The 72,089-nt window shown below is 38.7% G+C and overlaps 1 protein-coding gene and 1 long non-coding RNA gene across 7 annotated transcripts; one reads left to right on the forward strand and one right to left on the reverse strand.

Annotated features, from left to right (window-relative positions):
* Positions 1-675: 675 nt before the first annotated feature.
* Positions 676-44,198, reverse strand: LOC101446776 (S-formylglutathione hydrolase). Of its 6 annotated transcripts, XM_058276694.2 has the most exons (11): positions 44,097-44,195; positions 41,312-41,359; positions 23,524-23,634; positions 22,888-22,967; positions 20,508-20,596; positions 17,824-17,922; positions 16,539-16,663; positions 10,826-10,945; positions 8,440-8,538; positions 6,816-6,983; positions 676-836 (listed from the first exon to the last, which is right to left on the reverse strand). In XM_058276694.2, the coding sequence occupies exons 3-11, from the start codon at positions 23,554-23,556 to the stop codon at positions 756-758; spliced, it is 894 nt and encodes a 297-aa protein (XP_058132677.1). In that variant the 5' UTR covers positions 23,557-23,634; positions 41,312-41,359; positions 44,097-44,195; the 3' UTR covers positions 676-755. The 6 variants fall into 6 exon arrangements, with proteins under 6 accessions (XP_058132677.1, XP_058132680.1, XP_004472922.1 ...); XM_058276697.2 differs by lacking the exon at positions 6,816-6,983 and having other exon boundaries at positions 44,097-44,198; XM_004472865.4 differs by lacking the exon at positions 23,524-23,634 and having other exon boundaries at positions 22,888-23,019.
* A 265-nt stretch (positions 44,199-44,463) lies between these two features.
* On the forward strand, positions 44,464-46,375 carry LOC131273467 (uncharacterized). The gene is made up of 2 exons (XR_009180705.2): positions 44,464-45,344; positions 45,667-46,375. It is a non-coding gene; the product is annotated as an uncharacterized lncRNA (long non-coding RNA).
* Positions 46,376-72,089: the final 25,714 nt, after the last annotated feature.

The raw sequence follows: 72,089 nt of genomic DNA on the forward strand, positions 1-72,089 counted from the left end.
TTATTTTTTTATTAAGTTCTTAAAGGAACACAATTTGGTATAAACAGAGACTAATTACTTTTTTGGTGTGTCACCAAGCTAAATTTTTGCATGTGATAAGACAAACTATTTGAGTTTACAGTAACATGAGATTGACAGGTTTCCTTATCTAGCTATTTCCAACTTGACTCTTTCCTTAATTGTTAAGAGGCTTAACATACCCCCAAACCAATGTTAAACCCCTAAATAGTTAAGAAGAATCATGGGACTCATTTAGGAAATCTGGCTCCTCATAAAACAGCTGTGGAACGATGGGGAATTCACTGAACGTTCCTGAGTCTGCTTCTTGAGTCAACAACTAATAAAGTGATTAAACACCCAGGAGAAGCCGAGCCCTGGCCGGCATCAGAGCCGCCAAGTTGAACAGGACAGGCCAGACCCTGCCTCCCGGCCTTGGCGTCCACAGGGGGAGGCGCTTGGGCGGCGCCGTGGACCCCCTGCCCAGCACATCCGCCTGTGATCTGAAGGAGACGATTTTCAGATTCCTGGGCCTGAAGTCAAAATAACAAGGATTTCCAAATGATGTCAACGAAGCTGTATAGTAGTAAGGATTCCCCATGTCAACTCTGGTAAAACAATTTTAAAAATCAGAAGTAGGTTTCATATATTTCCCCAGAAAGTGATTTAGCTACAGAATAGAACTAAGACTTTTATTCCTACAATTCTGTTAATTACAACTTTCATAACTCTGAAGAGATTCGACCAGCTGAAGTTTTTCATACGTTCAGGTATTTTGCATGATGTCTGATGTGATCAGTGATAAAGGTTGCAATGAAGTAATAGCTGTGATCGTAACCCTGGAAGACAAAGACAGAGCAAATTAGAATTTATCTACTACTTTAAAACATTACTATTAGGGACACTCCATAAGTTTCTTGTGTCACTTAGTTTGCTTATAAATAGACATGTTGAATGAAATAAGCCAGACACAAGAGGACAAATATTGTATAAGGAAAAACATAATGAGAGATACAACAAAGCAGGGAGCAGAGGTGGCTTAAGTGATTAGGCTCCTCCCTCCCATATCGAAGGTCCCGGGTTCGTTCCCAGTGCCTCCGAAAGAAACAAAGATAATGAACAGACACATCAAGTGCAAACAACAAGGGGGTGGGGAGAGATAAATAAAATAAACCTAAAAACAAACAAACAAACAAACATTCTACACCACCTTGTTTTTAAATGCTGCCATTAGGATGCAAAGAAAAGAAATATTCAAAGTAGACATGTGATCACATCTACAGGGAATGAAAGAATCAAAGAGGATTTAGAGAGTTAGAAACATGGACAAGATGTTTCAATTCACAAAAGAAGCACACTCGTGTCAGTAGGATAGTGACTATTAAAATACAAAATAAGCATACATTAACAAGAGAGATAACATGAAGATGCCCAAAATGCCCTAGATTTACACCAAACCATTAAATATAGAGGAGATCATAGTGTGGGAAGCCAAAAACAAGCATGGTAAGCCATGTCAAGAATTCTAACTCCTATCTAGTAAAAGCATCTCACATTTTTATTTTAGGAGAAAGGAATAGTTAATTAACCCCCGGAACCCCTTAGCAATATACCAAATTTGGTAAAAAGTCAGTAAGCTCATTTATACTCCCCCCCCCACCAAGAAACACAGAGAACTGAGCTAAAACAGACCTCAAGTGTCTGATCAATTATATGTATCCTATAAGTAGGCAGAGAGGTAATCCCTTCCCTGGGTGACTATGACACCTCCTCTGAGTACAAGACAGGGACAAGAGATTTCAAAAGGAAAAAGAAAAAAAGTTAAGGTCCAAAGAGCTTTCTAAGGGTATTAAACACAAGACAATCTTTCTGGGAGCATGAATCTCTCCAGCGAAAGTTAGAATACAAGGTGGATGGAAATAACTAAGAGAGAAAAAGTCTAAGAAAGCCTTTTCTTACTTTCACCTTAATCTAATGAATGGTCGCTGATGGGGGTGGGGTGGGGTAGATAGAGCCAAGGAGGTTTTTCTCTAAGTTCTTCAGATGTAAAAACAGGCAATATAAAAATAGCACCTGGGTTTCAGGAAACAAGACCATTTCCTAAGGTGTTTGATAAATTAATAAATGTTCTCAGTCTCTTACTGATATAGCCTGTGCATTAAATCAAAATTATTTCCAAGAGTACCTAGTCTCCAAGATGGCCAAATAAGTAATATAGGCCCTACAGTCTCTGAATGAAGGGATGTGAGACTGAGTGTGTATTCAGGGCTGCCTCCAGACGATGTGGAGCTATGCTAATCCAAACTGGCTTGGATGTGGAGAATATGTAACTCACCTGGAGGAAATAACCTATCTGATACTAAGATCAAACACTGAAGAACCTAACCAAAGGTCTGTTTACCATCACTGTTAGTCTTCCTAATCCTATATCCTCTGTATAAAAGGGTCTGGAAAAGGCTGTTTGGGGCTCGGTTTTTATTTAGGACAAGAGTCCGCCGAGCCCGGCCGGTCGAAATAAACCAGCTTCCTTCTCGGTATCGTGTCCTGGCCTTTGATACCGCGCATACCCGAATTTCTCCACTACATTACTTCCAGAGAGGCATCCAATACCTATCTTGGGAACAGCAGTATAGAAAGTCATCGAAGTCATTTGAAAGCAATCAGCCTTCTGGTTTCCCAGGCTCAACCATGGAAGCGAATCAGACAAGAGTGTTGTCAAGAGTGAGGCTGAGCCTTGACATTATTTAGTTTCACATCTTTCAATGATCAGGCAAGTAGAAAAACCACCTTACTTGGGTTGCAGTTGATTAGGAAAATTTAGAGCTAAAGGACACTTTCCTATATAAAGAAACTTAAAGAAAAGCATTTCCCATCCATGTAATTCTTGACTTTTTAAGAGGTTCAACAGGTCCATGAGTTTCAGGACACAAAACTTGTGAAATACAGTACCAAGCAGTACCTGCCATTTTTCACACACCAATAGATGGGTCTGATTGAAAACAGGCACTTATGCAGGAAAACAGATGCCTCAAATACCTGCATGAGAAAAGCTCTCATGTGAACACGTATGCTTAGTCTCACGTGTTAAGAGCTTTGCATGGTCTCAGGGAGATGTTGAGTAGCTGCCATTGTTTTACTATTATTATCACTATTGTCACATTTATCGGAAAAGTCCTAGGGAAAACCGAGTGACAACTTTGAGCTGTCAGGGATATATTGCAATACAACAGTGTATTTCATTTGAAAATCCAAAGGAAATCAAGATCCAACTTTGTGAGAAAATAGAAAATGCCTGTCATGAAAGACCAAGAGGAATTTTTAAAATGTTAATAAAAAGGCAACAGTATACATGCGAACTATTGGCATTCTGGGAACTAGAAGATGTTGAAGTTAAACAATTAGAGAGAAACTGTGTCACTTTGGACTAGTTCCAAGTTCTGTTTATTAATCTTTCATTGCATTACCTGCTATGTTACAGCTTGTGCAATTGCCTATAAGACACGTGAAGAGGTCTTTCCCTCCTCTACCTCACACTTCACACAGAAAAATCTTTGGTAGCAAGACTCTGACTCTTGGAGTATAAAAATAAATGAACACATTCTCTTATTCTTCACTCCACTCTCAAAACGCAGCTATGCTTTAGCAGCTATGCTGGGCAGTGTTTTTCTACAGTTTCCAGATCCAACTAGAAAAGCTCAGATGTGACGCCCCAGGTTATTAAGTCTGTTAGGGTAAAGAGAAAAAGATTATTGAAGGGTCTGGACTTGCTTCTTTAAGAAACACTGAGAGTCTCTGTGCTGGGTCACCGGGCTGAGCAGAGTGAGGCATCCCTGCAATTCTGGAGTTCTCAGTTACATTTTTTCTAATGGGCAGGCACAGAGGCCAAAAGAGCCTCTGACTTGGGAAACGGACCTGACCCAGTGGACAGGGCATCCGCCTACCACATGGGATGTCCCTGGTTCAAACCCCGGCCTCCTTGACCCATGTGGAGCTGTCCCACGTACAGTGCTGATGTGCACAAAAAGTGCCCTGCCACGCAGGGGTGTCCCCCATGTAGGGGAGTCAGTCCCACGTTCAAGGAGTGTGCCCTGTAAGGAGAGCCACCCAGCATGAAAGAAAGTGCAGCCTGCCCAGGAATGGCGCCACACACATGGAGAGCTGACAGAACAAGATGACGCAACAAAAAGAAACACAGATTCCCGGTGCCACTGATAAGGATAGAAAAAGTCACAGAAGAACACACAACAAATGGACACAGAGAGCAGACAACTGGGGTGGGGGGGGGGAAGGGGAGAGAAATAAATAAAAAATAAATCTTAAAAAAAAAAAAAAAGAGCCTCTGACTCTTCAAAAACTGCCTGTGACTTGAGGAGGGGTGAGAGCCGTGCTTCCTATAACCTCCAAAAGGGGATGTAGTTTCTGGAATTGTCTCAGGTCACTGAATTTTAGGCACTAATATGGTTTCCTTACTATACACCTTCAAAAACTAAAAGTAAGACACTCTGGGTCATCCTTTTCAGACTCAGACTTGATCCTTTCTATACCAGCTCTCAAAATTCTGCCTCTCAGTGCTTTTTCAATTTGGAGCTACTAAAGACATATTATAGGAGGTCACAACCAAATAACTATCCCCGTGCAATAACGCTTCCTCTCCAACAGCCTCTGTTGTTGTTTTGACAGCTGACAGAGCATGAATATGAACTGTCAGCATTTAATACCATGACAAAGAAGTAAAGGACAGGAACTGGGTAAACACGCACAGGGTCTTATTGATTTGCTGTTTTCCTTGTCAGATCACTATTATTATATGGACCCTAATATTTTCAACTTATTTTCTTTTTCACAGGTCCTATTTCATAAATACATAGAGCATCAAGTTATATTGTTTTTATAATCAAACAATAAAGCAGATGATAAAACTCTCAAACCTTAGATAGTCTGAGGTCAGTGGAAGTGGACTTAAAAATCTACAAGTAGCCACTGCAGTCACCACCCAAAGAGGTCCACTCAGTTACCTCAAACCTAACAAAATCTGCTTCAACTGTGTAGTTCACTCTTAATCCAAATTTCCTGGCAGGAAAGTGAATGGGAAATTATGCCTGCCCTGAAGATGGTGACTCTGGTGATTTCAGTACTTGTTAATTTTTTAGAGGAACTGGATGTTTTGTCTTGACCCCTGGTTAGGTAAAGCCAACTAAGTATGTTACTTGCTTGGGATATGGGCATTTTAGAAATAAATAAGTCAATTTTTTCCCCTAGAAGCATTTCACCAGTGTTCCTGACTTCTAAGCTGTTTTCAAAACAAACTCCAGAGATTTTAAGTCTTTTTTGGCAGGCTGAAACTTTTCTATAGTAACAACAGAATTTCCTGGCACAGTCTCAGGGAAAGTAGAAGAGGCATCCAACACAGCTAATGCCAAGAAGGTAAAGTCATTTGGGAAAAAACCATGGGTTTGGTATGTTACGTATCGCTATAATTAATAGTTAATGCACTACTGTATTTATAATCAATTGGTATCAAACTCTCAAGAATAGCTATTGATCTTTAAAATATATAATTATGATGATAAATATTTTTTAAAAATCTAAAAACTTTCTACTCCTTAAGGATGGATGCCGAGAGACAATAAGGCAGCCGTGGTTGTTGACGTCTCCCCATGTGACACGCACAACGTCCACCTGTTCACAGCGTCCCCAGGAGCAGGGGGGCTGCTCAGCTCTGCTGCCTAAGTTAGACAGCAGCGAGCTGGGCACGAGTTCTCCTGGAGCTTGCTCTAACGCCACACTCCTCAGCGGCACGACGTCGCCTTGTCTGAGGACAGCCAGACGACAGCAGGACAGTGTTCACACTCAGATGACTGGGCTCCAGCCTGGTTCCACCAAATACTAGCAGTGTGCGCTGAGAAAAACAGCTGCGCCTGCTGCCTCATCCAGGCAGGTGGGGAGGGGAAGGGGTCCTCACTGGGCTGCATAAGGACACACTGAGCTAATGCTTGGAAACACTTTGCCAGCTGTAATGTACCATATTACCACACCGATCTAGCTTCATTTAGATGCTTATGCATGTCCCTTCAACCAAATAAGAATGTTTTTAAAAATCACAATCATGTCTAACATTTTAGTGTTCATTTTCATCCTGAAATAAAAGTCTTGTTAATACTATGTTCCAAATCTTATGAATAATTTTTTAAGAATAAAAGCAGAATTTTTAAAATTACAAGTATAGTAGCATAAATAGGTGAGTAGTAGATAGTCCAAAAGTATTTAGTCAAGGAAAATTTGCAAGTCACCTGAAATTCAGTAATTATTCTTAAACAACCAGAAATACAAAGTATCACAATGGACAGATAAACACACAAGTCAAAAATTATAAGATGCATGTGTGTGTGACAAGGAACAATTTGTGTATATGAAGCAAAGAGTAATTAAGGCAGAGGCTTGTCCTCTTTATCCTTCTGCAGCAATGGCTGTGGGTGTAAAGAAAGATATATCCCAGTAATATTGGAAAATTAAGATCCATTTAAGCCCTTGAACTTCTTGTTATTTACCAGTTTTTGACCTGAGGAAATTATAGTTTTCACTCTCAAAAGCATTCCTATTTCTATCATTTGGTCTTTGATATATCAGTTTGCTAAGAAAGGTTCTGCTATAAAAGTGTTCTGACATAATTAAACACTATCTAATTACAGGTAACTTTCTAGTTAAAAAAAATTTTTTTTTACAGGTGAAGTTTTAAATTCTAAAATAGATAATACTAACGAGTCTTACTTTTCTGAAGTTACATTATATCAAATAAGATTTGGTTTCTTAGTACTTGCCTCTTGTGATCTAAAAACAACAGGGATTTTCTTTTCTGTGCAGGCAGCTATGAAGTTATCAGGCAGTAACTGTCCATCTGAAAGGAACTGGTCATCCTTTCCTTGATCAATTAGTATGTCCAGCTGAGAGCCTGGATAAGCCTTCACAAGATGGGTAGCATCATAAGCCTGTACAAAGAGCAGGGATACTGAAAAAAGTGACTAGAAAAGTATTATACAGAATGCGCTATACTAGAACCAAATAGAAATTTAGTCATTTCAGCCCTAAGAGTCTGATTAAATCTGAAATGTGCTTTTAAGTTGGCTTAAAATCTGGCTTATCTGGCTTTCATTTACAAGGCCTTCAGAAATCCAGTTCCCAACTTTAGCCTCCTCTCAAATCACGAAGTCCTGGACCAGTGGTAAGACTCTTCTATCCAAGTGTCATCAATAGTGTAGAATCAATTTTTCTAAACGTTTGTTTTTAATCACCTCTTAAGTCCAAAAAAACTTTATTTTTTTTCCTCTTTCAAAATCTCTTTACAAATTGACTATTTCTTCTAACTATATTATCTTTTTCCATTTCAGATCATGTTTTTTTGTTTTGTTTTGTTTTTTATCTCTTCTCTTTGGTTATAATTCTAGACAAAAGTACATTTAGCTCCTCCTTCTGCTGTATATTGAACAGCACCAAACCTCTGCCCTCTCCATTAGCTTTCAGAGAGACCAGATTGGAATAATCTCAGTCATATCAACGCATCCTCATACTTATTATCTGAGGAGCTGCCACTTGTTACAATATCATATTTTACCATCTACATATAATTATTCTTGCTCACTCATATATACTCACTAACCACAAGTTTTATGCATTGACCAATACAAACAAAAACAAAAAGACTCCCCCAGCTAAGTATCATGCTTTTTAAAAGACTTACTTGCTTTAATCTTAAAGGAGGGAGGGAGGTGACCTATAAAGTCTGCCTAGTTCCTAAGTCTATGATTTCATAATTCTGCATGGTCTCTTTATTCCAGTAGTAAATTAAGTAATAGCCTAAACACAGCATAATTAAGATCGTAAAATCTACTGCCTCTCGGGGATAAATTATATAAGATTCCTTTTTAGCTTAATTGTGCCTCTACCTTCCAACCCAGCCCAATTGATTGGTATTTTACTCAACTCGTCCATGAGACCACAAACCCTTGGTGGATGTGAAAGCGTCTTTTCTTCTTGACAAAAGATCTCAGAACCCAGAAGAGACTCTACGCATGAAGACTCAAAACATGGATGTAATTCATCCTCAGTTCTCAAAGTACCCAATTCTAACTGCTTTTAGGATTCTTCCAATTTAATAAAAACCTAAGCCTAAACAAAACTCTGATCTAATGACTAAAGGATTAACCCTTCAATTTGTTAGACTTTCAACAATAGAAGTACATGTGTGAATGATTCTGAATACACAAGTATAACAGATATAAAGACAAAGTGTCACTCAAGTATTTTCTGCTTGTTAATAGGTAGGTACATGATATGTTCGTTTACAAACTATTAACCCTTTGGTGGAATATGTCTGTGATGTGTGTAACTTTTTAACAAATTTGAATACTTAAGAGTATTAATATATAAGAAACATCCAATACCTACCTTCCATTTACTTTCATCTGATCCCAAATATCCAGTAAAGGCTTTTTTGCCCCAAGGACAGAGCACTGGGTTGCAAATTGGAGCAAATGCTGACACAGACTTCAGAAACAAAGGAAATTTAAAAACAAATATTTTGTTATTTACCTCTAAATCAAATATAAAATGACATTTTCAACTTGCCTAAAAACTGTGATTTGCCATGAAAACCCTTGTGAATATTTTCCTTTTGATATATTGTGGACTTAAGATTGTAGGGCACTCCATAATGTCATATCCTTTGTGTGTTTTGTTAAAAGAACTAGTAAATAGTAGGTGCTAAAGAATTCATCAATGTACAAACAGAAGTTTATGTTCAGAGTTTTTACCCCTTTATTCCATTAAAAATTGATGTGTATTATGAAAAAGTTGACGCCTGCCTTACTTAGGAGCACATTATTAAACCTGAGGCGTAGCTCTCTGTACCAGTGCCCAGGAAGCGCTGAGCCCTGGCCTTAAGCATGCCATAGCTTTGAAGAGAATTGTGTTCCACCATGTTTTTTTCAGTGGCTACGGTACAAAGAAGGGCTCTCAGCTTGAGCGCTTAGAGTGTATATATTTAAAACTGTTCAATGTCTAATAGAGCTTTTCCCCTTTAATGCTTTGCTCTTTTAAAATAACTTTTTTTGTGGCAACATGTAACATAAAATTTGTGATTTTGACCATTTTTTAAGTGAACAATTCAGTGGCACTAATTGCTTTCACAGTGTTATGCTACTATCACCACCATCTATTTACCAAAACTTTTCCATCATCCCAGACAGACTCTGTACCCATTACACAATAACTCCCCATTTCCCTCCTTCCAATCCCCTGGTAACTTCTAATCTACTTTGTCTCTTGAATTTTCTTATTCTAGGTATTTCATGTAAGTGGAACCATACAGTATTTATCCTTTTGTGTTTAGCTTATTTCACTCAGCTTAATGTACTCAAAGTTTATCCATGTTGAAACAGGTTATCACTTTCTTCCTTTCTGTGACAGTAATTTTCCATCACATGTATACAGAACATTTTGTGTCTCCAGTCATGTGTCAATGCACACTTGAGTTGTTTCCACCTTTTGGCTGTTATGAATAATGCTTCTATGAACATTGATGCACAAATATCTATGAAGCCCTGCTTTCTATTCTTTTGGGTATATACCTAGAAGCAGGATTGCTGTGTCACATGGTAATTCTATGCTTAATTTTCTGAAGAACTGAAGAACTCTTCTCTACAGCAGCCTCACCATTTTACACTCCCATATGCAACAGAAGAGAGCTCCAATTTTACCACATTTTTGCCTACATTTGCTATTTTGTTTTTCTTGTTTAATGGTACTCATCTTAGTTGGTGTAAGGTGGTATCTCATTGTGCTTTTTGTCTTTATTTTCCTAATGGTTAATATGTTGCGCATCTATCATATACTTACTGGTTATTTATATATCTTCTTTGGGGAAATTTCTATTCAAATCCTTTGCTCATTTTTAAATTGCCTTATGTACAAAAAAAAAAAGGAAAAAAATCCTTATTTAAAAAATCCACCATCATGTCATGACCAGTTCAATTTTATAGTAGCTTATGAAAGGTAAAATATTTGCTGTCGCAGCAAGAAACTGCTCTGAGAAATATTTTTATTTCTCAGTGGCATAACTAATATGATAAAGAATAAAAAGGCCTTTCTAAGGGAAGGAGATATTAAAAGGTAAACAAATCCTGAGGTCATTTATAGCCCTGCGATTTTAAAGACAAGCAAACTGAAGATGATCATTGCTTCAAAACTTCCTTTCTTGACTCTGACTGCATGTGCTTGGTATAGTGGGACACTCTTCACATAGCGGTAATTCAAACATGACTCATTAAAAGAAAAAAACGAAGCTATGAAGCTTCAAATGAATTTAAATAAATGGGAAAGGTGGAGAGTGGCATTTTCCAATAAAGTTACATTTCAATTTTCATAAGAGGTATTAAGGACAAAGAATTCTTTTGTCCTTTTACAAATCACAAATATCTCCCTATATCTCAGAAAATCAAAGTCAAATTTACAGAGGAATTTCTGATTAAAAAAAAAAAAAAGACGGTTACTTCCATAACTTTAATCAAGAATAACCACTAGAAAAAAAAAAAAATAGAATGTCTTAAAACACCACAGTTAGAGTAGAAGGAATAAAATATAAGCTACATTTCATTATGCTTCTGATCCTGTAGCATACACTGTGCTATGTTCGATATCCCGCCCCCCAAAATCCCTAATGCTAGATAATTTCAGTCCTTATACTGAAAAAAATAAATCCTAATTTCAATTTTTGAAAGTTCCTAGTATATTATCCAAGAAAAATATTCATCCCTAGAACCTGAGGTAATCTTACTTTGTATTTTCCTGGATTCTTCAAGGCACATATCAGAGCTCCATGGCCTCCCATGGAATGGCCAAAAATAGACATCCTTTGAGGGTCCACTGGGAAACTGGCATTTATGAGTTGAGGAAGCTAGAAAAATTTAATAGTATAAAAAAGATATGAGAAGTGAGTTTAGGGTTTTTCAAAGCTATAAAATAATTGCACAGTTATTTCCAAACCACAGTCTTACAATGGATTGGACTAGGAAAGACAAGATTAAAACAAACAAAAGCCACCTCAGGTAGATAACAGTTATTAATATATCACTGGAGAATAAATACAACCTCCTTAGAAAGCAATTTTAGGAGGATGACATAGAAAGAACCTTTAAAATGTTCTAAGTTTTTGACCCAGTAATTTTACTTAAGGGAATCTATTCTAAAGAAACAGTCCTTGGGGGAAGGGTGGAAATATGAATTAAGATAATCAATGCAGCAATACTGGTTACAGTGAAAAATATATATGAAAGAAAAAATATTCCATATAAGGAAAAAGTAAATTGTGGCACCTGACAGAATATTATGCAATCATTAAAAATATGTTTACAGAAAGATTAGAAATAAAATTGGAAAATATTTTATACAAATAAAAAAAGGATAAATAAAATATAATAATTACATGAAAACTAGTTGTAGAAAAAATTGAATATACCAAAACATGATAATTATTGTTTTGGATAATGGTATTATGGGTGATGAAAATGTTATATTATTGAGAAAAAGCAAGATGGCAGTGGAGTAAGGAGTTCCTAGAGTCAGCTCCTACTACAGGGCAGTTAGTGAACACCCAGAGCTCTCTAGAGCTAGCTGCAGCACCTGTTTGTGGGCTCCAGGAGACTAGAAGAGCATCCTGCAACATCCTTGAAGGAATGGATAGAGGAGCTGCCCATCTGCCGAGAAGATTTCATGAGTAGAGCGCTCCATGACCCAGAGGCTGGTGCCATCCTCTACTGGAGGCACAAGCTGCCTCGGGAGCTGTTCCACGGCTGGAATTGAAAGCTCCACTTCCCCAAAACAGGGGAGGAAGAGACGGTTGGGCACCAATATCAGCTACTGATGAGGAAAGTCAGTGGGCTACAGTATAATCCTGAGAACAGCTAAAGTTTGAGCCTGTCCAGGTCAGAAAGAGGCCAGGAGCCACCATCTTAACTCTGCATCTGGCACAAGGGGGAGTGGGGCAGACTGAAAATCCCAGTGCTGGTGGGGACTGGCTTCTTTCCATCCAGATCAGATGGCAGCTGTAGCCTAGGCACCAGCTCCACCTCTGGCAGGGAGGAAGCTGGGGGGACCTGCACCAGCCTCTCTGGGAAAATAAGGGCCATGCTATGGAGGCCTGTGATCATCCTACTTTGGCAGCACAATCTGCCCCAGGAACTATTCTGTACCTGGAACTGGAAGCTCCATTTCCCCAAAACAGGGGAGGAAGAGACAGTTGGCCACTGATTTCAGCTACTGATTATTAAATTCAGCTGGCGAAAGTATAACCCTAAGAACAGCTACAGTTCGAACCTGTCCAGGTCAGAAAGAGGCCAGTGTCTGCCATTTTGACTCTGCCCCCAGCATGAGGGGAAGCTAGGCTGATGAAAAATCACAGTGATGGTAGGAATTGGTTTCTTTCACCCAGATGAGCCTGCAGCCCTAGCCTAGGCTTCAGCCCCACCTCTGACAGGGAGGAACCTGGTGGGCCCTGCACCAGCCTATCCAGGTAACTGCAGGTACATTCTGCTGGCACAGACTGAGTAATCGGAAATCTACCAGGGCAAATGCAGTCATCTTGGACCTGCACTACACCTGTAGCTCCATCCCCACCCCAGGCAGGGGAGAAAGGGGTGTGAAGCTTCCATCAGTCTCTCTAGGCAACTATGGTCTAGGCCTGAACAACTTGGATTATTCCACACAGCTGGGGCTCTGTCCCTACCCCTGGCAAAGGAGAAAGTTGGGAGAATCTTCATTGGTCCCTGGGCAATGAAGGCAGCTTGAGCTTCCACAACTTAGAGCACCAACTATATCCTTGGCTCCTACTGCACAACCAGCAAAGGAGAAAGGGCAGGAAGCCATTAATTAAAGAGAAAAACTGCACCCAGAATAAATACATCTAGTAATCCAGATGCCAAGACAACAAAAAAAATTACAATATACACCAAGAAACAAGAAGCTATGGCCCAATTAAAGGAGCAAGATAAGCCTTCAGATGACAGAAAGGAGTTGAGACAACTAATCATAGATGTTCAAACAAATCTCCTTAATAAATTTAAGGATATTAAGAAGACAATGGATGAGCACAAAGAACTTGAAAGGATACACAGAAAAATAGCAGATCTTATGGGAATGAAAGGAATAAATGAAATTTAAAAAACAATGGAATAATATAATAGCAGATTTATGGAGGCAGAAGAAAGGATTGATGAGCTTGAAGAAATGGTCTCTGAAAATGAACATACAAAAGACAGATGAAGGAAAGAAAAGAAAAAAATGAATAGGGTCTCAGTGAACTAAATGACAGCAAAAGGCATGCAAACATACATGTCATGGGTGTCCCAGAAGGAGAAGAGAAGGGAAAAGGGGCAGAAGGAATATTTGAAAAAATAATGGTAGAAAATTTCACACCCTATTGAAGGACATAGATATACATGTCCAAGAAGCACAATGTACTCCCAACCAAAAATATAAATATATGTATATATATAAATAGACCAGCTCTAAGACACATATTAATCAGAATGTCAAATGCCAAAACAAAGAGAGAATTCTGAGAACAGCAAGAGAAAAGCAGTGCATAACTTATAAAGGATACCCAAGAAGATTAAGTGCTGATTTCTCACCAGAAACCATGGAGGAAAGAAGACAGTGGTATGATAATATTTAAGATACTACAAGAGAAAAACCCCTAGCCAAGAATCTTATACCTGGCAAGATTTTCTTTCAAAAATGAGGGTGAGTTTAGAATATTCAGATAAACAGAAACTGAAAAAATTTCTAACCAAGAGACCGGATTTTCAGGAAATACTAAAGGATGTGCTAGAGCCTGAAAAGAGAGGAGAAAGAGGCTGGGAAGAGAGCCTAGAAATGAAGATTATATCCATTATAGTAATTAAAAGTGTCAAAAGAGTGGTTGAAAATAAAATGTCAGATAAAATTCAAATAGGAATAAACATAACCAACCATGTAAAGCACTTATATTCAGAAAACTGAAACTCAATGTTAAAAGAAATTTAAAAAGAGCTAAATTACTGGAAGAACATTCCATGCTCACATATTGGAAGACTAAATATTAAGATGTCAATTCTATTCAAATTGATATACAGATTCAATACAAACCCCAATAAAAATTCCACCAGCATTTTTTAAAAATTGAAAACAAAATTATCAAATTTATTTGGAAGAGTAAAGGGTCCTGAATAGCCAGAAACATTTTAAAAGGAAAAGCAAACCCTTATCTCCAGAATTTAAATCATATTACCTAGCTATAGTGATAAAAACAGCATGGTACTGGCATAAAGACAGACACATAGACCAAGTGGAACTTAACTGATGGTTCAGAAACAGATTATCACACGTATGGTCAAGTGATTTTTGACTAGCCTGTCAAACCTACACAGTTCGGGCTCTTCGTTCATTCAACAAATGGTGCAGAAAGAACTGAATATCCACAGCCAAAAGAAGAAAAGAGGATTCCTGTCTCACATCTTATCCAAAAGTTAACTCAAAATGGATCAAAAACCTAAAAATAAAAGCAAGAACCATAAAGCTTCTAGAAGAAATTACAGGAAAATATCTTTAAGACCTGGTGGTAGGTGGTGGATTCTTAAAAGAGATAAGAGGAGGATTGAGATGGACTGATACTTAATGTGTAGAAGTTTTAATTAGCTTTACTGTAAAAGTGTGGAAATGCATAGAATAGATGGTAACACATAGTCACAGCTAGTTATAAATGATGGCTACAGTCACCATTTGAACTAGTCTAGGTATATAAGTGTCAACTGACAGAATGCTAGAGAATAATCTAGAAACTGAAAAGCATGGTAAACCAAGAGGTGGATGAGAATTGTGATTGATGGTAAAGATGTCCTTTGTTAACTAGAGCAAATGTGTATCACTATTACAGAGTGGTGGCAATGTGGAAAAGCATGGGAAAAATACAACTGGAGTGACCTATGGACTGTGGTTAGCAGTGATAATATAAAATTCTTGCACCTATGCCAAAGATGCACTGTGTTGATAATGGGGTAGTATGGAAAATGTGAGCCAAATGTATACTATGGATGTGTTAACAATGAGATATTATCTTTTTTTTAGTTTTGTAATATATTTTAATATTTTATCAAATTGCCTTTTTTTAAAAAGGATATATAGATCACAAAAAATGTTACATTAAAAAATATAAGAGATTCCCACATACCCACCCCCACCCCTCTACTCCTCCCATATCAACAACTTTCATCACTGTGGCACATTCATTGCATTTGGTTACTATATTTTGGAGCACTGCTGCACCTCATGGAGTACAGTTTAGAATGTAGTTTACGCTCTCCCCAGAACATTCAGTGGGTTATGGCAGGATATATAATGTCCAGCATCTGTCCCTGCAATATCATTTAGGACAACTCCAAGTCCTGAAAATGCCCCCACATAATCAGATTTTATCTTATCTGTAACAAATGTTCCACCATAGTGTAGTCTGTTGATAAAGGGGTGTTGTTTGAGAATTCTGCACATGTGCATGATTGTTTTGTAAGTTTACAACTTCTGTCATAAAAAATATTAAAAAAAAAAAATAGAGTGGGTTAGGGGAAAACATACAAAATGTAAGATAAGGACTATAATTAGTAGTATGTTTTTGACAATATTCTTTCATAATTTGTAACAAACTTCTCACAACAATGCAAGGTGCTGTGGAGGGTTGATGTATGGGACCCCTATATGATGTTATGCATGTTTGCTTTGTACATTCACAGTCTTTACTATACACTTGTTTATGTATGTTCATATATAAATGAAAAATAATAACAGGGTAGGTTGGGGGAAAATACTTTGGTTAGTAGTAATATTTTGACAATGTTCTTTAATTGTTAGTTAAAAAAGTTTAACATCAATGCAAGGTATTGATGGTAGGGTGAATTATGAGAGTCCTGTATGATGTTATGTATTTTTTTTTTGTAAGTTCACAACTGTTACTATATGTTTATGTATGCTTATGTATGAGTGATACACTTCAATAAATTTTAAAAACTGTTACATTATTGTTTCCAAATTTTATGATGCATTAAGTAAAATCATGTAAAATTTAGAAAAATGTGTGAACTGCACATACATATTACTAATTAAAGGAATGCTTGACCACTTACTGATGCTCTCTAAGCATTGATTTAGCACTATAAAATATATCCAAATGAACCACCTGTCAGGGAAACAAAAGGTTTTCTCATATACTATTATCACTAGGTATCCTGGGTAATTTAATAACCTAATTATTAAACTCTTTAAAATTGTAATTAGTATTAAACTGCAACCAATAGGACCATCATACTAGTAAACTTTGGAATTTTCATGATGATAGTTAATAAATACGGATTAAGTAGATTCAATACACCATAACCTAGTTAAAAATTCTTAGGACTGGAAGGACTGTGTCCAAAATCAAGCTCTTGGCAGTCTTCACTTAATTACAATGCAAATTAAATTACCTCTTCCGTTACATAAGAGTACATTCTATAGTTAGTCTTCCAAGGATCTTCAGTTGCATCCACATAAAAGCCAGCACCAGTGCCAAAGTCCCAGCTCTCATCTTCTCCTTTAATATTGCAGCCACCTATCAGGAAACATTTTGTGGTTTCATCAACTCAGCAGGAATGGCCCATGCTTAATAACAAACTTTTACTTGAATCTGCAAGTCCATCATTTGCATTAGGGCTGTTCACAAGTACTGTAGGCTCTCTAACTTTCCAGGCATATCAAATGCTTGTGATCAATTCACCACCTTGAACTGGAAACTTCAGACTTTAGAAATCATTTAGAACCCTTTCCCTTTCCTACTTACTGCCCACTGGGCGTTTATTGTATTTTATTTTTTAATTTATTAGGTTTTATTTTATGTACTCACTTGCAGGTAAAAAGCCAACCACTGGGATTTTGAATAGAATTATACTATGTGTGGAGTAATGTGAGACACATGACCTCTTTATAATACTCAGTCTTCTCATCCAGGAACATGGCATTTTTCCCATTTTTAATATCTTCATTTATGACTTGTAGCAAAATTTTACAGTTTTCCATGTCTTCATATTTTTAAAGTTTATCCCTAGGTATCTTTTTTTTTTTTTGAAACTATTTTGAATTCGATCTTTTATCATTCTTAACTAGACCTGTGACTGTCTTGCTTTTGTATAATATGGCTCCTGTGAAAGGCAATACACTACTTTTCAAGGCCACTCATTTAATTTCAGGCCATAAAGTTCTTAATATAAGCCAAAACTTGTCTCCTTTTAAATTCCATTTCCTGACATTTTTAGGGCTACAAAACAAGTTTCACCTATCTGATGGAATAGGTTCATAAATACTTGATATTCTCATTTCTCTAATTAAACACTCTAATCATTCATATTAAAACTAATACTTGTTTAACTGTATGACTGAAGATTAACAGATAGTTTACCTGTGGAATAGAAAAGTAATTCGCCATGTATTATATTATTCTGATATATTAATCAAGGTGCTCAAGCTCTCTGTATTTCTTTGTCTGCATCTGTAAAATGGGAACAGCAACCCTGTCCCCTGTTCTAAGTGCAATGCCATGAGTAGTGCTTACAGTGAGGAAAATGGATAGAGCGGTATTTCAGAATCAAGTCACTTCAAATATTGAGATAACAGTATGAAAGGAATTATATGATGTAATGTCTAATGATTTATACTACTTACAACATAATCTTGAGTCAGATTTTTAAAAAGGATTTATGGAACAAGAACACTTACGAGGGCTGGTATCTGGTGCAATGACGACAAGACCATGTTCTGAGGCAGCTTGATGATAACCAGACTTTGATATAAAGTTTTGTTCTGTGCAAGTTAAGCCTGAAGATAAAAAATACTGTTATCTCATGCTATACTGTGAATAGTCTATATGCTGTAAGCTTTTTATAATATAGGCAAACAAGTGCCGTATCACAGTGGCAAAGCTGCTGACAGCAACACAAACAGCTCCAGGGGAAACAGGTGGTCGTGTAAAAAGCACGGGCTTTGAATTTCAGGCAGGATCTGGTTCCAAATGCCATCCGGCCACTTTCCAGCTAACCAACGCTGGGAAAATAACTTGACTATTTTCATACTCAGTTCCTTCACTTGAAAAATGAGGCTAGTATTGCCTCTATTCTACTCAGCAGGTGGCTGGGAGGATGAACTGTAGTGACAGGAAGTAAAGAGCCTGGAGTGGTGTCTGGGACAGAGTGCAGTGAATCTGCTACAGTTCAGAGAGGAATTTGTTTTTTTTTCTAGTTCAGACAAATTCCTGGACTAAGCAGATGAGAGTAAACTCAAAGAAATGAAGACCTTCTACTGAAAACTGTTCTCAAGTGTATGAATACGGTCACTGATTAAAATCTATTTCGTCAACTCTATTTATTTTACATGAAGAGCTTTTCTTTTTTACTAACAGCTTTAAGATACAATTCACATACAATTTGCCTATTTAAAATGTACAATTTAATGATTTTTAGTACTCATTCCAGAACATTTTCCTCACTTCAAAAAGAAATTCCACACATTAGCAGTGATTCCTTGCTTCCCCCCCAAACTTCCCAACTAGATAACCTTTCAGTCTCTGTAGATTTCTCTATTCTAGACTTTTCATATAAATGGAATCATAAATTTGTGATCTTTTGTGAGTGGCTTTCACTCAGTATGATGTTCTCAAGGTTCATTCATGTTGCAGCATGTATCAATACTTCATTACTTTTTATTGCTGAATACTATTCCATTGTATGGATATACCACATTTTATTTACCCATTCATCAGTTGATGGACATTTGGGTGGTTTCCTCTTTTTCGCCAGTGTGAATAGAGCTCCTGTGAACATTGGTGTAGTAGTTTTTGTGTGGACCAGTGCTTTCATTTCTCTTGGTTATATACCTATGGCTATTTTTGATGGGTACCCTGGCTTAGGAAAGATGCATATGTCTATATCTGGATCATCTTTTAGGATTTCCGTTTGGTTGTTTCAATTTCTGCTCATTTAGCAATTTGATCAATAAAGCAATTGATCTAATCTTTCTGTTTCTGTCTTCCCTAAACTCACCAGATGTAAACCTGAAATTCTGTCATTTCTCAAGTGCATTGGTCAGGTAGTTTTAACCTTTCTTCAGAAAATCAAGCTTTAATTTCCAAGGTCTATCTGCTCTTCAGCATCTCACTAAGGAAACTGTCCTGTCACTTAATGTAAACTAACAAAAAGTTCTATTTTTTATACTCATAAAGCTCAGATGCTATCTTTTAATATATGGCCTTTGTTTTATTGTACCATTTATTACAACACATTACCACTTCCAATCTGGGTTTTCTTTTAAGCAAAAGATATGACATGAGTTGCTCTAACTAGAAACAAAATGGAAAAGCAGAAGAAAAGATTGAACACAGCTCTGGATCATAAGTCAGAAAACTTATTCAATCTCACTATTATGTGATCTTGGGCAGGATGTAACTAATCTAGGCTTTAGTTTTCTATTTGACAGATTATATGATTTCTAAGATCATCTTTAGCTACACAACACTATGATTCTAAAACAAGTATCTAATTTTGTTGTTGCTTTTGGCAATATCAATGCTCTTCTAGCAAAACAGTGCTCTTGTTCAATAACAGAAATGCTTTGCTGAGTTACAATAAGATATGGCCTTACTTTTTACCTTTTAAAATGAAATATCTATTCACATTTTTCAACTGCCATTTAGAGCTTATCCCTGATTAAACAAACGTAAGGAAGGGTTTATTAAATCAAAGCTATCAGAACCAATTTTAAGGAAACAAAATTAAAATGGCATACATTGATAAATTTAGTTTTTATGATTCTCGTATTGTTTGCTTCTGAAGATGAAGTATTACAGCTAATGAGAGAAAGGTTAGTACAAGGGTGGAAAACTCTGGTGGCAAAGCCTTATGTTCTCATAGTCCTTATGATTAAGCACCAACTAAGAAGCATTATTGGCCCTCAGTGACATAGAAGCTGTATGAAGTCCCATTCATTATTCCAGAGAGCACTGTAAGAAATTATCTGCTGTGGCTTCTAATTACCAGTGTACCAGTGTTCTGATTTCACCTGATATTTTTCTATTTAGATAGTAAAGTCCTTACAAACTCCAGAAATACTTGGGTAAGTACAAATCAGGTAAAGAACCTTTGGAAGTCCTTGCCATTGAGCTCAGAACATCACATTCTCTGCTAAATTACTGTCTAGTTGAAAAAGAAGTGAGATAAATGTAATTAAGTAGATGTGAAATTATTCTCAGGATAAAGGAACAGAGTAGATTGCCAAAGGCTCCTAAAGTCTTTTATAAATGGCTCAGAAACTATACCAAAAAGTCGAGATGTAAGGGTAAGATATGCCAGTTAAAAAGAAAAAACAAAGACAAAAACCTCATTTATAAATTTCAAATGAATAACACTTACCAGACAGCCAGTATAATGTGGGGCACTTTCCAGTTTCTGCCTTTGGTGGTAAGTACACAGCAAATCTCATCTTACAGTTCAGCTCAGCACTGTAATTTTAATGCCCACCCCACCCCACCCCCCAGAAAAGAAAATAATCAATATCCCTCCTTAGTTAAGACAGAAGCATAAAATACTTAAGCACTAAGTAAAAATAATAATAAAGATCCAAAATAAATGATTTTAATTTTCAAAATAAGTGATTCCACCAACATTTAAGGAATGTACTTTGGCCTAAATGGAAGGATAGGGCCAGTGTAAGTATACTGAACTATCTACCAACCTGTGCCTATTCTTTGCATGGCACATAAAGTCATTTTGGGTAGAATATATATAACCCTCAAGGTAGCACTAATATTAGTAAGACAAAAACTGTTCCAAAGAGATGCTGGAAATAAATCTTTTATTAAAAAAAAAAAAAAAGATCTTAAATGACATGTTTTGCTCATGGACACTAAAATGCACATCCTCAATCTGTTCTTTATCCTTAATATTTTAGCACAACTATTAATACTACAACTAGATAATAATAGCCTTATTCTACCCTCACACTTAATGGACAGTTTGGCTAAGCACAGTAGTCTTTCCTCAGAATTTTGAAATCACTGTTGCACTATTTTCTCAGTTCTAGTATTGCTGAGTTGATCTATGCCTTAAAAATTCTTAATCTTTCAATATTCATCCTTTCCCTACCCTCCGAATGTTTAAGGGTTTTCAGTCATTGTGCAGGATACAGAGGACCTTTTAAGTCTGGCAACTTAAACCTTTCAGTTTTAGGGATTCTTCTTGAATTACTTTCACACCTCTATTCCTGTTTTATGTTTCATAATTCCTAATATTTAGATGTTAGACTTCTTGAACTGGTCCTCTAACTTTCTTATCCTTTCCAATTTTCCCTTACTCTTGTTTTGGGAAAGTTCATCTTTATCAACTAACCCTTCTATTGTGTTTTGTCATTTCTACTCCATATTTTAAATTTCTGGACTCCTTTTGTTCTTGGATATTTTTAAGAGGATCCTCTTCTGATGTCACAGGTCCAATATCTTCACTAATAACTTTAATATTAATAACAGTACTTTTGAAGTCTGTCTCCTTGCACAATCTATTCATCAAAGTTCCTTTTTCCTTTTCTAATCTCTGTCTTTTGTATTTTGGCTTTATACAAATATCTAGTGATCTTTAGCAGTCTACTCTTTTTAAGAGTGAAACACTAAAATCTTACTGAAAGCCCTATGCCTGGGTGGGGTGGGGGCAGGTTATCCATCATGGGCTTCACTGCAGGTTACAGTCTAGCTGGACTGTTTTATTAGAAAGCTCTCAGTAACAGTACCTTGAGGTTTCTTCTTTGGGCTAGCCAGATTTCCCCAGGAAGACTCTTTCAGAAAGGTATGAGTCTAACTCCCCAAATTCTAGAAGCTGAGTAGCAGAGGACTGGGAAGTCTCTATATTCAGTGTACAAACTTCACCTATCTTGCTATCTGGAGTATAAGTATACCCCCCACCAACTGCATGGGGTATTCCCCAGGACAGAGAATCTCTGTTTACCTTCTCAAGAGATAAATCTCCAATCTTCTGCCAGAGCTGGGGAGAGGTATTAGCCTGGCTGTACAGACAGCTGAGTTGATCTAGGGTCTATCTGCTTTTTAAAACAGACTTTCAACTTATCTTCCTTTTTCTTAGCTTCATTTTTGTCCTTAAGTGCAGGTGTACATGGTGCCTACAATTCCCAAGGCTTTCTATAAATTGTGTCATTTCTCTGCTTTCTCTTGCTTTTTAGAATTTACTTTCTAGGTCCTGCTAAGTCATGGAATGCAGTCCATCTGTATATCTGCTTCTAAAATAGTTCTTAGCTCCTCCCACTGTTTTTTTTTTTTCCTTTTTTGCCTCTGTGGGTATGGGCATGGGGGTGTGTTGGCCTGAGTATTTTTAATCTTCCTTTACTTAATGCTGAGATAGTCAGGTTGGGAGGCAGCAGAGGTTAAATGTGTATGCTTAACCTACCATCTTTATTTAAAAATCCAGGTGTCTTTTCTACCTTGAAAGATCCCCAAGAAAGGAAGATGCTCCCAGAATTTTTCCTGGCAACATAGGTCTTTCGTAAAGTTTCAAAAAAATGTAAAGTCAAAGCCTGAAGACAATTCTCCTTTCTGGCTCCCCCTAGCCTCACACAGTTGAATTTAGCTCTGGTGAAATTGTCAAATAGGTAACAATAGTGAAAAAGCAAGCAGGTTTAAAGTAAGATGATATATCACAATACAAAGATAAGTATTTGGTTAAAAGGAGAACAGAACAAACAACACAATAAGAGTTATCTAAAATTTTTATAACTTTTAATAGTTACCTGTCATGTTCAAACACTTTCTGTAATCCTCCAAAGCACTTGTTGCTGGAAATCTGTTTCAATGCCATTGCCATTTTCTCCTTTTAATGAAGATTGATCTCATTAATTTCTAGAGAACTAGGTCCTGAAAAGCTTGAAACAAAACTGTTTTGAGAAAAATTATTTGAATGTACAACTGTTTCCACCTGAACTGTTTCTTCAAATGCTATTTTTGTGGGCACACAATATTAAGAAATGAACTTAGACACACATAAATTTGCTACCTACTTTAGAAAACTTTAATACTTATCAGTCATTTATTAACAAGCTTTTCTGTTGTAGAGACTGCCCGATTTTTTGAAAGAAAGAGCTGAATGTAAATAATTCAAGCTACTAATTGATTACTTTAACCTTAGAAGATTAAAAATTGTTTATAGTCTAACTGGCAAGGACAAAAAGAAGTCAAAGTCAAGAAAGTGGCATGCTCAATTATGGCTGATTTTGAACGTAAGGAAAATGACATGCCAATATAATTATGATAATAGTAACAGCTAATATTCATTGAATACTTAAGATGAAGCAGGTACCTTTTTATATGCCAAACCAGGTCAAATTACTTATCCAATTCAAGTTTTTGAAGAGGAAGTGATACTCAACTTTTATATCAGGGGTTCTTAACTTTTGTTCCATGGACCCCTTTGCCAGTCACGTGAAAACCATGGACTCCTTCTCAGGATGTAGTGGCAGATAGTTTTATGACACTCAACACTGTAGGGAAATGGCCGGAGGTTAAAATGTTTCCATAATGCAAATAAGGATATAGGCTTTAGAACATCAGGTCCTTTCAGGACAAAACGCTGTCCTGAACAACCTGGAATTCTTTGCAGAAAGAAACATTTAAACCTTGTACGGCATACATGGGAAAAATGTAGACGTGATTGCTCTGGCATAATGTTATCTAAAGAATAAAAAAGTAACTATACTCCCACCTCTGAGATATTCAATAAATAAAATGTGGAAGCTTGGGTCGAGGCTTTTATTCCTTGAGGCTTTGAATCCTGTTACCATCTTTTCTTATTCTTCTGTCTCTTTCTTAAGTTCTGTGGTGCCTCCCCTACAAGCCATTCCTTATGTTGAGCTGGTCTCAACATCTGATGCCAAAGTGGGACTTGAAAGCTTGAATAGAAGGATCACTGGAGCGATACCAAAATTGGTGTAACATCGCAGAGCCCCAAGCGAGGATCCTGAGCCTGAAGACTTTAATTGATAAGGACACCCTCAGGTATTTTAAACAGGGTTACAATGGGAAATGGAGATAGTACAACTAAGTATCGTCCTTCTGTCTCCTGAAACAGCTCCTTAAAGCTGGGGAAGCTAAAGCTAGTGGGTCCCATATTATGGAACTTTTACAGGTTGTTGAGGCTCACTGTTCATGGTTCCCAACATTGGGCATTTTAGAATTAACTGATTGGGAATGAGTTGGTAAGGAATTTTTAAAAAATTACATGTTCCAGGGGCTTCCATTCCTCTTACTATCTGGCCTACATGGACGATTATTAAGTCTGTCCTAGAACCTTTACAAACAGATGATGAAGAAGATGAAGAAAAAAAATAATTTCTAAAGGTTTTGATTCTAAACTATCTTTGCCTGTACCCTCTCCATTAATTAATTTTGAGGAAGCTGGTCACCGTCTCTTCCCCCTTACACCTGTGCCTAGAAATATCCAGCATAAATTATCCTCTTTACAAAAGGGAATCTTGCAGGCTAGAATGGAGGGAAACCATGTTGAGCCACTTGTGCAAGGAAAGGTTAACTCACAAATAAAACATTCTGCAAGGCAGAAGTGCTAAATAAGGCCCTTGTTAGTGAAATCATGCTTTAAGAAAACTCTCTGTGAAAGTGTTGACTAGGATAAGGAAAATATTCTGGCAGCAACTGTGCAAATCCCTGCTGCCTACATGATAATGTGGCTGTGGGCTAGTGGATGCTGATAGAATTAAACCTCTGGAAGAGGAGGAAAACATGGCAACATCTGTGTTGTTTTGTTTCCATGCTGATTCTGATTGGGCCTATTTAGCAAAATTAATAAAAGTAGTACAAAATTTTTATCAAGGTGCTAAAAGGAATTTTCAGTTTTGAATCAACAGCTTACTCCTGAACTTCAAGTCTCAGTGTAGTCTTAAAGACTACACATTAAAAAATGTGTATTAACTGCCTGTCTAAACTGCTACATAAAAGCTTAACTATATTTATGCTGTTCAAGTTATCTTAACTGGTTGCTGATTACTAGTAAAAGTGTTTTGAAGAACAAGCTTGAATGTTATAGGCAACATGTATTCCAGAAGAAATCTTTTTTTAAAAAATTTATTTATTTATTTCTCTCCCTTCCCCCCTCACCCCGCCCCAGTTGTCTGTTCTCTGTGTCCACCTGCTGCACGTCCTTCCCTGGCCACTTCCGTTGTTGTCAGCAGCATGGGAATCTTAAAATCTAAGATGTGAAATGATGGCGAGCTTAAAAACAGCTATACCAAAAAAGTACGAATTATGAGTCAAATTGTAAACTTTATGTTTCTGTTGGTATGTTGTAACTGTTTTTGTGTTTTTCTGTTTGTTCAGTGTCAGTGTATATTTTGATACCTTCAGATGGTAATATAAATTGATAAAAATTTCTAAAAGAACTCCATTCGAATGGCCAAAAATTAAATTTAAGTGCTTCTATTAATACGTAAGTCTGAATGTTAATAAGATCTCTACAATGATAAAAATTGTAAGTCTTGGTTAATGAAATTACTATAAGTCTCTTCATAATAAATAGTTCTTGCCTAAATTAAAATGAGTTTATTTTTCTTCACAGGATAAAAGGAAAGATGTAAAACTTAAATGAATATTAAAGAAGGTAAAAAGTTTGTGGGAGTGCTGATTGAAATTTAATAAGTTTGTTCAAAAAAGTGTTTTGCCCTAAAATAAGATGGCTAGTTTCATAAAATCAAAATGGAGATATGCAGAACAAAACTTGAATGTATATGGCAAGTTGTAGAAGGTACTGTGGTACATTAAGTAAAGGAATATGTTCTGTGAAAGTGAAATTTGTCTTAAAATAGAATAATTATAGCTTATATGGTTATAAATAATTATAAGAAGTTTGTGGAGGAATTGTTTGAATTAAAGTGTTTAAATGGCTAATTCCAAGAAGTCATTATTAAACAAAAACTGAATTAATAATAACAAGTAATTTTATAACAGGAAAACATGTTGGCAGTCAGCCTCCCCTGCCAACTTGTTTCTAAAAGACTGTTTCTAGTATTGCATGCTACTAGGTATTTGAAATAAAGAAAAGTTATATATCTTTTCTATATATCTTTTCTATATATCTTATACATCTTGCATATAACCAAGATGAATCATTATTTTAATGGTAATTATATGTTGTAAAAGTTTTGACTGGAGACAGTTTCCACAATCATTTTGGTAACTTAAGTATGTAGGGTGTATAGTTTCCAAAATCATTTTGGTAATTTATGTATATAGGGTGTATAGAATGTGTTTTTATTATTATGGAAACAGAAAATAATTTTGTCCTAAGATAAAATCATTGGTTATTAAGAAAGAGTAGAATGTGGAACAAAATCTGAATGAATACAGAAAATGAAGAAGGTTCATGGAAAAGGAATTTTTATGGTTAAAGTTGAGTAAGATTTGATAGGCCTATTTATAATGTTTTAAAAGCTTTAGTATCAAATAGTATACTAATACAAAGTTAAATTTTGTTATTTCTCAAATTTCTCAAGTCATTAACCTGTTTTAGTAAAAGTTTATAAAGAGTTTTTCTCCTGAATAATCAGCATACAAAGAAAGTCTGTTTTATCAAAATAGCTTCTTGTGCTTTAACCTTATTGTTTCCTTGGTTGTTTTAAAAAGAAACAAGTCTTGTCACTTTTAAAGGAAGATAATGTTCAAACCTGCTTTCTCAAAGTCAAATCCTGAAAAGTATCTTTTTATTCCAAACTATTACAAAAGATTTGTTCTTTTACCTTGAAAAAATTAAAGTAATAAAATAGTTAAGTTCCTTTAATATGTTGTAAGTTGAATGGAAAGTGTTTAAAAGTATTATAAAATTAAAAGGGATTCTATAACCCTCTGTTAATTAGAGTTGTATGAGTAAAGTTCATATTAATAAAGAGTGTATAAAATTCCTGGAAATTTACCATTGTTTAAGTATAATATTAGACAAAAGTACAATGCTGTTAATCATGGTTGTAATTATTTTTTTAAAAAATGTCACAAAAACAACCACATCGTAAATTAAAGTAACACCACTGCTGTATGCAGCAGTCCCAAATATTGCTAGTTTGTTGCAAGAAATATCCAACTGTGTCACTATCACTTTGTTTTAAAACTTAAGACTTTCTTTAGTATCTTCTTTTTTTTTTTAATTGACTTTGTAATAATATTACATTAAAAATATATATATATATGAGGTCCCATTCAACCCCACCACCCCCACCCCACCTCTCCCCCCCAGCAACACTCGTTCCCATCATCATGACACATCCATTGCATTTGGTAAGTACATCTTTGGGCACCTCTGCACCTCATGGTCAATGGTCCACATCATGGCCAAGCCAACCTGCATCCCCCTATCTGTGGAAAACCCAACAATGGACTTTTGCAGTGCTTCCCAAAGGCTGTGTGCATAGCCCAACCATCTTCCCTGGCATGGTGGCAAAAAAGTCTGGCTAGGTAGAGGAAATAAATGGCTGAAACCCTACCGATGCCATTATGTTAACCAGTAATCCTTTTTTCAGAATTAAAAGAAACATCAGAGACAATAGTATCTTAAGAGCCTAAAATAGGCAAACAACTGGTACAGGCTGCAAGGTCCCTGCTGCTCTATCAAATTCTTAAATGTTGTTCAGTTGGGTAAGACAAAAACTATACCCTCTGCTGTAACTGATAGGGTACAATGTTTTCTCATGTTAATGGAGTTTGAAATATTGTTGGAATACTAAATATCTTTCATCCCTCACTTAGCTCAAATTCTAAAACCATTGTATGTGTTAATTGGGAAAAGTCCTTCATGGGAGTAGGAGAACCTCCAGCAGGCCTGCTTTAAAAAATAAAAAATAAAAAGGAGAAGGTGGACATTGACTTAGCCTGTGAATTAGATGTGGCCACTACCAATATTGGCTTTGGGTGGAGTTTGTGGCAAAGGCAACATTCTAAACAAGCATCCTTTGGGTTTTAGTCACAATTCTGGGAAGGGGCCAAAAGTACAATATAAAAAAGCAATTGTGTGCAGCATAGGAAGCCCTACTGAAAGTGAAAGATCTAACCCAACAGTGTCTGGTCACTCTGAAGACTGCCATCCCTATCTAGGGGTGGATTACAAATACTAAAAACAAGACAGAAACAATGGACTGTTGTGAATCACCCTCTCTGGTGGAGAGATCTGTGGAAGAACATCTGGGACGCCTGCCAGCAGTGACAGGTAACTGTTTATCACGTCCCTGCCTACTCCTGTAACATCCCTTTCAGGACTGTTGAGGCAGATGCCCTCATGAAGATCCAGAGCCATACCACTGAGACCTGAGAAGCAGCAGAGTGGCTCCACCAGAAAGGCAAACATCACAGATACCAAACTTTGTGGTGCCTAGTCCAGCACACTCAGCTGCCTGTTACTTGCCAACAGCTCATGGACATCACCCATGAGTGTCCTTCATGCTCACTCCAATGACGGTGACATCGGACCCCTCCTACTCTTGGGAGGGATGAGGTATGCTTTCATTGCTGCAGACACTGCATCAGGGACTCATAACAAGCCATCCATTATTTTCTGCCTAAAAAATGAACCCTCACAACAATGGACTAAGTTTAAATTCAGCACTGAGTTGTGGCCCCAGGTCCAGCAAAGATGCTAACAGCAAGATAAATGAAGGCACTGAAATTATGAGTTAAAGTGCCAGCTGCCCCATAGTCCAAGAGGGGAAGTAATAATAATTTGTTGTTGCCTATGCCTCAAACTATACAAATTGGGGAAAATTAGGTCATTTTTGATGGAGTACTCGCTTTGCTGGTTGGGAATCTCAAGCCCGTAAGAAATGAAAGTCTTTTCATTAAATGTCTGCTAGTTGGAAGTCTTATTGTTTGTTGTTATATACTCTACTGCAGTTATGGATTATGTATAAAATGCAGTCTTGAGCTTGGGAGAAGAATTATAAACTGTAAATATGCACTTATGCCTAAAATGCAATCGGAATATATCTGATTTTTGTATGATCCCCTATGTATATAATAGCAATGATATTCCTTGGGAAGCAGTGAAACGTCATTTGCATGGCCATAGAGACAATTTAAGCTTGGATATTTTTCAATTACAAGTCCAAGTAACAAGCGTTCAACATGCTCACTTCCAACTGCTTCCTGCCTCACAAACTATGATAGGAATTGTGGATGGATTAAAATCCCTGAACCCTATGATATGGATTAAGAGTTAGGGAGGGGATATTTTTGGAGGTATATTAATTATCTGTTCCTGTCTGTTTTGTATGTGTTTAGTTCTCAGATGCACGCTATACACCCTCTGGGGATTAATACAAGAAACCGCCTTAGCTGTATTCATTACTTGGCAAAAACAAAAAGGGGGAAATGTGGAGAAATGGCCAGAGGTTACAATGTTTACATAATGCAAATGAGGGTACCGACCTTAGACTATCAGGTCCTTTCAGTACGGAACACTGTCCTGAACAACCCATAATTGTTTGCAGAAACATTTAAACCTTGCACAGTATACATAGGAAAAATGTGGACACAATTGCTCTGGCATAATGTTATCTAAAGAATAAAAAAGTAACTATACTCCCATCCCTGAAATATTCAATAAATATGATGTGGAAGCTTGGGTTGAGGCTCTTAGTCCTTGAATCTTTGAGGTCCCTATTCCCATCTTTTCTTAATTCTTGTGTCTCTTTCTTAAGTTCTGTGGCGCCTCCCATTCTAGCCGTTCCTTATGTTGAGCTGGTCTTAACACAACACTGGCATGTCTTTAAATTTTAGGATTATTCAAAGTTATATTTTAAAACTTTCCCATAATTTCAATACATGATAACCTAACACGGTTCAACATGTGTTCAAGTGGTCATTTTCGGCAAATGTTTAGAAATTCGAGTTTTCTTATGGCATCATAAAACTATCTCTGCATCCTTATCCATCTTTTTTGCAGGCAGTTATTCACTACACTCAGAACACGCTACATCAAAATAAAAATCATACCAAGTCCACACTATACTGTGTATTATTTAATAAACATCACACCCGTACCAACATGTCCCCCCAAGAATGTTTTTAAATGCATAAAATAAAATTGTAAAGGAAATCAGTTACATATATTGAAATAGAGTTACTAAAATAAAAAACATGCTAAAATACTATACATGTTTTTCTTTCTTAACACATTAAATAATAATACAATACATCCAAAATATAGGAAAGTTAAAGTTAAATTTTATTTTTTAAAGACAAGCCAAGGTGCAGACTGTTGTTTGTCTTAAGTAAGAACATTAAACCTTGGTGCAGTATTTGACAAGGCAACACGCGTATCATGTTGGACATCTAATCGAGTTGAGTTTTTTCAATTCAGGCTCATGGACCCCTTGAAATCTTTCCATGGACCCTTTGGGGGTCTGTGTACCCCTGGTTAAGAACCCCTGCTTCAGATCAACAATACTTTTAAAATTCACTAGGTAGGCATGGATTTACCCTGCAGCATGCAGCAACCATGTCTGGAAATACATACTGTTTTTCTTTTATTTTTTCTTAATAAACTCTTTACTCCCTTGCCTGCCCTGTGGTGTGTTCTTAAATTCTTTTATGAGACATAGCCAGGAACCTAGCCCAGAATGCAGGGTTCAGCTAACATATCTGCTACAAAGAGGCAAGTAATGCTCCCTGATACTCAACTAAGATTGGTGAGTTGTTTTTGTTTTATTTTTAATTAATTTATGGAAACATATCACCCACACACAAACATATAAACCAAACATACATAAACAAGTGTATAGTAATAGTTGTGAACTTATAAAATAAACATATATAACACCATATAGGACTCTCATAACTCACCCTACCACCAACACTTTATATTGTTGTTAAACCTTGTTAACTAATGACTAAAGAGCATTGTCAAAGCATTACTACCAACCATTTTCCCCCAACCCTCCCTATTATCTTTATGTCATTTATATATGAACATACATAAACAATTAAGTGTATAGTAAAAGTTGTGACCTTACAAAGCAAACATGCATAACATCAAACAAGGGTCCCATACATCAACCCTCCACCAACACCTTGTATTGTGAGATATTTGTTACAAGTTAGAAAAGAATATCGTCAAAATCTTACTATTAATTATAGTCCTTATCTTACAATGGTGTGTTTTTCCCCCAACACACCTTATTATTATTTTTAAAATATATATATTTTTTATGACAGAAGTTGTAAACTTATAAAACAATCATGCACATACACAGAATTCCCAAGCAACACCCCTCTATCAACACACCACTCTGTGGTGGAACATTTGTTACAGATAAGATAATATCATCCGATTGTTACCATGTCCATAAAATACATTTGGCTCACATTTTCCATACTGCCCCATTATCAACAAAAGTACATCTTGGGCATAGATGCAAAAATATTATATCATTTCTGCTAACCACAGTCCATAGGTCATTCCAGTTGTATTTTTCCCATGTGTTCCCAACAACCTGCAGTAGTGATATACATTTGCTCTAGCTCACAAAGGACACTCTTGCATCTGTACCATCAACCACAATTCTCATTCACCACTTGGTTTACTATTCAGTTCCTAGATTATTTTCTAGCATTCTGTCAATTGGCATTACCATTCCTAGACTACCATTTTCAGCCACATCCCTATTATAAACTAGCTATTACTATTTTTACCATCCATTCTATACATTTCCACACTTTTACAGTAAAGCTAATTAAAACTTCTACATATATTAAACAACAGTAGTCCATCTCAGTACTTATCTCCATTCAGAATTCACCACCTACCACCAGGTCTTGAAGATATTGTCCTACAATTTCTTTTAGAAGTTTTACGGTTCTTGCTTTTATTTTTTGGTTTTTGATCTATTTTGAGTTAATTTTTGGATAAGGTGTGAGATAGAGGTCTTCTTTCCTTCTTTTGGCTATAGATATCCAGTTCTTTCAGCACCATTTTGCTGAATGGACTGTTCTCTCCGAGCTGTGTGGGTTTAAGAGGCTAGTAAAAAATCACTTGACCATACATGTGCAGGTCTGTTTTTGAGCCATCAATTTGGCTCCACTGGTCTATGTATCTGTCTTTATGTCAGTACCATGCTGTTTTTACCACTATAGCTTGGTAATATGATTTAAAGTCCAGAGATAAGGGTTCACTTTTCCCTTTATGATGTTTCTGGCTATTCAGTACCCCTTACCCTTCCAAATAAATTTGCTAATAGTGTTTTCAATTTTTTTTTTTAAATGCTGGTGGAATTTTTATCATGGTCGCATTGAATCTGTTTGTCAATTTGAGTAGAACTGACATCTTAATGATATTTACTCTTCCAATCCATGAGCATGGAATGTTTGTCCAGTTATTTAGGACTTTTTAAATTTCTTTTAACATTGTGTTGCAGTTTTCTGAATACAAGTGCTTTACAACGTTGGTTAAGTTTATTCCAGACTATTTGAGTTTTATCTATCATATTTATTTTCACCACTCTTTTGACACTTTTAATTACTTTTATTGATATAATCTTTATTTCTAGACTTTCTTCCAGGTCTCTCTCTCCTCCCTTTTTTTTTCAGGCTCTAGCATACCCTTTAGTATTTCCTGAAAATCTGGTCTCTTGCTTAGAAATTCTCTCAGTTTCTGTTTATCTGTGAATATTCTAATCTTGCCCTTATTTTTGAAAGACTGTCTGGATATAAAATTCTTGGCTGGAAGTTTTTCTCTCATAGTATCTTAAATATATCAGACCACTGTCTTCTTGCCTCCATGGTTTCTGGTGAGAAATCAGCACTTAAAATTATTGGGTATCCCTTATATGTTATGCATTGCTTTTCTCTTGCTGCTCTCATAATTCTCTGTCTTTGGCATTTGACATTCTGATGAGTATGTGTCGTGGAGTTGGTCTATTTGGATTTTTTTGGATGAGAGTATGTTGTGCTTCTTGGACATGGATATCTGTGTCCTTCAATAGGGTTGGGAAATTTTCTACATTATTTCTTTAAATATTTCTTCTGCCCCTTTTCCCTTCTCTTCTCCTTCTGGGACACCCATGACACATATGTTTGTGCATCTCTGGCTGTCATTTAATTCCCTGAGAATTGTTCAATTTTTTCTTTTTATTCATCTGTTACTTTGTATGTTCACTTTCAAAGGCCATTTTTTCAGGTTCACCAATCCTTCTTCTGCCTCCTCAAATCTGCTATTAAATGGTTCCAATTTTTAAACAAATTTCATTTCCATATGATCTGCTATTTTTCTATGCATGCTTTCAAATTCTTCTTTGTGCTTATCCAGTGTCTTCTTAAAATCCTTAATCTCTTTAGCCATCTCATTGAATTTATTAAGGAGATAATCTATGATTAGTTGTCTCAACTCCTTTAGGTCATCTGGAGGCTTATCTTTTTCCTTTAACTGGGCTATAGCTTCCTGTTTCTTGGTGTGGATTGTAATTTTTGGTTGGTGTCTTCACATCTGGATTATTATTTATTCTGGGTGAAGTTTTTCTCTTTAGTTTAGGGCTTCCTGTCCTTTCTCCCTTGCTGGTTGTGAAGTAGGAGCCAAGGATGTAATTGGTGCTATAAACTGTGGAGGCCCATAAACTGTGGGCCTCATTGCCCCAGGGACAGAAGAAGCTTCTCCCAACTTTCTCCTTTCCCAGTGGTAGGGACAGAGTCACAGTTGTGTGGAATAATCCAAGTCATGCAGGCCTAGACTGTGGTTGCCCAGAGAGACTGATGAAGCTTCATGCCCCTTTCTCCCCTGCCTGGGGCATGGATGGAGCTGCAGGTGTGGGCAGCAATCTATGCAGTGCAGGTCCAAGATGACCACAGTTGCCCCAGTAGACTATTAATTATTCAGTTTGTGCCAGCCAAAGGAACCCTTAGTTACCTGGATAGAGTGTTGCTGAACTAGCCAGCCTCCTCCCTGCCAGAGGTGGGATTGAAGGCCTAGGCTAGGGCTGCAGGCAAAAGCCTGCAGGTGATCCAGGTAAAAGAATTCAGTTCCTACGGTCACTGTGATATTGCTCAGGCTGGCTTCCCCTCATGCTGGGGGTGGAGTCAAAATGGCAGCAATGGGCTCCTTTCCGACTTAGACAAATTCACACCCCAGCTGGTCCAAGGGTTATTCCTTAGCCATCTGAGTCCACCAATCAGTAGCCGAAATTGGCAGCCAACTGTCTCCTTCCCTGTTTTTGGGACATGGAGCTTCCAATTCCAGCACAGAACAGCTCCTGGGGTGGCTTGCACCACCAGAGTATGACAATCACTGCCCTCTGAGGCTTGGCTGGTAATTTCCTGGAGAGGCTGGTGCAGGTCCCTGCAGCTTTCTTCCTGTCAGAGGTAGCATTGGGGCCTAGGCTAGAGCTGCCATCTGATCTGGGTGGGAAGAAGCTGGTCCCCACCAGCAATGGGATTCTCGGTCCGCCCCGCTTCCCCTTGTGCCAGGTGCAGAGTTAAGATGGCGGCTCCTGGCCCCTTTCTGACCTGGAGAGGCTCAAACTTCAGCTGTTCTCAGGATTATGCTTTAGCCTGATGAATTTATTCATCAATAGCTGAAATTGGTGCCCATCTGTCTCTTCCTCCCCCATTTTTGGGAAGTGGAGCTTTCAGTTCCAGCCACGGAACAGCTCCCAAGGCAGCTTGTGCCTCCAGTGGAAGGAGGATGGGCACTGGCCTCCGGGGTGTGGAGGACTCTACTTATGAGTCTTCTCTGCAGATGGGCAGTATCTTTCTTCCATTCCTTCAAGGATGTGGCAGGTTGCCCTTCTGGCCTCCTGAAGCCCCCAAACAGGTGCTTCAGCCAGTTCCAGAGAGCTCTGGGTGTTTACTAACTGCCCTGTAGCAGGAGCTGACTCTAGGAGTGCCTTACTCCACTGCCATCTTGTTCAGATTGGTGAGTTTTTAATTAAAGCCTATCTCTGCCCTCCTGTGTCTGTGCCCAACACTCTCACCCCTTACTCAGCCCCTAGGAAGCCCTGAGATTCCTGTTAATCCATTACCTCTGGGGACTCTGAGGCTCTTTACCTTACAAGCTACAGATCAGTCTTTGCTTAACATCAAGTTTAACTGCAAAAATCGGTTCCCAGCAGTGACCAAAAAATAAGCTCTCTCTCATGGCCACTTTCTAAGATCTCTGTAAGAGCAGGCCAAAGGAAAGGTCCCTAGCCATTCTCTTTCCTAGTAGGAAAGCCCTGCTTGGAAGCTTCAGTCTGGGAACTGGACCCAGATGTCTCCCAAGACCTCTAAGTCTCTGGGGATGCCCAGAGCAAATAAGACTCCCGATCCCTGGAACATGAGGACAGCGAGCAGCGCTCCCAACCTCCAGGATGCTGGCTCGGTGAGCAATCCGTTCAGTCAGGTCTAGCAAAGGGACTCCACCAAGACTGATGAATGCACTTATCCTCCCCTAGGATAATGGGTTGCCTCTCCAGCATTCCAGCTGACTCCCCATTGTGGGGTCTTCTCAGGAATTGGGATAACCTGCCTCTTGATGGAAGGTTAGAAAGGAAGATGCTACTCTTCTCCTTCCACACCTTGGGGCTGGAGTACAGCCAAGAATGGGTTCTTCATGGAACACTAAATTCCAGCTAAATCTGTGTAAGAGGAAAGAAGGGGACAGGTAGACCTGAGGGCCAGAGACCAAGTAGTCATGTCTCCTCAAGGGGATGAGGAAATCCATTACTAAAGTGGTCAATTTTTAAAAGCTCAAGGAAATTACTCAGAGGCAGAATCTAAAAACCCAGTCTTATTTCAAGGAAAGCTGGTAGAGGCAATAAAATACCCTCTGGTAGTTCCTATCTTCTAGGAAAGCTAGTCTGCCTCGGATATCCATAGAAAGCTGTAAAAACTTTCCCTGGGCCCCCCAAACTTCCATGAACTCCCTTACAAAAGCAGCCTTTTCAGTTTCCAACAATCGAGATCATGCCACCAAGATGGAGAAGGTAAGGAGTGGCAGGCACAGGCTCTGGCCAGGCTCACCTTTTAGCAGCTGCCATTAAAGGCACCATCACCTGAGGGCTAACTGAATCCAGAGTCCATGTCAGCAGGAACCTGGCCCCAAGCTGCCTCTCCACCCAGACCTCCAGGGCTTGCCCCAGGGGAAGACAGAAGGGGCCTGAAGTCACTGTGAACCATCAACGAGGTGGTGCCTCGGATGACCCTTGATGTGGCAGCTATGAGTCTTAATTTCTTAACACAGGAGCCACTTACTTGGTCCTGAACTACCGCTGCAGTTTACTCTAGCCTCAGCTGTGCCTAATAAGGCGAGTGAATGGGGAATCAAGACCTAGGCCCTTTACTAAATCTCTCCGCTGTAGAAGAGGAAACCTCCACAAAAGCCATCAATTAAGATGAAAAAGTTCCTGGAGAATGGCTTCTGTCAGGTATTTCCCTATGCTAAAGTAAGTGTGCAAAATTCCCTCTTACCTTCTAATCTGCACTTACTTTGTCAGGCTGCTCATGCCTAGGAACTCATAAATCAGATTTGGGGTTCACTGTCACAAATTGGATAATGGTAAAAAGTAACCAAAAAATGAGTCTTTAACTGTCAATACTATCTTACAATTGGATTTGATGTATAAAAGAAATCATATGGAATTAGTTCAACTTCTGGAAAGACAGAAAAACTTAGCAATGCTAATGTTACTAATAAAAGTTTCAGTTGCTTAGTTAATAAACAAAAGTGGCCAATTTATTCTAAAGTGAAAACTTATCAGACTATATATAATGATCTTAACTGTAATTAAGAGTTAATATTATATAAATGCCTTTAAAATGATGGAAATTTTAAGTTTGTGTTGAGATATAGATCTGTCCTAAAGTGAAATGACTAGTTTTCACAGAATAGAATGAGGAACGTAAGACAAGATTTAAATGGATAAAGTAGTATAATAAGCTTATTTAAAAGTGAAGTAACTTAGCATTATAGGAAATTTGCAAAAGCATTTTCTAACCTGAAGTATTTAAATGGCTAATTCCAGAAAGCCATTATTAATTAGAAACATAATCTGATTGATATTAATAACAAAAAGTAACTTCTTAACAGGGAAACGTATCAGAAGCCACCACAATCTGCATTTTAAGTGGTGTTAGGGGGAAGATAACCTTGATTCCATTGGGAATCATAGGTTTTCATAAAATAGTGGAGAAAATTTTCACTGTACTGCTAAAATACTTTTTAATTAACATAATCATGGTAAAGGCATAAAAGTGAAAAGTATTAAAATAGTTAAGTTCATTTGATATGTTATACATTGCCCTGGAAGTGTTTAGAAAGTATATAAAAATGAAGAGAGACAGATTTCAGTATTGTCAAATTCTCTTGTACATTCAAACCAGGCCCCAGTACACTGCATGGTGCCTCTCCATTTGACTTGTTGGCTAGGTTGGCTACTACAACCCTGTATTAGTCAGCCAAAGGGGTGCTGATGCAAAATACCAGAAATCTGCTAGGTGTTATAAAGGGTATTTATTTGGGGTAGGAGCTTACAGTTACCAGCTATAAAGCAAAAGTTACTTCCCTCACCAAAGTCTATTTGGAGCAGAATAGATGCCTGCATCTGTGAGGGTTCAGGCTTCCTGGGTTCCTACATTCCTGGGGCTTGCTTTTCTCTGGGTTCAAGGTTCCTTCCCTCCTGGTGCTGGTTTCTCTTTCCTCTGCCGGCTTACTTGCCGGGGCTCCAGCTTAAGTCTTCAGCATCAAACTCCAATATCAAAAACCCTTGCATCAAAAGCTCCCACTCTGCCCTTTGCCATGCCTTTTATCTGTGAGTCTCTACCCACCAAGGGGTGGGGAATCAAATCCCTAATCATAACTCAGTCACGCCCAAGTACAGATCAGATTACAAGCATGATTCAATATTTCTTTTTAGAATTCATCAATTATATCAAACTGCTACATTCCACCCTCTGAATTCCAAAAGTCATTACAATATTCAAAAAAGCCTTAAATCAGTTACAATGCTAGTACTAAATCATAATCAATTTAAAGAAATACAGTTTGTCTTAGGGCAAAGCCCCGTCTGCTATAGACCTCTGAAACTTACAAAACAATTTATCTCCTTCCAATACACAAATGGATAGAAAAAGGATAAATATTTTCATTACAATAAGGAGAAATTGGGAGGGAAACATGAGTTACAGTTTCTCTGCAGTTCAGTAGACCTGTAGGGCATCCTCTATTCGATTTCAAAGTCTGAGAATCATTCTTAAGATGATGGTTTCTTCTCTTTGGGGCCTTATGGGAATCTACTGTTTCCAGAGTCTTGCCCAACTGCCATTTTCTTGGTTCCACCCTCATCAAGCATTTGGGTGTCAACCAAGTTCCACACCTCTCCCTTCCAGAGTGTTGGGATGATTGCCACACCTCACCCAATCTTTGGATTAGAGTCTTAATCCTGCTAGCAACTGATGTGAAGACAACATTCCCCCTAACCTTTGGCATATAGGCTCAACCCTCTCGGAGCAATGAGTTGACCACCTGGCCTTCCCTAACTGTTGGGGGACAAGTCCACCCCTCTCAGACCTGAGGCGGTTGACCTTAACCCCTCTAATCCTTGGGGAATATGCTCCACCCTCTCTGTACCCTGGGGCATCAAAATTCTCCCAGAACATCAGGTGAGAACATCCACCCTCTTGAACTGCTGGGGCAAACTCACCCTCTCTGTACATATAGGTGGGGTTCCTCTCTTGGCCCAAGGTGATGTCCTAATTCCAGATATCAGCTTCCATGGTTTTCCTCTTAAAGCTGCTTCTCCTTCAATCTCTCCTTTCCATATCCCTTTTATTCCAGGCTCACAGTGGTTTTGTTCATAAAGCTCTTGCAAAAAGTCTGTTGCTTTAGCATGCAGGAAAAAGGGGTCCAAGCCATCAGACAGTAAGACTTTCCACAAGTCTTTCTGACATAACTCCATCTTCCATCCTGATTTACAAGTTCCAAGTTCAGTTAAGTCCCCCAGTGGGGCACTTTCATCTAGGAGCCTGATTTCCAGAGGCTTGGAATTTTCAGAATCAGTTTCTGTTTTCTTTGTGCCCAACAATTCAGTTCTCAGCTTATCTCACTTGTTTAGCATTTTGCTATAAGCTGCAAGGAGAAGTCAAGCTGCATTCTCCAAGTTTACTTTGAAAATTTCTTCAGCTCAATGCCCAGGCTTGCCATTTTCAAATTCTGCCTTCCATAAAGCACCAGGAGTTAATCTTGCTAAGTTCTCTGCAACTTTAAAACACGGATCACCTTTCCTCCAGTTTCCAATAATAGTTTCATTATTTACTTCTAAGGCATCATAAAAAGTCTCTTTAGCATCCATACTGCTGTCAACAGTTTCTTCAAAGCACTGTAGGTCTTTTCTTCCAAGCATCTCACAATTCCTCAAAAAAAATACCCCTTACCCATTTACAAAACCATTCCAGCATTTCAGTAATTGCAAAAGCACTTCCCCACTCCTAGGTATCAAATTCTGTATTAGTCAGCCAAAGGGATGCTGATGCAAAATACCAGAAATCTGCTGGGTGTTATAAAGGGTGTTATATTTGGGGTAGGAGCTTACAGATACCAGGCCATAAAGCATAAGTTACTTCCCTCATCGAAGTCTATTTGGAACAAGATGGCTGCCTGCATCTGTGAGGGTTCAAGCTTCCTGGGTTCCTACATTCCTGGGCTTGCTTTTCTCTGGGTTCAAGGTTCCTTTCCTCCTGGTGCTGGCTTCTCTTTCCTCTGCGGGTTTACTTGCCAGGGCTCCAGCTTAAATCTTCAGCATCAAACTCCAACATAAAAACTCTAATATCAGAAACCCTCACATCAAAAGCTCCCACTCTCCCCTTTGCCATGTGAGTCCCCACCCAACAAGGGGTGGGGAATCAAAGTCCTAATCATAACTCAGTCAAGCCCAGGTACAGATCAGATTACAAGCATAATCCAATATTTCTTTTTGGAATTCATAAATTATATCAAACTGCTACAAACCCCTAAAACAATAAACATACTGACCACATCTAGACAGCCTCCTGAAGTGGATGGAGAGTAGGCTGCAGTTTTGGACTCCTGCAGCACCCAGCAATGGCTCAATATGGCCAGATTTACAACGGGCATTAACTACAGACTGGCTCTGTTTCACAGTAAAGGGTGCTATGCACCAGGCTGGTGAAACACTGGGGTTTCCCTCCAAGAGCCAAAAGTGCTGCAGCTTGCTGGCTGTGTGAAGGACTTACCAGGTGGAGCAATAATTACCAAAGAAATGTGAGAAGATCTTAAACAATTGGCATTATAGCCTGTTACCCTGGAGAGCCATATATAGTACTGCAAACCTAGAGCTTAGATCCATTAACTGCAGCTCAAAGAGGAACTTATGCATTGATTAGTATTAAGTACTATATCTATGTACCTGATGAATATGATAATATCACTTCTATTCTAGATCATATGCAGTATACTGAATATTGTAAAAGTCCTGGAAAATTTAATTCATTTTCTATGTAGTTAATGAATGTGCCTTTTAGATAAAGAAAATAGCTCTTTTAAGTACTATCTTCATTTTGCTTAGCATACGCTTGTCTTGTTGTTGCCTATAATCTCTAGGGCAGTGCCTCTCTTCCTACCTCTCCTAGCTGTCCTAGGCATGACCACCAAAGTGGGAAGTGGGGTTGACAGTTTATACCAAACCCAGCAGGTCTACCACAATCTCTCCCTAGAGTTAACCAGCAGCATAAAAGAACTCAAGGAAGAATGGTGTTTCACATCAACTTTGGGAAGATGCAGCCTCTGACGGCACCTGGCCTTTGTTAATCATTCTATACTTTGCTAATCAGCTACTTTAATAAACAACAGCTAGTCTATTTCCCTGCTTTTTGAATGTTCTTTAATTGAATCCAAAGCCAAGTATTTTTCATTTAGCCAAAGGAAACAAGGTTATATTTTCTTAAATTGGTAGAATGTCTTAAAAAAAAAAAACAACCCACTTATTTTATAAATAACCTTCAATTACAAATCAAAAAAAGAATTATGCTTAATTTAAAAAAATAGGACTAAGCTAGAAACTAGTTATGAAATACTAGTAAAGATTTTATTTCAATAAAAATTTTCCTATGTGAAAAATAACAAATGTTTTAAACCAAGTTATTACACTTTTCATTCAATTTCAGATAACATATAAACCTTAAATGTACCTGTCCAATTGCTACTTGCTTTTTCGTCTGCAAAAAGGGTAGAGAATCCTGAAAAAGAAACCAGATGGTTTATAAATGGAATGTATTTTTTCATAACAAAGGATATACTGACATGTACTGTACATGTATGCATTCTCAACAGAGACATTTTCTTTTACTGGTGGGTGACTGTCTACACTAGATTTGACAGCACGGAAAAGTTCAGTTGATGAAACAGCACCATCATTTCACTTGCCCTTAGTCTAATTACCTTAATACTTAACTTTGCCACAAAGTTCTTGGTCAAAAACCTTTGCTAAGATTTCTACGAAGTTCCTTCCTCCCTCCCTCCCTTTCTTTCTTTCTCCTAATAAATTTTAAAAGTTACTTCAAAGTATGAAATGTGGCCTATATATGGAAACTTTCATAGCACAGGTTAAGTGCCATCTGTCTGACAGAGATGTTTCAATTAGCTGCTGGAACAAATACAAAAAAACAAAAAAAAAATAACAAAAAAAAGAATCCCTCCAGAAAACCCAGAACAAAAAACCAAAGTCCACAGTGCCAGCGGGAGTTACACAATTTTCCTAAATTTAGTTTATTAATGTTCTTTGGAGAAGAAAGTTTCTCTCAGTGCATGATACATGCCAAGCCAGTCAGGCAAATCCCATTAAAGAAAGTTGTCTTCATTCACAAAGCATTCAGTACCCAAAAGTTCAAGTTGTCAAATCTTACTCTTCTTCCCTTTACTTATTCAAGTTAAAGTCACCCAGTTACAGAAATCTGTGTTGTATTTTACCCATCTTTCTTTCTTCCCATTAGTCTCAAAATTGTTCTATGTATGTGTTTTTGTTCCCTTTCACAGATTCCTTGGACATTGGTCCATTTCTTCATTTTCCCCCACTTCAACCGGCTCTTAACAACCTACAGAGGTCTTCCCAAAACTAGTGGATTGCAGCTGAACATCTCAAACTGCTGACCATCACTACATTCCCAGGGAAAATACATAATCTTGGTTCTTCCCCTGTCTTTCTCCTTCCGTCTCCCTTTCCTTTTCTCTCCAGTCTGCTCTCCCAATACCCCATTCCTTAAGTTTCAACTACATTTTCTGGGTGGAAGAACCTAAATCTTTTGGACCCAATCTTTCTCAAACAGTATTTCCAGAATTAAAATTTCTTGCTGGACTCTTCTGACAAGGTATGTCACCAATACTCAATACATCTAAAATTAATCTTGTATCTCCCACCTTCAAACCAATATCTTTCCTACTTCTTTGCCTCCCTTTTTACTCATACCTATCTTGCCCAATCTACATATGAAATGTCTCAAATTGACCCCTTTCTGTGATTTCCCACTGTCACAATCTAATTAAATACAGAAATTAAAACCTAAGTCTCCTACTTTCTTTCCTTCTACTACGTCCCACTATAAGTAATGCTGCATAGAAGCCAGAGCTTTCTGATTAACTTTCTGCTCAACAGATCCTATAAACACAACTCATCTTCAGGCCTAACATGGATTTGCTATTCATTTATTTACTTATTTTTAGGAAGTACTGAGGATTGAACCCATGGGAACTGGTACATGGGAAGCACGTCCTCAACCACTTGAGCTACATCTGCTCCCCCATAAACAACATTAGAGTAGCTAGTGCACATTAATTAGCAGCTGAGAAATGCATGACCACCTCCTCCTACAAGTTTAAAGAGTTAATCCTGTTCAAGGTCAGGCTAGTAGCTGTGAACCAATAAATCACTGGAAATGAAGACAAATGTAATTAATTATATAATTTTCTTCCAAGTTGCCGATGAATAAAACTCCATATATCCTTGGCCTCATTTTACTAGCGTCTAAGTATAGTAGCATAGTATTCTTTCATTCATAAACATTCACCCAGCTTGCCCACATAGGAATTTCTATTTTATTGAGAAAAAAATAAACGTAGCATCCAGGAATTCTAAACACTCTCATTTGGCTCTCAAAACTGCCTCACCACTACTTTTTGGCCTCACTTTCCGTTATCTATTTTTATTTCAATTTAATTATGTATAATTAAAGAGAGCCCGGATGTTTCTACTGGATGGCTTTACTCAGTACCTTGGAGTAAGGACTGAGAGCGGACTCGCGAGAGGCCCTCCAGGTTCAAATGCTTTCATTCACCCTTTACTACTTGGTGTCTTTGAATTTCTCTGCAGCTGCCCCTCCCCGTCTGTAACACGGAATCTTAATACCATCTTTGCCACAGGGGACCCAGGTTGCTAATGCACGTGGAGCCTGGAAGCAGCCTGCTGCTATGCGCACACAAGCGTTTTGAGTTGGGATTCCCGCGGCAGGGAGGCCCTCAAGGCCGCCCCATTAGAAACGACCTCAGGACTCCCAGGGCCCCGAGGGCCTTTGCTCCACGGGCAGAAGCCCCACCAGAGACGAGGTCCTCGCTGGGAACCTAAGCCCTGGGGCCTCGGCTTCCGCACGCACGGGGCTACGATCTACTCCACGCGGCGGTGTCTGCTGCAAAGTGCGTAAAGTCTTGGGAAAATGGAGGACGGTCGGTCAAGCGGCGGACGCTCGGGCCAACGGGAAGGCCCCGGGCTGCACCTTCCTGAAGGCTCGCTGGAAGCAAAGGGACTGTGGACGAACGCCACCCCGGAACTGGCCCAGGCCTGTGCGCCGCCCTGCCTTCCAGGCTTCTGCGCCCGAGAAACTCGCGGGGGTGTCCGCCTTGACCAGGCCTCGCCGCGTCCCCGGCGCAGCCTGAGGACGCAGACAAGCCGAGGACGGCCAGTCTTCTGCCCCAATCCGAGCTTACCTCAGAGCGCGGCGGCAAGGAAGACGCGGTGTGAGGAAAAAGATGACGCCCCGCTACGCCTGCCGCGGCCACCCACCATGGGCCCCGCCCACTCCCGGCCCCATCGCCTCGGCCCTGCCCACAGGGCCCGCCCACTCCCGGCCCCTTCGTCTCGGCCCCGCCCACAGGGCCCGCCCACTCCCGGCCCCGTCGTCTCGGCCCCGCCCACAAGACCCGCCCACTCCCCGGCTTCCTCTCCTCCGCCCGGTCGCTCAGGCCCACCCTCCCTTAGTCTCTCCTCCTTCGGCCCTCTCCGTCAGCTCCTCCCCCCTTGGGTCCGCCCACCGCACGCCCCGCCCCCAGGGTCCGCCCCTGCTGGCCGACCTCGTTGGCCTTCCCCCTCCCTTGCTTCGCTCTTCCCGGCAGCCCGCGCGTGTCTCCGCTTACGTTTTTCTCCTGCGGGCGCGCGAGTTTTCTCCCGTGCGGCTCCCTCAGGGTCGGCCCAGAAGGCGTTTGGAGTAAGGCTCCGCTCTACTGTTGAAGCTTGGCCTAAGCGATCTTAAACTTTAGGTCTGACCTCACTAACTCGAGGAAAGGGTCTCCGTGTGACTGCAGTTTTTGAGAAACCCGGGCATAATTTCCCGTCTTTCAGCCCCCTCACGCCTCTGCAGTTCACCTCCTTGATAATGGACTTAGCCAGGATCACGTTTGGAGCCTCCAGGGCCGGGCACGTAGTAGGAGCTCTGTAAGTGTCCTGCTCTCTCCCCTCTTCCTCCGGAAACGTTAGCTGAACTCTGGTTTCTGGTTGATGATTTACAGCAGATCTTCTCCTGATTTCATTCTTCTCTGATTTAACCAAACTGATCGTGAGTGGACCTTGCCTGTTGAGAACGTTAAACCTGATTATTAAAGGACCCCTTGGCTTAGAAGGATCCCTCGCCTGGCTTAATTCTCTGTGGTTCAATCTTCAGAGTCTTAATACGTTTTGAATAAGAGACCCCTCGTTTTTGTAAGCTATGTCGCTGGTCCTGCGCAAATGATTGAGAGGTGAAATAACCTCACTGGGACGTTATATATCTGAATGAGCTCTCACAGATGATCTCCCAGAATCTGCTGGGTGGCCCAGGCAAGGATGGCTAATTTTGCCCTAATGGCCTGTGGACTGAATTGACCTGTGGAATGAACCTCTGGACCCGTGGATCAACTGGGACTCAGACTGAAAGATAAAGTTTAATGGAAATAATGTGTTTATTCTGATAAAGTATTAAGGTGAACAATTCTATTTCTTTTCTACTGTTTTTAGATATTACTCACTGAAATGGAAAATTTCCTTTAAGGATTTCATACTTAAGAAAGAATAAAAGAATACCCAACGTTGCAAGTTATTTAGAACTGATAAATATTTGAACAAAGTGAAAGAGTGTTTATATAATAAGTTGATTGCTATGGGGTGTGGACTAGGCAAAGATCTGTGAGCAAGAAGTCTTACTAAATGTTTATTGGTAATACAGTGTCTTAGTTTCCTGGGGCTGCTGTAACAAACTGTCACACAAACCGTTTGGCTTAAAACAACAAATTTGTTTTCCCACAGTTCTGGAAGTCAGAAGTCCAAAATCCAGGAATCAACACACGTACTTTCTCAGAAACCTGTAGGGGAAAAATCCTTCCTTGCCTCTTCTAGTTTCTGGTGTTTGCTAACAATTCTTGGTGTTCCTTGGTTTGCAGATACATCACTATAATCTCAGCCTCTCTTGTCACATGGTCTTCTCTCTTGTGTTTGTCTCTGTGGACATATTTCCCTCTTATTAAAGGGCCTCCAGTCATATTGGATTGGGGACCACTCCAATCCAGTGTGATATCATCTTAACCAGTTACATCTTTGTTGAGGATTGAACATGTACCCCACAAGGGGCATGTTCAGCTCCCAACCCCTGGTCCTGTAGGTATGAACCCATTTGTAAAAAGGGCCTTTGAAGGGGTTATTCATTAAAGTGTTTCCGAACTGATTGAGGTAGTTCTTCATCCAATATGGCTGATGTCCTTATAAGCAAAGAAAATTGAGCAAAGAAGCAGAAGCCGTGGTGAGCAGCAAGAAGCTGGAAGTCAACAGAACCTCGAAGAGAAAGGAGAAGACACCACCACAGGCATTGCCATGTTAAAGAAAAGCCAGGAACCGAGGATCTCTGACAGCCAGCCCCAGAATGTTGCAGTCTTTGGGGAAAAACTTTGCCTTGCTGTCACCTGGATTTTGGACTTCTCCTAGCCTCAAAACCATGAGCCAATAAATTTCCATTGTTGAAGCCACCTATTGTGTTTATTTTAGCAGCCAGGAAACTAAAACAATCTTTAAAGGCTAGTTGCAAGTAGGGTCACATTCACAAGACTGGCATTTAGGACTGAAATATATCTTTGGAGACACAATTCAATCTGTGACATAGTGAGACAATCAGAACTAAAAGTCCTTTTACCCATCATAAATAAATTCATAATAGATTCAGGAAATTTGTTTCTACTTTTAAATAGTAGAGATTTATATTGTTATTTGGGAATAGAAATGAAGTAAGCTGAAATCAGAAATTAAAGTTGGCACTTCTAACAGAGAGACTAGTAGTAAAAAATGAGTAAATATTAACCATCAAAGGAAATAGTCCAAAAGATAAAAGTGCTGCTAAAAAGATTTAGGGACTCTTAGTATAAACTCAGATAAGTGGGATGAAAACTTAGTGAGGCAATAAAGGAATGTAGTAAAAGTAAGTCATATTATAGCCTGTGTGACCAGAGAGGATTTTTAGAGAGCCTAGAAAAGGCGCTGTGTATGGCTAGTGATATAATCTACTGGACATCAGCATTGTGCTACTTGAGAAATGTTCTTATGGCTTCTTTGTAGCCCAGCTGAGGGTTACTCAACCTGGGCAGTATTGACATTTGGGACCAGAAAATTCTTTGTTGTAGGGGATTCTACTGTGCCTTGTGGGATGTTTAGCAGCATCACTGGCCTGCTACATGCCAGTAACAACCCCCTTGCAGGTCATGACAACCAAAAATGTCTCTTGACATTACCAAATGTCACCTGAAGGGAAGAATTGCTCCCAGTTGAGAACTACTGGCCTAGATAAACTCTTCAAAGTTCCCTTTATTCTGCTTCTATTCAGATTCTGATTCTAGTCTCAAGTAATGACATTGCAGAAAAGAAGATCTTCCATTGTGACTTAATAAATCAGAACTTAGGTTTTTGAAAATACATCGGAGGATCAGATTTTGGATCATGAGGACTCAAAATGAAGTACAGTGAACTTATGGCCCTATGTCAGTGTCCCACCTCATCTTTGTCATCTTAATTCTAACCACAGAGGGCCATAGAATGAGTACTCACAAACCTTAGCAAAGTTCTCTGTCTTACACCCATATTAGCAAATATCCAAACTTCAGATATATTTCTGTTTTATTTTCTCAAGCTGTTTTTTCTTTAACTTCTTTAAATCCTAAGATCCATATTTCTTTTCCATCATACATTATACTACCTGTTGCTCTTTATTTGTCTCAAAAGGTTGTTATGTATCTGGCACATAGCATGACTCTTGTAGCAACCATTACTGTAATTACTTTTATCATGAGACCCAAAAGTTTAGATTTTCTACAATTCAAAGTAACCCTTTCCTATCCTCTTTCACCTTTTGCCGTAGTCTAGCACCTTTCTGATTTCTCTGTGTTGTGCTCTTGCTTATCTCAGTTTGTCAGTTCATTCAGAAGTTATAAAGTGTCCTGAATAGCTTATTAGAACCAAAATGGTTACTGGCAACTTGTTCATAATTGGCACACATAGGAACTGATGAAAGACCAGTTCACTAAATGTTTTGGCTGCTTTATACATAGATTCTTTTTTTTTTTTTTTTTTTTTAATTTTTTTATTTTTTATTGACTTTGTAATAATATTACATTAAAAATATATATGTGAGGTCCCATTCAACCCCACCCCCCCACCCCCCCTCTCCCCCCCCCCACAACACTCGTTCCCATCATCATGACACATCCATTGGATTTGGTAAGTACATCTTTGGGCACCTCTGCACCTCATATACATTGGTTCACATCATGGCCCATACTCTCCTCTATTCCATCATGTAGGCCCTGTGAGGATTTACAATGTCCGGTGATTACCTCTGAAGCACCATCCAGGGCAGCTCCATGTCCCGAAGACGCCTCCACCTCTCATCTCTTCCTGCCTTTCCCCATACCCTTTGTCCATTATGTCCACTTTTCCCAATCCAATGCCACCTCTTCTATGTGGACACTGGATTGGTTGTGTCCATTGCACCTTTATGTCAAGAGGAGGCTCAGATTCCACCTGGATGCTGGATGCAATCCTCCCATTTTCAGTTGTAATCACTCTAGGCTCCATGGTGTGGTGGTTGTCCTTCTTCACCTCCATCTTAGCTGAGTGTGGTAAGTCCAATAAATCAGATTGTAGGTGCTGGAGTCTGTTGAGGCTCAGGATCTGGCTATCACATTATACATAGATTCTTATAGCAATCATTTTGTTGGAAAAATTTTCCTTCTATGGTAAAGAGAACCCAACTCATTCTACTGATATTAGCTATAATTTACCACATGCTGGCCCAGTTCTAAGCCCTGCTCTAAACATTTTATACAAATTTTTAAAAATGTTCACAACAATCTAGTGAGATGGATATTGTCTTAGTTTGCTAAAGGGTTTGCTGATGCAAAGTATCGGAAATGGGTAGGCTTTTATAAAGGGGATTTATGTGAGATAAATGCTTACAGTTCTGAGACTGTGAAATGTCCAGAGCAAGGCACCGGGAGAGACTGTTTCTCACCAAAGAATGCTACTTTTGATTCTGGCACACTGTCACATATAGAAGCAAGATGGTGGATGACCTCTGCTGAGGTGTCTGCCTTCCCCTCCAGAATCTTTTGTCTCCTGGAGCTCAGCTGTGGGCATCTTGGCATAGGGCCTCTGTCAGTCTCAGCTGCTTCACTTTTTCCCGAGTTCAGCTGTGAGCTCTCAGGCATAAGGCTTATCTCTCCTTGACCTCAGCATTTTAAGCTTCTCAGGGCTTCTCTCCTTGAGCTCAGCTGTGGGTGAACCTAGAGTCCTTCTCTCACATTACAGCATCAAATATGGTGGCTTCCTTTTCCTCTGTGTACATGTCTCTCTCTCTCTCTGTCTCCATTTATATCAGTTCCAGTAAGAGGGTAGAGAATCAACCTGAATCATGCCTCACTGGCATAATCCAATCAAAAGGGCCTCACACCCACAGGAGTGGATTAGTTAACAGACATCGTCTTTCTTTTTTGGGGGATTCATAAAAGAACTTCAAACTGGCACAGATATCACTGTTCCCCATTTTACAGGTGAGGAAACTGAGGCTCAAGGGGTTTAAGTAATCTGCCCAAGTGCTGTTGCCAAGTCAGTCTGATTCCCAAATCAGTACCTACCCCCCAAACCTTATGTAGCCAATCTTGTTAGCATTTTCATGTCTTTTAGTTGTGGCTCATTAAGCTTGTCCATATTCCAGATTTGTTTTAGAGCTTAAGACAAGTTGTTTATTCCAAAATCAGGTAAAATTGGTAGACACTAAAGACAAGCAGCTATTTTATATTATAGCTATTTAAATTAAGTGAAATTAAATAAAAGTTACAATACAATCAGTTGCACTAGCCACAGTCCAAGTGCTCAGTAGCCACATGTAGCTAGTGGCTACTGTTTTGGAGAGTGAGCACAGGTATAAATATTTCCAACATGGCAGGAAATTCTTTTAGACAGCTGTAATGTAGAGAAATACACAGCTTAAAAAATTCAATTCAAGAAATATTTGTGTGTAAATCACATAAATTTTGTGTAAAATGATGAATTTTTCATGACCTAGTTCTAATCTTTGTGAGTGAGTAAGGACTCCCCTGAAGGGAATGATTGTTCCTGGTGTTAATTATGGGAAGAGGTTGTAGATCCTCAGCACAAGATTTTGAAGTTGGATTTATATAAACAAGGAGGCAATACTTCCCATACCTCTTCAAATCTCCTTTCCCTGGCTTTTTCAAATTACATAAGCTCCCAGGATCTGAGACATTCCTCCCTGTATTAGTCAGATTTCTCCAACAAAACAAAACTGACAAGATATATAATATATAAATATTAAGAGATTTATTATAGGAATTGACTCACTTAACTGTGGGGATTAGCAAATCTGAATTCTGTAGGACAGAAAATTGGTAACATAGTGAAGATGAAGTTGAAATTCCCAGAAGAAGCTGAAGTAGTGGTAGAAATTCATCTTTCTGACTGCTGAAGTTCTCAGTTCTCTCTTTAATGCCTCCAACTGATTGGATGAGGAGACTCCTCTCATCACCAATGGTAATTCCTTTGTAGATTGTAGATACAATCTGCCATACATGCAGTCAACTGACTAATGGTTTAAATCTACCTGCAAAATACCCTTGTAATAATCAGGCCAGTGCTTACTTGACCAAACAACTGGACACAATCACCTAGCCAAGTTGACACTTGAAATTGACTATCACACTCCTCTACTCTTTAAAACACAGTTTAAGTAAGCTGTTATATTTGATAAAAGTGTCAGTTGAGGGTGGAGGCAAAGGAAGGTATGAATCCTAGGTTTTCATTTCCAGGGATAGATATCTTCAGGTATTAAGTCTATGATGACCAACATCATAGGAAGGCAAGCCATGAATTAGGAAGGGATAGGCCCTGCAAGCTCTGGAGCACAAACTGGTCTGTAAATCAGATGATCTAGTTCCATATATTGCTCCCTGCAGATATCCTTTAGTATTCTGATAGTCTTCTCTGAAATTTCCAATCTGGATTCCACTGAGCTCTAAGGCATAAACAAATGAGTTGTCTGTAATTGACCCAAACTGTTAACAGTGGAAAAGTTCCCTGAGGAGGCAGAGATTATGCTGATGATAATTAGCAAGAGCGCTTTAAAGAAGTTGAATCAACAACCTCTTTCTAAATGCAGGATCTTCTTCCATTGCCAGCCTTGGAACCTTGGAACTGGCCTTTGCTTACCCAGCCTTGTCTTTATTTTGTGAGGCTGACTCTAATACTTATTTAAGTATAATTATAATGACAGACGTAGTTAAGGACTACTGATCTGATTTTGCATTATAAGGTGTATAATACAGACTTGGTTTCTAAGAGACTTAAGTAATCTCATCAATAAAACATATTCAGAGATATTTATTAAATGTCAGTTATGTGTCAGCCATTGTGTTTCTTTCCTCCTGGGGGGAGATATGTGGCCTTGAGCCTCAAGAGTTTCTTCACTTTAAAATGGGGATCCTACTTTTTACGATAGTTGAACACACACAGCTTTGGTAAATAATAACTAGGAGTTGGTTCATATGCTAGCATACGCACATGGAGGATTGACATGCACAGTTACTTCAAACACTGCTGAGACAAAGTTATGAATGCAGAGATATGAGTGGAAGGCCCCCCCTAGTCTTCCACAAGATGTTAATACTTATTATTTGAAAATGGGTCTGTGATCAACTAATTTAGGAGACATTATATATGGCCTTCTTAGGAAATTGCTGTGTAACTGAGACACTAAATAATAGTCCTGAATAACTTTAACTCTACAGTGCCCAAACATCTTTTGACATAGAGGCAGGCCCTAAGCACCCTGCTATGTTCAGAGATAGAATGATCTCTACTGTATAATTTCCCTGCTAAGAGGCATGTGTGATCCTTGTCCTTTAGTCCATCCTGTGAGTATTGTGAGAAATTGTATCTGGAACCTGGATGGTAGATCCAAGTGCCATAACTTGGTAAAGGCAATTTTTGTAATCTATCATTTCAGGGTGGCATGATAGGAAATATAAAAAGTTGTAAACTCTTACTTGGAGCTTCCCCTGACTTGGCAAATCTTCATCCAATGCTACCATTTAGAGTATTTTCCCATATAGAACTAAAGACTCAGTTCAATTTCACCAATTTATTTGTCAGTCTGTATACCAATACCATACAGTCTTAATTATGTAGCTTTATAGTAAGTCTAAATGTCAGGTAATCTAAGTCTGCTGATCAAAATACATTAAGAAAAGAATAGACATGTCACAGACTGGGAGAAAAATTTCCAATGCATGTATTTAACAAAAGACTTCTATTAGAATATCTAAAGAAATTATTTCAAATTAGTAATAAAAGACAACCAAAGGAAAAAAATAGGCTGAAGATTTCAACACAACTTTAAAAACAAAGATATATTAAATGTCTAAAATAACATATTAAAAGGTACTCAACATCAGGGGAACACAAATTAATACAATCATGAAATACTTTACACCCACTGGAATGACTAAAATTAAAACACCAATTGTTGACCAGACATGATGCAACTGGAATTCTCATAGATTTCTGGTGGGATTCTAAAACAGTACAATAATGCTTTGGAAGAAAGTTTGGCAACTTTTTTTTTTTTTTTTTTTTTGCACGAACCTACTACATTATGACCCAACATTTATCCAAGAGAAGTAACAAGATTTCAACACAAAAACTACCTGACTATTCACAAATTTTTGTACTTCGATAGAATGGATAAACTGTGGTATGTTCTTCCAGTGGAATATTATTCAGCAATAAAAAGGAAACAACTGGTGCTACGTGCAACATAGACAGATTTCAAAAACATTATGTTGAGCAAAAGAAGCCTGAAAGAAGGAGTACATGCAATATGTTTCCATTTATATGAAGTTCAAGAAAGTGAGACTAATATATGGCCACAGACATCAGAGCAGTGGTATTCTGGGGTGGTGGGGTTGGCGGAGTGTGGTGTATGTAGGCTTGGCTGGACAGGGGCACAAGGGAACTTTCAGGGCTAATGAAATAGTGTATCTTGAATTGGGTGCTGGTTACATGGGTGCACATATTTGTCAAAACTCACCAAAATGGATGTTTAAGAGCTGCTTATTTTATTCTATTTGTATAAATTATACTGCAATTAAGCACCTTTCTCCTAATTTCTGCTCTGTTAGCTAAGGGTTTGGGTTCTAATACGGGTATCTGATCTCTTCCCTCCCCTTCAGGCCTTATTGGCTAACTTTTTTTCTCTTCAGATTTTGATGAAAACAAAAGTACTAATCTTAGCTACTTACCACTCGTTACTCAAAAAAAAAAAAAAAGAGAGAGAGAGACAGTTATACTTTTAATCAAAGGCAGACTTGTTAAAATAGCTGAAGATAATGTTGAGAACTTGACATCTTTTTATTCCTGTTATAACAGGTATGTTTGGGTCAAAAGTTATAAATATCCTGTCGTGTTATGGAAGTGGTTTATTGGTAGACTACCTCTTTCCTATCCTCAGGAACTCTATTTCTTTTTTTAAAAAATTTCTTTAGTTCACCTTTTTCAAAATGCCTCCAAGCTACTCACTCACTCCCATACATACTTTTTTTTTTTTTAAGATTTATTTATTTATTTCCCCCACTTCCCCTCCTCCCACCCTGCTGATTTTGCTGTCTGTGTTGTCTTCTCATTTTTTCTCCTCTAGGAGTCAATCCTGGAGAATTCTGATGGGGAGAGAGGTTCCCTGTCAGCTGCACCATCACAGTTCCTGGTTTCTGCAGCGTTTCACCTTGATTCTCCCCTTGTCTCTCTTTTGATGCGTCATCATCTTGCTGCATGACTCACTTGTGCAGGACACTGGCTCACCATGCAGGCACTTGTGTGGGCACTGGCTTGCCATGTGGGCATGCTTTCTCTTCTTCTTGGGAGGACCTGGGTTCAATCACCAGCAGGCCCCAGGGATCGAACCCAGGTCCTCCCATATGATAGGCAGAAGCTCTATCAGTTGAGCCACATCTGCTTCCCCCCATACTTATCTTACAAATGTTTCTCTAATTGTTTGCAAATAGGGAGAAAGAGGTAATGTAAGCTACTGGGTAGACAATCAGACAGTTAAGAAGCTGATGTCCAGCAACTGTCCCTGCAGTACCACCGAGGACAACTCCAAGTCTTGAAAATGCTCCCACATCATATCCCACTGGGTGGACTGGGTGAGAATGTAAACTACAATGTAAACCACTATCCATATGGTGCAGCAGCGCTCCAAAACGTATTCACCAAATGCAATGAATGTGCCACATTGATGAAAGATGTTGATGTGGGAGGATTGGGGTAAGGGGGTGGGGGCTATATGGAGACCTCATTTTTTTTTAATGTAACATTAAAAAAATAAATTAAAATAAATAAATAAAAAAGAAACTGAGATGGCCATTGTAACCATAGTTGGCATTTTGCTGGTAGAAACTAAGGAGATTTGGGTTTTACTTATCATCTGAAACCCAGGAGTTTCATGGGGAATAGTCTCTCTTCTTGCTGAAATATTACTTCATTATCCTATTAGGCCATCTTAGTTTCCTGGCTGCTAAAACAAATATTATACAATAGGTTGGTTCTAACAACAGAAATTTACTGTCTCCCAGTTTTGAGGCTAGGAGAAGTCCAAAATCAAGTCATCAGTAAGATGATGCTTTCTCCCCAGAGGCTGTGGCATTTTCATTCTGACTGCTGGTGATTCTTGGTCTTTGGCTTTTCTGTCACATGGCAATGCGCAAGGTGACATATTCTCCATTCTCCCCCAGGTTCCACTGATTTACAGCTTCTTCCTGAGGTTTTCTTTCTGTCTGAATTTCATTCTGCCTCTAAAGGACTCCAGGAATCTGGATTAAAGTCCTACCTGATTCAGTTGGGCTGCACTAACTGAAGTCACATCTTCAAGAGATCCTATTTGCAATGCTTCCCCACCCACAAGAAAATGTCCAAATTGGAATACACAGTTCAACCCACCACACCTAGTTATAAAGGACCAGATATTAGGTAGAGATCTAATATTAGGTAGAGATCTGTGATGGTTAGGCTAATGTGTCAACTCAGCCAGGTAATGGTGCCAAGTTTTTGGTCAAGCAAGCACTAGGCTAGTTGTAATATAAGGACATTTATGGGCTTTAGTCATCAGTGAGTTTACTGCATAGATGGCTGATTACATCCGCAATCAACCTGGGAGATTGCCATCAGTAATAAGTGACATTTTATCTAATCAGCTGAGTGCCTTAAAAGGGGAAGTGATTCCAGCATTCTGGGAGAATTTCCCAGCTTTGGACAGCCACCATCTCCCAAAACTCATCAAGGACCTTCACTGGACTTTCATCAGAGCCCTTGGTTTGCAGCCTAGCTGTGGAACCTGGACTTGTGCATCCCCACAGTCAAGTAGAAGAATCTTATAAATCTCATACTGTTTACAAATATCTCCTGTTGATTCTGTTTCCCAAAAGAACCCTGACTAATACAAGATCCCATGCAGATATGCCATCTTGACCTTGTTGAAAGGATCCTTGTACCATGTACCACTAAATAGCCCTCTCTTTTTGCTTCCCTGTGAATTCTCCCTTTCTGTTGTCTCCATATCTCCTCTTTGTATATATTTTGACCAAAATATTACTGGGCGAACACTTGCTATGTGTTAGGCACTGAGTGGTACAAAAGGATATTAACACCCAGTTATCCCTCTGGCTAAGCTCCTACAACTCCCCCATAGTAACATCCTCTGGGGAAGCCACACCAAGCTACTCGGCTGCCATGCTGTTCCCTTTGCTCTTCCTGCCCCACACAGTGCACCTTGCAGACTTCTCCCAGCTCTGATGTTGGTTCCTCTGTGACCTTTGTGCACCACTCAGTTAAAGCTAGGCCCTCTTCAGTGCACCTTTGGCCTCGGGTACCCACACTTTTTCATATTACCTACATTGTACTGTAATTTTCTGTTTAAGTTCCTTGAAGACAGGCACTGAGTCTTTCTAGCTCCAGTACTTACAAATAGTAGGCACTCAAATGGCTTTGGAATCCACAAAAGGTTTAATAATTCCAACATTTTCAGAATTAATATACATTTCTTTATTGCTTATAGCATGTGTGGGTAGACTTTATTTTCTCTCCATAAGAGAACATCTAGGGAATAAGAGTGTTCCTGAAAATAGTGAAGCTAGCCATTTGTTAAATGGTTAAAAGTGTTTGTAGATGATAAAATTTGACATTTTTAAAATATCCTTTTTGAGTTATTCAGAGAAGCTGGAGGTCAAGTTGCTAACATTATTTTGTTGTGCTTTTTCTCCACTTGTGAATTTGTTTTTAGATTTCTTTGTTTAATTGATTTTCTCTAAGACATATGTATTCACTCTATTCATAGAAACATTTTCATAAGGTTTACATGCTAGTTTACTTCATCACATACAATAAGCTTGTTTTTTTATTTTAATTAAAAAAATTTTAACTTTATTTTATACATTTAGTTATTAAAATATAAACAATTAAAAACTAAAAAGAAAACACAGTCAAATAAAAACATACATTTCTCAATTAAATGTACTGGATACATAAAAATTTTTTTTAAATTATACAATGTGTTACACAATATATTTGGTTCATACTAACACAGTAATACAGTAAATGACTTTTTGTTTCTGGCTTGCTTTGCTCAACATAATGTCCTCCAGGTCCATCTATATTGTCATATGCTTTATGACTTCATTTCTTTTTACAGCTTTTCCATTGTGTGACTAGACCACAGTTTGTTTATCCATTCATCTGTTGATGGACACCTGGGTTGTTTCCAACTTTTGGTAATCATGAATAATGTCACTATGAACATAGGGTGCAAATGTCTGTTTGTGTCACTGCTCTCAGTACTTCTGGTTAAATACCCAGCAGTGATATTGGAGGGTCACATGGCAAATCTATATTCAATTTCTTTAGGAACTGCCAAACAGTCCTCCTCAGTGGCTGGACCATTCTGCATTTCCACCAACAATGAATAAGTGTATCTATCTCTCCACATCCTCTCCAACACTTGTAGTTCTCTGTCTTTTTAATAGTGGCTATTCTGATAGGTGTGAAATGATATCTCATTGTAGTTTTGATTCACATTTCCCTATTTTTTAGTGATGTCAAACATTTTTCGTGGTTTTTTTTTTTTTTTTTTTCCATTTGTGTTTCTTACTTGGACAAATGTCTACTCAAGTCTTTCGCCCATTTTAAAATTAGGCCATTTGTCTTTTTATTGTTGAGTTGTAGCATCTCTTTATATATCATGGATTTTAAACCCTTATTGGAAATGTGATTTCCAAATATTTTCTTCCATTGAGATGGCTGCCTTTTCACCCTTTTGACAAAGTCCAGTGAAGTGCAAAAGTGTTCAATTTTGAGGAGGTCCCATTTATTTATTTTTTCTTTTGTTGTTTGTGCTTTCAGTGTAAGGTCCAAGAAACCACCACTTTCTATAAGGTCTTGAAGATGTTTCCCTACATTTTCTTCTTGTGGGTTTTTGGTCTTGGCTTTTATGTTTAGATCTTTGATCCACTTTGAGTTGATTCTTTTGTAGGGAGTGAGATAGGGTTCCTCTTTCATTCTTTTGGTTATAGATATCCAGTTGTCCCAGCACCATTTGTTGAAGAGACTGAAAAACTATGTTTTAAGGCTTTGAAATAATTTTTCATTGTAATTTAGAGATTAAAAACTGATTTTCATATTAAATTACAAAAATATTTTTTTGTGAAGGAGGAAGGGAATGTTCCTAGTTATCGATTGTTTTGTAAAAAGTCGCCCTAAAATTAGTGGCTTAAAACAGTCATGTATTATCTTTAATGGCACTGGGATTGATGGGCTTAGCTGGTGCTTCTCACTTGGGGCTGCTGCTTTGCTTGCAGTCAGATGACTGCTGAGGCTGGAATTGCTGCAAAGTTCTTCAGTCATCAGTGTCTGAGCTAGGATGGCTGCATAGCTGGGGGCTGGTCAGGTATCTCTACCTCCACATAACCTTTCTACTTCCTCCCAACAGGCTAGTCTCGGGGTAGTTAACTTGTCAAATTGTGGTTCATTTCCCTGAAAGTGTGCATTAGAGGAAGCCCAGGCAGAAGCTGCAAGATTTCTGATGACAGAACCTAGGAAATCCCAGCATGTTACTTCTGCCACATTCTATTGCTCCAGAAAATCGCTCAGGTCAGTCCAGATTTAAAGGAAGAAGAGGAATGGCAATCCGTGTCCTGAGAAAGGGAAAGAATTGAAGGTGGCCATCTTTGAGGCAAACTGCAGGGTACTTCCTTTTTGATTTAATACCCTTATGGTTAATTTGGAAGGGGAAGACACTTGATTCCTTCCACAGTTCTTCATAAAAATTGTGATGAGTGCAGTTTTCATGTATTCCACGATGCCAGTGGATGGAGGTCTCTGTTGAAACAACCACTAGCTGAAAAGTATAAGACATATCCCCAAATAAACCATCATTATGGCAGGATGCTAAGGGTCCTTTGCCTGGGAACCTGTGACTCCAGGATAGTTAAAATACAGTAAGTAAAAGTTATGTATGGCAGTCGGATGTTCTCTGGTATAATGCTTTTCATACTTGAATATTCACTTGAACAATCAATATTATTGTTAAACATGACAAAGACTAGTTATATAAATTCAGGAATTCTTAAACTTCTGTGTGAATAAGAATCACCTGAGATTATCCCAATTTCCAGTCCCAAGCTCCAGAATCTGACTCAATAATAATAATAGCTAACATCTCTCAACTTCTTAGTATTGTCATACTCAGTGCTAAACTCTAAAAACAGGTTAGCTCATTTAATTCTTATAGCATAACATAATGCTAGCAGGATGGAACAATGGGAAAACAGACTTAGAGCGCTTAAAGTGCTTGCTCTGAGTTGTACAACCTATAAAATGGCAACCCAGAATTGAAATCTAATATTCTCATTCCAAAATACATGCTTAACTTCTAAAATCCATGAATCTGATGCAGTGTACAGGTGTTTCCATTTTTAAGAAGCTCATTAAGTAACTCATACAGGAGCACAGTGAAACACTGTTAAAAAAATGGATAGGTCATGGATTTTTTCCCCTTTTTAAAAAATATTTTTTGTCTTTATTTGATTTTTTAATGTTACATTAAAAAAATATGAGGTCCCCATATACCCCCCACCCCCTCACCCCACTCTTCCACCCATAACAACAACCTCATCCACCATTATGAGACATTCATTGCATTTGGTGAATACATCTCTGAGCACCGCTGCACCTCATAGTCAATGGTCCACACCATAGCTCACTCTCCCACAGTCCACCCAGTGGGCCATGGGAGGACATACAATGTCCAGTAACTGTCCCTGCAACACCACCCAGGACAACTCCAACCCCCAAAAATGTCCCCACATCACATCTCTTCCTCCCACTCCCTACCCCCGGCAGCCACCATGGCCACTTTCTCCACACCAATGCCACATTTTCTTCAATTACTAATCACAATAGTTCATTAATAGAATATCAGTAAGTCCACTCTAATCCATACTCTAGTCCTCCATCCTGTGGACCTTAGAATGGTTGTGTCCACTCCACATCTATATCAAGAGGGGGCTTAGATTATACATGGATGCTAGATGCAATTCTCCAGCTTTCAGTTGTAGGCACTCTTGGCTCCCTGGTGTGGTGGTCAGTAAAAGTAACCAGAGAGGCTTGTGGACAAAGATCACATCTGAGTCCAGCTCCATTACACAGAAACAAACTCCAAAGTAGGGCCAACTGACATGGCACTGAACTCCATCTGCCATGACCATAGAACCTGTGGGTTTCTGTAGCCCTCAGAAGAACCAATACCCGAGGTTGTATCTACTTTATCTGTCTCTTGCTTTCTGCTCAGGTGTGCATAAGGGCAACCCCTCTGATAACCCCCAGCTCTTTTTGGAGACTCTATATCTAACCTTTAAACTCATCACTATATTCCATTTTACTATTAATGGAACCTGGCAATATATTGGGCTTCATTTTTGAAGAAGTTTTGGATCATAGAGAGGTTCAACAATGGCAGGGGAAGAATACTGGTGTGGGATGTTATTGACAGGGGACACATGGTTGGCAGGGAGTTCCCCAGGGCATATATCCAGGGTACATAAAAATGTTTGGGTATTTTTATAGTTGTTACATTTAAAAACAACAACTGAGGGAGTGCTGAGTTCCTAGCCAGGGGAGCTCTATCACATTCCTAAAGGAACAGCAACAATCCCCCAAGTGCAAAGGCAAAGACCAAGAAAGAAGGAAGGCCCAACAATGAGCCCTTGATAATAATGACTATGCTTGTAAGCCTGTGCACCTGAAATAAGAACAAGGCCTAGAGCTGCAGAGTGCCTAAGAGTTACCTCCTGAGAGCCTCCATGTTGCTCAAATGTGGCCAGTCTCAAAGCCAAACTCAGCATGTAAATGTATTGCCTTCCCCCCAGCGTGGGACATGACTCCCAGGGATGAGCCTCCCTGGTGCTGAGGGATTACTACCAAGTACCAGCTGATAATATAATTAGAAATGACCTTGAATAAAAGGGTCAACACAGACCAGCAGATATCTCAGTCTACATATAATACCAGGAGTTAAAAATGCTTTTTGACCTGAAGAAAAGAGGGAAATGGAAAGGACAAATGAGTTTTTCCTCTTTCTTGAAGGCAGGTGAGAATGAACTATAAAGTAGGGAGGATACCTCTCCATCAGGGATCTAAAGCAGTTCTGTCCAATAGTATGTAATGCGTTGATGAAAATGTTCTATTATCTGCTCTCTCCAACCACATGTAGCTGCTGAGTATTTGAAATGTGGCCAGTGCAAATGATGAACTAAAATTTAAATTTTATTTAAATAGACACATGTGGATTACGGTTACCATGTGGGGTAATATATATAATATAATTTTGGAGATCAAATAATTTATGAAGTTAGTGGCTTAGGTTGAATTTAGGTTGTTTATATTATTTGAATTTATACATTTTTCTTTTCTAATGGCAAAATAAATAGATGTCCAGCAAAGAAGGGTACTGTAATGACTTAGATGCTGACACCTGTTGTCTTAATACTAGGGTACATTTCTGACCTCATCTCTTCCCCAAAATCTCAACATCTCCAAATTAGTACTACCTTCCTCTTGTCTACCTTTCACTCATTTCAAAGCTTCATAAAACAAAAAAGTACATATTCCCACTCTTGTGATTTAAAATAGATTAAAATAGCTGACCTGGGTAAGTCCCATGTTCACCTGCTCCCCCGCCCCCAGCCTTCTCCCCACCACACCAGGGAACCAAGAGAGTCTACAACTGCAAGCAGGAGAGTCCCATCCATCAGCCATGTGGGATCTAAGCCCCCTCTCAATTTAGAGGTGGAGTGGACATCGCCATCCCAGGGTCCTCAGAATGGAGGAATAAAATATGGATTAGAGTGGACTTACTGGTATTCTACTATAGAATTATTGTGACTCTAGCAATGGAGGAAATTATATCACTGATGTGGAGACAGTGGTTGCAGGTTTTGCTGAAGGCAGGGAGAGGGAAAAGGGTGTGATATTGTAGCATTTTTCGGACTTGGCGTTGTCCTCAATGATATTGCAGGGACAGATGCAGGACATTATATATCCTGCCATAACCCACTGAATGGACATTGTATAAACTACAATGTAAAGTATAATTCATGCTGTGAAGCAGTGCTTCAAAATGTATTCATTAAATATAATGAATGTACCACACTAATGAAAGTTATTGATGTGGGAGGAGTGGGGGTGGGGTGGGGAGTGGGGTATATGGGAACCTCTTATATTTTTTAATGTAACATTGTGTGTGATCTATGTATCTATTTAAAAAAGAAAGATAAAAAAATAAGATTTAAAAAATAAAAAATAAAGTAGATTAATATAGTATCATCTCAATTTCTAATAAAATTAATAATAGCAAAAATGTATTAGAGAAGACAAGACATAGAAAAGAATACTGCAAAAAAAAAAAAAAATTCAAGCCCCAATAGTATAATCCTACCATAATCTTACTACCTAGACAGAATTGATTTCTCAGAGAGGTCATCTATTCATTTAAGGTTTGATAATCCTTGCCTGCACAAGTGTTTGTGCCTCATAGTTTTTTTTGAAGCAGCAGTGAAAACTTTTTCACTTTCTAACATGATTATTCAGATTTTTAAATTCCTTTTCATTAAATTTTAATAATTTATGTTTTCCAAAAAGGTAATGTGTATTATCCAGAGTTCTTAATTTTCCATAGTATTTTCTTATAAAAAAATAGTGGGGGTAGGGGTGTAGCTCAGTGGTTGAGTGCCTGCTTCCCATGTGCAAAGTCCTGGGTTCAACCTCCTAGAAAAATTGCAAATTTTCATAACTCTAAGAAAGGGACAACAAGGAAGAATCACCTCTGACTAAAAGAATCAAGAAAAAAAGAGAAAGAGCAGAGCACTAACAAAGAGGAAATTGCAGTAATCACAGACTATTTTTTTTTTTTTTGAGGTGGTACCAGAGATTGAACTTGGGACCTTGTGCATGGGAAGCAGGAGCTCAACCACTGAGCTACACCCACTCCCCATGAATTTGAAAATTTTAAATTTAAGACATATTCCTTCAAGAGGAATTATTTGGACATTTTTATTGCTCTTGATATATACTGTCAGTCTGATTTACAGAAAGTTCATAAGACTTAACTGCAGAGTTTATCTTTCATTATCCCTTTGACAAGCTAGAGTTGTGGTAGGGGACAGTCCAGTGTGGCCTGCCACCTTTGCCTCTGACCCACAAATAAACCAGCTGTGTCCCTTGGTGCCTGGGACAGGTGGTGAAGATGGCTGACTCCCTTCTTGGAGAGCCTGGAGGTGAAACCCCTGCCCTAGCAAATAGCAGTCCGCTGGGCTTTTGCCCCAGCATATATAAACAATCACTGGAGACTGTCGGGACCTGGCCCATGCCCGCTGGAATATCTGATCCCAGCTGGCCAGAGCAGAGTCCTTCCACTACCACACAAGCACCATTTCCCTGCATCTGCGGCTGATGGAGACCTGGCCACCAAGGCCTACTTGGGAAGCTGGCCTTGCTCTGTCTCTTCTCTATGTGAGTAAACGTGGTTCCATCCAGGGCCATGTGAGTTGTGTGTTTGTTGGTGAATCTGTCACCTGCAAACCACTGCAGGGGGTTGAGCCCCTAGGACTGCTGTTCCTCGTGGCAGCCCTTGCCGGGCCCTTTTACTATCATCCAGATGGTGAGACTGACCCCCCTGGAGGCAGTGATGGGGGCCTCTCTTCTGACCAACAAGAGTCCTGCTATGTGGATTGTTCTGAGCCTGCTCTAGTTTTTACTTTTTAATAGCTGTATAGCATTTCATTACACTGATCCACCATATTTTATTTAACCAATGCCCTATTGCTTTGGTTACTAATGCTGCATTTTAAAAAATCACTCAAAAATTAATGATGTGAAAGGACTATTTTATCGTGCTTCCTCTGTGGGTCAGGAAGGCAAAGAGGGAACAGTGGGGGTGATTTTTCTCTCTCCACATTGTCTGGGCCATCAGAGAGGAAGCTCCTACACTTTGGGTGATGTGACAGCTGGGGAATGCCATCATCTAGAGGTATTTTCACTTAGGACCTGATAATTATTGGCCAGGACACCAACCCTTGGCCTCTCCATGCGGCCTGAGCTTCTTCGCACGTGGCAGCTTTAGGGTAATTGAACTTTTTATATAGGGTTCAGGGGCTCTGAAGGTAAGTGTCCTAAGAAACAGGCAGAGGTTGCCTGGCCTTCTCTGACCTGACCTTGGAGGTCCACATAGCATCACTTCTGTTGTCCTCTGTTGGTCATAGCAGGCACAAACCTGCCCACTTTCAGGAGAGGAAGCATAGACCCCATCTCTTGAGGGGAGAGGTGTCATGGAATTTGTCGATGAGATTTTAAATCACCACCCCTATCATGGATGTTCAGGCTCTTTATGGTTTTGTTTCAACAGGACAGCAATAAACATGCTTGTATTTATATATATAACCATCCTCATGCACAGCAAATGTGCAGGAAATACTCCAGGGATTATTTCCAATGAGTAGAATTGCTGCTCCAGGGGGCATGCCCATGTAAAATTTTGGCAAGCCTGTATGATTTACCCTCAACAAGGCTTTGACAAATTCATGTAACCTCTACTGCATATGAGAGAAACAATTTCCACTCCTCTTTTCCAGCACTAAACCTTATGTGAAGATATTTTTGAGATAAAAATATTTTTCTACACAGGAATTTTAAATATATTTTCCACTCTCCTATTGTCAGGCATGTAGAATATACCTAATATTTCACTATTATAAATAATTCTTTGATGTATATTCTTGTAAGTAAAGCTTTGCTCACTTTCTTATTTCCTAAGGACAAAGTCCTAGAAGTGGAATTGCTAAGTCAAAACTGATTTTCATTCTTAAGCCCCCTGATACATATTACCAAAATGCCAGCTAGAAATGTATGCTGTTTTACATTCCCTCCAACCCATCCTGCCCTCTTTATGCTCCTTTCATTAGGCTCTGCTCTCCAACAGTAGGACCCTTTGCTTTTTATAATGGTAACCTGAAGCACATTTCAGCTACAAATTCCCATTATGAAGTCAGAAATCACATAGAAAAACTTTTGCTTTATGGCCTGGTATCTGCAAGCTCCTACTCCAAACAAGTACCCTTTATAGGAGCCAGCTGATTCCCTGGTATTTTGCATCAGCAACCCTTTGGCTGAATAATACAGACCTAGTCTCATATTTCTCAAAATGACATTTGAGAAACTCCAATTCCATAGGATGTTAACTAGATAAAGTGTCTGTGCTTAAATGTGGGAAGAGTGGGTTAGACAAAGGATTTCACTGAATCTCCAGAGTGCTCGCATGTATTGTGGAGCTCCTCTGGGGGAGTTTTGCCCTAGAGCATTCTGATGAATTTGCGTCCTCTGGATCCACTTTGGGGTATACTTACTTAGGTCACTGCTGGTCATATTCCCATTGGAGCAGGCCCCATATTAATCTTTTCCTGTTAATGAAGACCTTAACTGTTCACATTCCTTTAATGGCTGGATGCCTCCACCTTAGGTCTCAAGACCACAGTGCCATCAATTTCTCCAAGTCATTTTAGATATAGTTGCTTTTTACTCTGCATCCCTAATTGGTTGCCAAGTCCTAATGCATTTTCTTCACAGAATCTCAGAAACTTTTGTTTTCCTTTTCTTTTTCTGGATTTAGATTCTCAGTGGAGACTTTGAACAACACACTTCTGGGCTCATTGAGTCTCAGCATCAAGTCTAACTTCTTTCCAAGGAATTTTTTAATTACTGCTAAAAGTGCCACTCTCCCTCTTCTTTTGGCCAGCTGCCTCTTTGGTTTGCTTTATTAGACAGTGGTGGAAATGACCTATTTAATATTTTTCAAACCACTAGCTTTTCCCAATATCTCATGTTACCTGATAGTGGTGCTAAATGTAATGGTCAAAAGTTAGAAATATGATGCATGCAAATAATATGTGGATGTGTCAAAGAAATTATTAAACTTGTTGATGAAATGAAGGACCAGGAAGTTGCTAAAACTGATTCAAATGAGAATTTGAGTCACAGAGATTTATATTCTCTACTGGATAAAATTTGTTTGCATTACCATGAATAAGAATAATTTGCCTTGATCTTAACTGGGGTCATTTGTATTGTTATATTTTCTCTAACGTAACTTTACCTCTATACTTACTGAGTTGCTAAATAGCCTAGTTGATAGAAAGTAAATCAAAGGTGCACATTCTTGTTGAATCAGATAATATACAGTGTACACAAGACAATGCCTCAGACTCTACTGAATAGATATTTAATAAGCCCTCTCTTTTTTTAAATTGGAGAAGTTGTGGGTTTACAGACCAGTCATGCATAAAATACAGAATTCCCATATTCCACCTTATTATCAATAACTTCCATTGGCATGGTACATTTGTTACAACTGATGAAAGCACATTTTTATAATTGTACTATTAACTATAGTCCATAGTTTAACTTAGAGTTCCCTGCTTGTATAGTGCAGTTACACGAATTAAAAAAAAAAATTATTCTAGTATCATATATACAACCTAACATTTCCCCTTTTAACTATATTCGGATATATATTTCAGTGCTATCGATTATGTTCACGATGTTGTCCTACCATCACCACCATCTATTACCAAAATATTTCCATCATTCCATTGCCTTTTTCTAAGTTTTGGGTATTTTTTTAAAGCAATACACAATTATTCACTGACAATAATTATTTAATCAATGTGCTTGTTACTTTGTTCCCACATTGGTGTCGTCTATCTGGGTCTGATAACATATAGAGTAGAGATGGAATTGTGTGGGTTTAGCTTATCATGTGAAAGGCCTAGCAGGGCACCACTAGAGATAGGAATTAAGATGCTTTCAATGAGAACACTTGAGAAGAAATGTTTTTGTAATTAAAATTAAAAGAAATTTCCATGTGCATTTAGAGAGCCTGATTTTAACCTCTTAACAAATGTCCTACTTGGCTTTACCTCTCCACCCCCACAAAAAGTTGAGCCAAGCACAGAGTCCCATGATAATCACTGCATTTGTGAAATTACTGCAGAGGACAGTTTGCAGTCTGTGGTCTTGGAACAATTTTTCTGTGAGTCATAATAGCTGATCCTTCAGAATAAACTCATATTTGGGCTCTTTAAGTACCACTTCTTAAAATGGGCATGAGTAACAACACAATTCAGTTATATTGGGAATACTTGCTGTTTAGAACAAAATAAGACAATTTTTTAAAAAGGAAAAAAGAATGAAAAAACATCTCTATCAACCCATGGGTTGCTTCATTCAAGAGAACAGGTCCTTTCAGAAAGCAATTACCCTGGGAAGCCAGATAGTTTAAACATTCATCAGTTCTTTAACCACTGCTTTTAAAATATCTGGTGAATGATTATACACACACACAATTTTCCATCATGAACCAACATAATAAAAATGTATTTTTAGGAAAATGAAAACACACACACACACATGAAGGTAAACGACAAGTTCCAATTTTAATTAATAGAATTATGTTTAAGCAAATATAATCAGAACAAACATAAAGTAGGAAAAATTTATTTACAAACATTGTTTATTTAAAATGTTCATTAAGTGGGTAACAGAATCACTAGTAACTTTTTTTATTCTACAATGATAAGTAATCTAAAGGTTTAATCACAAAGCAATTCCCCCTATAATAAATGCCAATATGTACAACTTTGAATGAACATAATGCATATCAGTGTTAAAACTGTTAGGTGATAATGAGTTTGCTTCTTGTTTGTTGCCTTATCTAGGATGGATTGACAACCACATAACACACTGGGGATGATGGAAGTCTAAACTGTCACTGTTTGTATGTTTTGTTTTAATAGCACCATATTGAATAACAACCTTAGTTATTCCTACCCTGGGCATAACTGTAATTAGCAAGGCCTTTACCCCTATATGGTTTGGGATAATAAGTGGTGCTCCTAGCTTCTCATAAAAGCCCTGACAGCTTCTTCTCTGAATGGCTCCTTACTGCTTCTGCCCTTTTGGACCACATGATTTACTAGAAGAGCAGATACGTCCATATGGTCTGGATGATAAGAAACTGACTTCAGCATCTACAAATGACTCTTCCCACTTGTATTAGTCAGCCAAAGGGGTGCTGATGCAAAATACCAGAACTCTGTTGGGTTTTACAAAGGGTATTTATTTGGGGTAGAAGCTTATAGTTACCAGGCCATAAAGCATAAGTTACTTCCTCCACCAAAATCTGTTGCCACATTTTGGAGCAAGTTGGCTGCCGACATTCAGCCTTCCTCTTCATCTTAAGGCTCTGTGGTCCCCACTTCTTCCAGTATTAGCTGTAGTCTGGAATAAGTCTCATCTCTTTCCTGGGGCTCCTTTCTCTCTGGGCTCAGCTGTTCTTTTCTCTCCATAAGGTCAGCTGTGGTTTGTCAGGCTGTCTAGGTTTTGTCTCTCTCTCCAGAACTCGATTCTCTCTGGGCTCAGCTGCTCTGCTCTCTCCTGTGTGTTTTCTTCCTGGGCACCAGCTCAGAACTCCAACCTCCCCTCTCTGCAGGCTCAATATCTACTGACATGGCCCAATCAAAGCCTCAATCATTATTTTTTAAAAGATTTATTTAATTTTTCCAGCCCCTGTTCCTCCTGTTGTCTGCTCTCTGACCATTTGCTGTGTGTTCATCTGTGTCTGCTTATATTCTCATTAGGCAGCTCCAGGAACTGATCCTGGGACCTTCTGGAGTGGGAGAGAGGTGATTTCTCTCTTGCACCACCTCAAGTCCCTGTTCTGCTACATCTTCGTATTTGCTCTCCTCTTTGTCTCTTGTTGCATCATCTTGCTGTGCCAGCTGTCTGCGTCAACCAGCACTCCAGTGTGGGGTGGCTTTCCTGCACTGGGCAGCATTTCCATGTAGGGTGGCACTCCTGCACAGGGCAACATTCCCATGTGGGCTGGCGCTCCGTGTGGGCCAGCTTGCCCTCACCAGGAGGCCCTGGGCATTGAAACCTGGACCTCGAAATGGTAGACAGGGGCCCAATTGGCTGAACCACATCCATTTCCCCTCAGTCATTATTTAATGGAGTAAAAGTGAAACCTCCGAATCCAATATAATCTAATATGCCCAGAGGAGCACACTAGTTTACAAACATAATCCAATATCTAATTTTAGAATTCATAAATAATGCCAAACTGTTATAATGCTTCTCCATTTTGTGTCTATAGTTTGGAACTTCCAATCCCCAGTATCTGCAAGAAAACCCTACCCCTCCTTTCTGGAGCACAATAAAGGCAAGAGCCTGGGTCCCACATGTACTCCTTCCTCCCCTCCTCCATGGACCTTTGAAGGAGCCTAGGTTAGGTAATCCCAGGGGCCCCTCTGTCACTGTCATTTCCCCCTCTACCTAACTGGGGCTTTTACTCTTATAAAACTGTCCTTTCTGCTTGGGGTGCATTGTCCTTCTTGGTTATTGATATTTATGTCTTTCAAAAGGGTTGGAAAGTTTTCAGTCATTATTTCCTCAAATATTCTTTCTTCCCCTTTTCCATTTTCTTCTCCTTCTGGAATGCCAATAATGCATATGTTTTTACATTTTGAATTGTCATTCAATTCCCTGAGACCCTGTTTCATATTTTTCATTCTCTTCTCTTTCTGTTCTCTTTTCCAGTTCAGATGTTCTGTCTTTGAAATCACTAATTCTGTCTTCAAGCAATTCAAATCTTCTCTTATGTGCCTCTAATGTATTTTTAACCTCATCTATCATGTCTTTCATTCCCATAAGGTCTGTTACTTGTCTTTGCAGACTTTCAAATTGTTCTTTACGCTCATCCAGTGTCCTCTTAGTATCCTTTATCTCTTTAGTCACATTTTCTTTCAATTCTTTAGATTGATTTAGGAGAGTTTTGTGATTATCATTGATTAATTGTCTTAAATCCTGAACTCCTCAAAATATTTGGTTTATTCCTTTGGCTGGGACATCTCTTCCGTTTCCTAGTGTGGCTTGTAATTTTTTGCTGATGTCTAGACATCTGATATGTTTAGTGACTTTATTCTGATTGCCAATTTCTCCCTCTTGCCTATTGTTATTATTTTTTCAAGCTCTTCTTTGATATTTGGTACAACTTATCTTAAGTCTTTAAAATTGCCCAGCTTAAGTTATCAAAATTGTGCCAGGGACTCATTAATGGGGTGCAGACTTTCTTCCAGGGGTGGGGTAAAAGAAGCTCTAAAAGCAGTTTTTGTCCATGTAATTTCCAGACTGGCCAGCAGATGGTGCTTGTTGGCACACCTTTCCACGTAGGTGTCCCCTCTCAGTTTTCCTTTGTTTTTGTCTGGCTAGAGCTGAGATTCAAAGTGGGCTCTGCTGGCCAAATTCACTGAAGAAAAGCCCCCCAACTTCCCCTCCCTTTTCCCTTGTATCAGCTGACAGGGAGGAAGATGTCTGCTCCCTTCTTAGTCAGCTGCAATGAATCAGGGATTTTACCCCCACTGAATGTCTTGGGGGTGGGGGAGAGGAGCCGTTCTGGGAAGTTTAGTAACTCACAGTTTGTTGTTTCAGCTTCATCTCTTTGTCCCTCACACACCTGGGAGTTGTGAAGCACTGTCCTGGTCTGCTAACCCCCAAAGTAGGTCCTGCAGGCAGCTTTTGGCTCATTGTTTTTGTGAGAGAGCCAGGCCTTATCTGCTTAATCTGATGGCATTGTCCCACAACCCCCCAAAGCTGTCCTTTCATGCATTCTCAACTGGCTAGCTGTGTTTGCACATCATCATCCATCACATAACATTCAAAACAAGTATACTCATTGCTTCTGGGATGTCATTGCTTCTGAATCTTCTCAGAAGACCAAACTGGATGCACACACACACACTTTCATATAGGTATACATTTTAATATTTATTTTGATATGTATTTCTCCACATATTGAAATTCATGGGGTCATACTGATATTTCCAATTCCTAACAAACATTACCACCTGGTAATGACATGCCAGTCTTCCTTCTTTCCATATTTATAATTCTCTTTCTCATTTTCTAGCAAATCATTGTCATTGATTTCTAATTTAGTTCTATTGTAGTTAGAGAATATAATGTGTAAGATTTCAGTATTTTGAAATTTATTAAGACTTTTTAATGTCCCAGCATAATGTCTACCTTGGTTAACATTCTATGTGCACATAAAAAGAGTCTATACCCATGTAGTAAGCTGGCCCAAGTGCAGTGCTCCTGCACAAGGAGTACCATGCCATGCAGGGGTGCTCCCACATAGGGGTGCCCACACACAAGGTGTGCACCCCGCAAGGAAAGCCTCTTTGTGTGGAAAAAGTGCAGCTTGCCCAGGAGTGGTGCCATGCACACAGAGAGCTGATGCAGCAAGATGATGCAACAAAAAAGAGATGCAGTTTCCCAGCCACCAGATAATGCAAGTGGACACAGAAGAACACACAGCGAATGGACACAGAGAGCAGACAATGGGGGGGCGGGGAAAGGGAGGAAATAAACAAAATAAATCTTAAAAAAATAAAAAGAGTCTATATTCTGTGATTGTTCTGTAAATGTTAATTGGGTCAAATTATTTGATAGTGTTCGGATATTCCATATTTTTCCTGATTTTTAGTTTTCTAGGTGTTCTATTATTGAGAAAAGCATGTTAAAATGTACAACTATGATTTTGAGTTTGTATTTTTTCTTTTTCTGTGTTTCGAAGCTCTGTTATTCAACACATAATTATTTATTATTTTTTTCTTCCCAATGAATTGAACCCTTATCATTGAAAAATGTCTTTTTCTTTTAATTGAATTTTTTAGTCCATTAACATTTAATATAATTATTGATATGAATGGATTTAGATCTATACATTTACTATTTGTTTCTTTTTGTTTCATTTACTTTAATTCTCTGCTCTTCCTTTCACTTTTATTTTTTTAGTATTCTATTTGAATTCCTTTATTGGCTTTCTAGTTTTGCCACTATGTATTTTTTCAAGTGGTTGCTCTAGGGATTATATTACGTATTCTTAATTTATCACAGTCCACCTTGAATTTATATTATGTCACTTTGTATACAATAGAAAACTTTTGTAATAGTATAGATCCATTTCCCCACACCCCCATCCCTTTTGTCATTGTTATCATGAATATTATATCTCCATGCATTATAAACTCCAAAATACTGTGTTATAATTTTATGTTAAATGGTTTAATGTTTTTAAGTAAATCAAGAGAAAAGAAAAAAATTTAATCTTATTTTTACTCATATATTTGTGACTTGTGGTACTCTACTTCTTCCTGTAAATATTTGGTTTCATTTCCCTTCAACCCAAAAAATCCTCCTCGGTGCTATTTTTTTATATTCAGTTTGCTGGCAATAAATTCTCTTGGTTTTTGTTTATTAGAAAATATTTTCATTTTAAATGATATTTCACTGGATATAGAATTTTAGGTTGTCAGTTTTTCCTTTTAGCACTTTAAAGATGTCATTCCATTGTTTTCTGGACACCATGTTTTGGGATGAAAATTTATATATTTTATGTAAAAAATATTAATATATTTATATATTTTTTGCCTCCATGTAATGTGTCTATTCTCTATCTTCTGGGA

This window comes from Dasypus novemcinctus, chromosome 15 (genome assembly GCF_030445035.2).
Source record: "Dasypus novemcinctus isolate mDasNov1 chromosome 15, mDasNov1.1.hap2, whole genome shotgun sequence".
Classification (NCBI taxonomy): Eukaryota; Metazoa; Chordata; class Mammalia; order Cingulata; family Dasypodidae; genus Dasypus; species Dasypus novemcinctus.

What these genes read in the sequence shown, in the direction of transcription:
- LOC101446776 (XM_058276694.2), bottom strand. Translation starts at nt 23,556, where the DNA reads ATGGAACAAAAGTTAAGAACCCCTGATATAAAA. An exon ending in TAAGAACCCCTGATATAAAA is followed by an intron (nt 22,968 to 23,523) that starts GTTGAGTATCAC and finishes CTTCATTAAAAG; the next exon opens with GAGAAAATGGCAATGGCATT. An exon ending in CACATTATACTGGCTGTCTG is followed by an intron (nt 17,923 to 20,507) that starts GTAAGTGTTATT and finishes TTTTATCTTCAG; the next exon opens with GCTTAACTTGCACAGAACAA.